The sequence below is a fragment of the Neoarius graeffei genome, chromosome 14, assembly GCF_027579695.1.
Source record: "Neoarius graeffei isolate fNeoGra1 chromosome 14, fNeoGra1.pri, whole genome shotgun sequence".
In the NCBI taxonomy this organism is placed as follows: domain Eukaryota; kingdom Metazoa; phylum Chordata; class Actinopteri; order Siluriformes; family Ariidae; genus Neoarius; species Neoarius graeffei.
Window position 1 is genome coordinate 44,662,609 of NC_083582.1, and position 72,089 is coordinate 44,734,697.

At 44.3% G+C, this 72,089-nt stretch overlaps 1 protein-coding gene across 2 annotated transcripts; it reads right to left on the bottom strand.

Annotated features, from left to right (window-relative positions):
* Nucleotides 1–12,193: 12,193 nt before the first annotated feature.
* On the bottom strand, nucleotides 12,194–52,595 carry LOC132898275 (pantothenate kinase 3-like). 2 transcript variants are annotated; one of them, XM_060939768.1, is made up of 7 exons: nucleotides 52,069–52,595; nucleotides 46,146–46,498; nucleotides 42,915–43,168; nucleotides 24,746–24,922; nucleotides 24,510–24,633; nucleotides 15,477–15,602; nucleotides 12,194–15,299 (listed from the first exon to the last, which is right to left on the bottom strand). In XM_060939768.1, the coding sequence occupies exons 1-7, from the start codon at nucleotides 52,337–52,339 to the stop codon at nucleotides 15,240–15,242; spliced, it is 1,365 nt and encodes a 454-aa protein (XP_060795751.1). In that variant the 5' UTR covers nucleotides 52,340–52,595; the 3' UTR covers nucleotides 12,194–15,239. The 2 variants fall into 2 exon arrangements, 1 of the variants encoding a protein (XP_060795751.1); XR_009656475.1 differs by lacking the exon at nucleotides 12,194–15,299 and adding an exon at nucleotides 18,192–18,359 and having other exon boundaries at nucleotides 15,515–15,602.
* Between the last annotated feature and the right edge of the window lie 19,494 nt (nucleotides 52,596–72,089).

Genomic DNA, 72,089 nt, shown 5'->3' on the forward strand with positions numbered 1-72,089 from the left:
ACAGACAGTGCCCAAACTGAGTCAGTGACAAAGATGTTGATCAAACCCAAACAAACCAATGGCTAAGAACAGCTGGCCTAAAATCTGAAACTGAAGGGTTTATTATTGCAGCTCAAGACCAGTGCATCAAGACAAATTATTACTGGAGCAGGATCTTGAAAGACAGTACTGACCCAATGTGTAGGATATGCAATAAACAACGAGAGATAATAGACCATCTAGTCTCTGGATGCTCAGAATTAGCCAAAACAGAATATGCACAAAGGCATAATAAAGCCACAGCATATCTCCATTGGGCTATCTGTAAGCATTATAACATCAGAGTCAAAGACAAATATTATGAACATGAGCCATTAACTGTAACGGAAAATGATGAAGCTACTACTGTATACTCTGGGACATGTCAATCCAAACACAAAGAAATTTACCTATTTATTTATTTATTTAATCTATTTTTATGGCATGACCAAATATTTTTGCTTTTATGTGTTCTTTTTTTTATGTATGTTCTTGTTCTTATGTGTTTTAATACACCTTCAGTTGTGGCACATCAATTTCGTTGTATGGGTGACTGTGCAATGACAATAAAGGCCATCTCAGCTCAGCTCAGCTCAGCTCAGCTCAGCTCAGCTCATATAGTAGTGAAGGACAAGAAGGAAAGAGTTTGTCTGCTCATTGATATGTCTGTCCCCACCGAAAGAAACACTTCTCTAACAATACAGAAAAACTCTCCAAATACAAAGATATAGAAACTGAGAGAGGGGTGGCACGGTGGTGTAGTGGTTAGCACTGTCGCCTCACAGCAAGAAGGTGCTGGGTTCGAGCCCCATGGCCGGTGAGGGCCTTTCTGTGCGGAGTTTGCATGTTCTCCCCGTGTCCGCGTGGGTTTCCTCCGGGTGCTCCGGTTTCCCCCACAGTCCAAAGACATGCAGATTAGGTTAACTGGTGACTCTAAGGCTACATCCACATGACAACGGCAACGAGATGTTATTTAAAAATATATCGCGTCCAAATGGGCAACGATCAGTAAAATATCAGGTCCATATGGCAACGCAATGCTTGCTGAAAACGATGCAATACACATGCCACACCTCTAGGGGCGCTGTAAGACGGTCCCTTCGGAGACACCAGAACAATAGAAGAAGTAAGGACGCATGCGCATAAACTATTATGCGCGAGACTTCATATTAGCCACAAAGTCAGGAAAATCTGTTCGTAAAATTACATTATAATGACCAAATACAATGAAAAGTATTTTTCCAGTCTCACCTGTGAAAGGTAATCCCATGTGATCTCGTTTGGACGGCAAACCTGTTGGTACAGTTAAACGCAGCTAATCTTTATTCTCCGCTTTGACCTTTCCAATATGGCGGCGAGGATGACGTATGATTCTACGCGGAAGGCGGTGTCTTTAATGGTCCGGAATAAATTGAATACTATACGTTGATGGATTAATTTGTTGTTTCTCACCTGTGAAAGGTAATCCCATGTGATCTCGTTTGGACGGTAAACCTGTTGGTACAGTTAAAGGCAGCACATGAATCTTTATTCTCCGCTTTGACCTATCCAATATGGCGGCGAGGATGACGTATGATTCTACGCGGAAGGCGGCGCCTTTCATGGTCTGGAATAAATTGAATACTACACGTTGATGGATTAATTTGCTCCTCTACGCCCTTTTTGAGGAATGTACTGTAGGACTAAAACCAACATCTGAAGAGGTGAGATCTCTCCTTTTTTCCCCTATTTTTGCTGGCGGGATTGACTCTGCCCTAAGGGCAGAGTCTCTCTCTCACTTTGCACCATTACACAATAAATATCCACAGTGAAAATATTTTGTAAGCGCGTTTCATGAACCAAGTCATAGGATTTGTTGACAACTCGCATCGCATCGCAATGAGAAGATCATTGGCACTACTGGTGTTAAGAATCAGACCATTTCAGAAATTAATATTTTGCTGTAGAGCTGCAGTGTTTGTACAATTGCATGTTTTTGCTTCACTATTACTGTCACTATTCTGCTTCTTGCATTACTACTGTGAACTAACACTGAACATAATAATAATAATTATAATAATAATAATAATATCCAAGCTCGTGTTTCACTCTCACTCGTGCTCTGTAAGGCTTTTTCCTGGTGATATCCTGGTGATATTCGTTACACTTCTACCCGGCGTGAAGCACTGACAGTCATGTGGTTGTGATGTCATCGTAAACAAATCCGTTCTACTCATCCAGACGACTTCACAACGGCAACGTTGCCAGATCTTTCCACTCTGGAACCCGTTCTCAAAAAGATTGCGTTTTGGGCACCCAAAACGCCGGTGCCATGTGGACGCCAGGCCTAAACGATAAGCAATTGTATCGGAGTCACCTGAATCCGTTGCCGTGTGGACAGGGCCTGAATTGACCATAGGTGTGAGTGTGAATGGTTGTCTGTGTCTATGTGTCAGCCCTGTGATGACCTGGCGACTTGTCCAGGGTGTACCCCGCCTTTTGCCCGTAGTCAGCTGGGACAGGCTCCAGCTTGCCTGCAACCCTGTAGAACAGGATAAAGCAGCTAGAGATAATGAGATGAGATGAGAAACTGAGAGAATGTGAGGTATGAAGACTGTGGGTGGTAAAAGAGAGCAACTGGACTTGCTTGAAGATTCTTGAAGACATTTCACCTCTCATCTGAAAGGCTTCTTCAGTTCTGTCTAGGGAGTATCAGGTATTTATCCTCTCGTGGATGAAAAGCTCATCTAAGGTGTCGTTGAGTCATCCTGTTGGTGTGGGTCACTGGGAGCTGGATGTGAACAGCCTTGAGAGTTGTTAGGGTGATCAATGGATTGCCTGTTAAGGTGATCAATGGAATGCTGATTCTCTCTGTCCTCCTGTGAGTCACTGAAAACAGCTGGGTTTTGGTGTGCATTCAGTTGTCTGGGAAGTGTGCCAAGGACTGCATTGTAGGTGGCTGATAAATGATGTCATATGGCCCTTTTCCACTACCCTTTTTCAGCTCACTTCAGCTCGCTTCAGCTCACTTCAGCCCGACACGGCTCGCATTTCGACTACCAAAAACCAGCACGACTCAGCTCGCTTCAGCCCTGCTTAGCCCCTAAAACTCGCACCGTTTTGGAGTGGGGCTGAAGCGAGCCAAACCAAGCTGAGTGAGGCTGGGGGCGTGAGCAGACACTCCCCTGTGCACTGATTGGTGAGGAGGAGTGTCCTCACATGCCCACACACGCCCCGCGAGCGCGCTGGGATCTGTAAACACCGCAAACCCGGAAGGAGAAGAATTACGAATTACGAGAATTTCTGAAGCCTTATGCGCCTCGCCTCATCTATACGCTCTTGCCAGTATCTGTCCGCGTTGTTGGTGACAACAAGCCACAGCACCAAGACCAGCAACACTAACGACTCCATGTCCTCCATGTTTATTGTTTACTATTCAGGTCGTGAGACTACCGCTTAAAAGCTCACTGATGTCACTGTTTGTGCCGCCTAACGACATCACGTGACGTCCACCCACTTTCGCTAACTCCACCCAATGTGTCCACCCACTTCCAGCCAGCATGGTTCAGCGCGGTTGTAGTCGAAATGCAACTCCAACAGCCCCGCTCAGCCCGACTCAGCACGGCACGGCTCAGCCCAACTCAGCCGCGTTTGTAGTGGAAAAGCGGCATTAGACCCCCACCTCTATTCAGTGATGGCCGTTCCAGGTTGACAAAAATGGCTTCTTTAACTCCTCGCTCATACCAACAATCCTCTCTGGCTAAAATGTGTATGTTGTAATCCTGAAATGAGTGTCTGTAACAGTCCATGTAGGTGGGTGGAGCACAGAAGGACGGCAGGACAGAACTGTTTAACAAAACTCTCTTTTATTTGCACTTTTCAGATGCAAACCCACACTCAGACACACGCATACACATCAGCCGTCTGGTTGTGGAGAGAGTCCCTCTGCTCTCACTCTCTCTCCTTAAGAAGGGCGCAGTCACTGGGAAGACACACAAACATCAATTAACAACAGGTGTAGTGATTCTGCCACTTAACTTCCCTGACTCCGCCCTCCTGTCACAGACCGATGCTAGACCACGCCCCCACTGCCACATACCCCCACCGCCCGACTCAGGCCTGGCAGCCGTCCGGCCCGCAGCCGACTCCCCCCCCCCCCCCCCCCTTGACGGGAGAGGAAGTCCGCCACGACCATCTGCACCCCCGGCCTGTGGATCACCTTGAAGTTAAAGGGTTGGAGTGCCAGATACCAACGGGTGATCCACGCATTGGCATCCTTCATGCGGTGGAGCCACTGGAGGGGTGCGTGGTCCGAACAGAGGGTGAAAGGGCGTCCCAGCAGGTAGTACCGGAGGGTGAGGACCGCCCACTTGATCGCCAGGCACTCCTTCTCGATGGTACTGTAGCGCCCCTCACGCACCGACAGCTTGCGGCTAATGTACAAGACGGGGCGATCCTCCCCCTCCACCTGCTGGGACAAAACGGCCCCCAGCCCTCTGTCCGACGCATCCGTCTGCAACATAAAGGGGAGAGAAAAGTCAGGGGAGTGTAAAAGTGGCCCCCCACATAGTGCAGCCTTAACCTTAGAAAAAGCCCGCTGGCATTGCTCCGTCCACTGGACCGGATCTGGTGCCCCCTTTTTAGTCAGATCAGTCAGCGGGCTGGTGACGTCCGAATAATTAGGTATAAACCTACGATAATAGCCAGCCAGCCCCAGGAACTGTCTCACCCCCTTTTTGGTCTTGGGCCTCGGGCAGGCCGCAATCGCTGCAGTCTTGTTAATTTGGGGACGCACCTGCCCGTTGCCCAAGTGGAAGCCCAGATACCGTACTTCCACCCGCCCAATCGGCCAACCCAACCCAAACTTCTTCGGGTTGGCCGTGAGACCCGCCCGCCTCCGCGACCTAAGGACAGCCCTCAGGTGTTGTAGGTGCCGCGGCCAGTCATTACTATAAATAATGATATCGTCTAAGTACGCGGCCGCATACGTGGCGTGGGGGCGGAGGACCCTGTCCATCAGCTGCTGAAACGTAGCAGGCGCCCCAAACAGCCCAAAAGGAAGTGTGACGAATTGGTGTAAGCCGAACGGTGTGGAAAAGGCCGTTTTTTCACAGGATAATGGAGTCAAGGGGATCTGCCAATAACCCTTTGTTAAATCCAGTGTTGAGTAAAAACGAGCCGTGCCTAGCCAATCGAGCAACTCATCAATACGAGGCATTGGGTACGCGTCGAATTTAGACACCGCGTTGACTTTTCTATAGTCCACACAGAACCGGACCGACCCGTCGGCCTTGGGTACCAAGACCACCGGGCTGCTCCAGTCACTGTGGGACTCCTCAACAATGCCCATTTCGAGCATGGCCTCAAGTTCTTCCCGAACCACCTTTTTCTTGTGTTCGGGTAACCTGTAAGGGCGGCTACGCACTACCACCCCCGGGGGCATCTCAATGTGGTGCTCTATGAGGTTAATGCAGCCGGGCAGGGGTGAGAACACGTCCGAAAACTCGGTCTGCAACTGGGCAACCTCCGCGAGTTGGGTCGGGGAGAGGTGGTCTCCACAGGGGACCGGAGAGGGAGTGATGCTAATGTTCCTTTTTGAACCTCCAACCCCAGCTCCGCCTTCTCTGGAACCACCGACACCAACGCCACGGGGACCTCCTCATTCCAGAGTTTGAGTAGGTTGAGATGGTAAATCTGTAGCGCCCCACCCCTGTCCGTTCGCGTCACCTCATAGTCGACGTCCCCGACTCACCGTGTGACCTCAAATGGTTCTTGCCACTTGGCAACTAATTTAGAGCTCGATGTGGGCAACAGTATGAGTACTTTCTCTCCCGGTGCAAACTCTCTAAGGCGCGTACCCTTGTCGTACAGGTGGGTTTGCCGTTCTTGGGCCTGCCGCAAATTCTCCTGGGTTAGTTGTGTGAGTGTGTGGAGTTTTATCAATAACGTATTGAATTTCATTTTTGCTTGGTGAAGGTCCCTCCTCCCAATTTTCTCGCAGCACGTCTAAAATGCCGCGCAGCTTACGCCCATATAATAATTCAAACGGGGAGAACCCCGTGGAAGCTTGGGGGACCTCTCGCACTGCAAAGAGCAAGGGTTCGAGCCATTTATCCCAGTTACGCGCGTCCTCACTTAAAAATTTCTTAATTATGTTTTTAAGGGTGCGATTAAACCGTTCCACTAAGCCGTCCGTTTGTGGGTGATAAACGCTGGTGCGGATCGGCTTAATACCTAATAACCCATACAGTTCATTCAGTGTTCGTGACATAAACGAGGTGCCTTGATTAGTCAGAATCTCTTTCGGGATTCCAACTCGGGAGATGACGCGGAAGAGCGCCTCCGCAATACTGCATGCTGAGATATTGCGAAGAGGCACTGCTTCCGGGTATCGCGTTGCATAGTCCACCAGAACTAATATAAAGCGGTACCCTCGTGTTGACCGATCTAATGGCCCGACGAGATCCATCCCAATTCTTTCGAACGGGGTCTCGATTAATGGTAGAGGGCGCAAAGGCACTTTTGGAATGGCCGCTGGATTTACTAACTGGCATTCGCGGCATGCCGTACACCACCTACGGACATCGCCGCGAATCCCCGGCCAATAGAATCGGGCCATTATTCGGGCTAGTGTTTTATCCTGCCCTAAGTGTCCAGCCATAGGATTAAAGTGAGCTGCCTGGAATACCAATTCCTGGCGGCTCTTCGGAATTAAAAGCTGCGTGACTAACTCTTTCGTTTGAGTGTCCTGCGTCACTGGGTATAATCTATCCTTCATAATCGCGAAGTAGGGGAAGGACGGGGTGGCGTTCGGCTGGAGCATTTGACCATCGATTACTCTCACTTGGTCAAAAGCATGCCGCAGAGTCTCGTCTCGCGATTGCTCTAATGGGAAATCCGCGAGGGATTCCCCAATAGAGAGAGGAGGAGCCGGCGGCTCCTCACTCTGGCGCGGAGATGACGTAGACGGCTCTGTGACAGCTGCTCCCGCCAAAGCGACACCGGGACCTCCCCCTGTCAAATGGCAGGACCCACTCTTGACTAAGTGTGTCATTAAACCCCTAAATCCAGGCCAATCAGTCCCCAAAATTAAAGAGTGGGTAAGGCGAGGATTAACTGCCGCCTTCACTATAAATTTTTCCCCTCTGAAATGTATGTGGACCGACACCAACGGGTAGCTGTGAATATCCCCGTGCACACACAACACCTTCACCCCTTGTGCTCCCCCCAATGCCTCGTCTTGCACCAGGTTTTGGTGGATTGAGGTCTGATTACAGCCAGAATCCACCAATGCCTGATATGTATCCCCTTGGATACTCACCGGTATGCGATACGCTCCGGCCCGATCAAGGGCGGCTCCTGGCGCGGTGGGGATCCGAACCACCGCGCCCACCTCCATTATCGAGCACTGCTGTTGGAGGTGGCCCGGTTCCCCGCAGCACCAGCAAACCGGCCCGGGCTTCCTCTCTGCACTAGTGCTCTGGGGCTCACTCACCTGAGGGGGGGAGAGACAGACACAGAAGGGAGACACGGAAGGGCACCGTGGGTGCGGCGGGCCGGCTGAGGTGGCGCCGGCCCCCGTCTCCGCGGTGGGGGAATGGGGCGAGGAGAAGACACAGGAGGAGGGGAGAGAGAGAGAGAGAGGAGAGAAGAGAAGAGGTCGTCTGCTGTCCTGCCGTTGGGACAGCCGCCAGATGATCCTCCGCCAGCTCGATTGCCTGATCCAGCGACGCCGGGCGGTGGCACTGGACCCACTCTGCGGTTCCCGCTGGTAGACGCGCGACGAACTGTTCCAGTACCACCTGGTCGATGAGTCCCTTGGCGTCGCAGCTGTCGGCCCTCAACCACTGCCAGCAGGTGTCCCGGAGTTGCTGGCCAAACGCGAACGGCCGGCCGACTTCCTCCAAGCGCAGAGCGTGGAAACGCTGATGTTGTTGCTCCGGGGTGCGTCCCACCCGCTGGAGGACGGCCCGGCGAAGGTCCGCGTAAGCCAGCTGGCGGTCGGCGGGGAGCTGTAGCGCGGCCAGCTGCGCCTCTCCCGTTAGCAGGGGGAGGAGGCGCGCCGCGCGCTGTTCCACCAGCCACCCCGAGGTCTCTGCTACCTGCTCAAAGAGCGTGAAGAATGCCTCGGGGTCGTCCTGCGGGCCCATCTTCGTGAGGGTGAGGGTGGAAGGGCCCACGGCAGTGGAGTTGGTGGACCCCGCTGATGCGAGGAGGTGCCGGAACGCCCGACGATCTTCCTGTTGCGCCAGCACCAGGGCCTCGAACCGTTGTTCTTGCTCCTTTCGGAGGGCGAGCAGCGCCTGGTGCTGGCTCTGTTGGGCCGTGGCGAGGGCGTGGATCAGGTCGGCGAAGGTGGAGGACTCCATGGGGCTGTTGTCTTCTGTGCTCGGGTCCCGGGTTTCAGCACCACTGTAACAGTCCATGTAGGTGGGTGGAGCACAGAAGGACGGCAGGACAGAACTGTTTAACAAAACTCTCTTTATTTGCACTTTTCAGATGCAAACCCACACTCAGACACACGCACACACATCAGCCGTCTGGTTGTGGAGAGAGTCCCTCTGCTCTCACTCTCTCTCCTTAAGAAGGGCACGGTCACTGGGAAGACACACAAACACATCAATTAACAACAGGTGTAGTGATTCTGCCACTTAACTTCCCTGACTCCGCCCTCCTGTCACAGACTGATGCTAGACCACGCCCCCGCTGCCACAGTGTCCTTTGTTGTTAAGATGAAGGTAGACAGCAGAGTCCTGGCCTGAGGAACAGGCCTGAGGAACAGGCCAGGACTCTGCTGAAACAAAACAACCACTTCACAGGCACATGGCTCAACACAGGAGAGCCAGTTCCTCAGGCCAGGACTCTGCTGTCTACCTTCATTTTAACAACAAAGGATGAAGCTACTTCACCAAAAGGTGAATTTTGTTCTAACCCTTTTTGCTAGTGAAGCGTGTGAAGTGAAGCTCTACACTGTGTGCACAATTATTAGGCAAGTGAGTACTCTGACCCTACCATTATTTCTATGCATGTTTTCCAACCGCAAGCTAGATACACTTGAATGCTAATTGGATTTAAGCATTCTCAGGTTGTATTTATTTGTGTAATGAGGGAGGGTGTGACCTAAAGTAATTAATACCCTATATTAAGGTGTGCATAATTATTAGGCAGCTTCTTTATCTCAGGTAAAATGGGCCAAAAAAGAGATTTAACAGACACTGAAAAGACAAAAATTGTAAAATGCCTATCAGAGGGATGCAGCACTCTTGAAATAGCTAAGCTATAGAAATGTGAGCACAGAACAATCAAATGTTTTGTTGCAAATAGTCAACAGGGTCGCAAAAATGTGTGGAGAAGAAAAGACACAAATTAACCGCAAAAGACTTGAGAAGGATTAAACATGAAGCTACCAGGAACCCATTATCCTCCAGTGCCACAATATTCTAGAACTGCAACCAACCTGGAGTGTCCAGAAGGACAAGGTGTTCGGTGCTCAGAGACATGGCCAAGGTAAGGAACGCTGAAACACGACCACCACTAAACAAGACTCACAAGTTGAAATGTCAAGATTGGGCCAAGAAATATCTGAAGACAGATTTTCCAAAGGTTTTATGGACGGATGAAATGACAGTGACTCTGGATAGACCAGATGGATGGGCCCATAGCTGGATAACTAATGGACACAGGGCACTTTGACTCAGACACCAGCAAGGTGGTGGAGGGGTAATGGCATGGGCTGCTATTATTAAGGATGAGCTAGTTTGACCATTTCAGGTTGAAGATGGACTTAACATCAACTTCCAAACCTACTGCCAGTTTCTAAAAGATACATTCTTCAAGCAGTGGTATGGGAAGAAGTCTGCATCATTCAAGAAGGCCATGATTGTTATGCATAACAATGCACCATCACATGCACCCAAGTACTCCACTGCTTGGCGAGCCCACAAAGGCCTTAAAGATGACAAAGTAATGACATGGCCCCCTTCCTCACCTGACTTAAACCCTATTGAGTACTTGTGGCCCCTTCTTAAGCATGAGATTTACAGCGAGGGAAGACAATACACCACTCTGAATAGCATTTGGGAGGCCGTGGTTGCTCCTGCACAAAAAGTTGATCGTCAACAAATCAAAAAACTAACAGACTGGATGGAAGGCTCATGGCAGTTATTGAAAAGAAGGGTGGCTATATTGGTCACTGAATATTTTTGAAATGCTAGAAGTGTTTATTTGTTAATTCTGAGTTGTTTATTTGTTACACTGAAAATTAAAATAAACAAGTGAGATGGGAAACTTTAAGCTTTTCATTTAGTTGCATAATAATTCTGCACACTTATATATTCCCCTGAGAAGGCCTAAACTCCCCTTTCCTTTGTTAATCATTCTGGTTTTAGGTTTATTAACAATTTGGATTGACTGAGAGCACTGTATTTGTTCAACGATAAAATTAATCATCAGGAATATAACTTGCCTAATAATTGTGCACACAGTGTATACTTAAGAATATGATAAATATAGCTATATGTGCTCGGGAGTACTTCGGAAAACTGTTGTCACTTGACACATTCCCCCGCTGCATCCAGAAATGCAACCTGAATCTGTATTACGCAAAAAGGAAGCCATTCGTCAGTTCTATGCAGAAACACTGGCGATTTTTCTGAGCCTGAACTCATCTCAGATGGACCAAAAGACAGTGGAAACGTGCTGTGGTCAGATGAGTTCACATTTCAGCTTGTTTTTGGAAAAATTGGAGGTCAAGTTCTCCATGCCAAAGGTGAACACAGCCATCCAGTTTGTTATCAGAGAAATGTGCAAAAGCCAGCATCTGTGATGGTATGGGGGGCATCAGTGCCCACGGCATGGGTGAGTTGCACATGTGTGAAGGTACCATTGATATATTGGGGGCATATACTGGGATATTAGCAAGACATATTTATCAAGGTGACATCTCTTCCTGGGAAGTCTATGCTTATTTGAGCAGGACAATGCCAGGCCTCATTCTGCACAGGCTACAACAGCGTGGCTTCGTAGACACAGAGTGCATGTGCTTGACTGGCCTGCTGCCAGTCCAGATCTGTCTCCTATTGAGAATGTATGGCGCATCATGAAGAGGAGAATCAGACACCGGCGACCACAGACTTTTGAGCAGCTAAAGTCTTGTATCAAGCAAAAATTGACAAAAAAAATCCAATTGCAAAACTGCAACAATTAGTATCTTCAGATCCCATACAATTAAAAAGTGTTATTAAAAGGAAAGGTGATGGAACACAATGGTAATAATGCCTCTGTCCCAACTTTTTTCGAGTGTTTTGCAGGCATCAAACTTCATTCATATTTACAAAATACAATTAAGTTGGTCAGTAAAATTACTGAAAATCTTTTCTTTGTACTTTTGAGAGTTATATAAAGGTTCACATGAATTAACAAATCTCAGATTTTTGTTGTTATTGCATTTTGGAAAATATCTCAATTTTTCTGAAAATGGGGTTTGTAGTCAAACAGCCTCACCCCAGTGTTTGGGTCAAAAAACAACTGTCAGAATAATGTCATCATGTTCTAGTTTTCTGAGATATTATCTGCAACATCATAAATATTCCCTTGTAGTTATCCATAACCGACAAGCCTTGACTGTCTGGTTTGTGCTCCCCGTCTCTCACATGCATTGCATATCACGGAACTGGTGTGGACTAGCCTAATCTCCTGTTGTGAGATGCATTTGTAAACATATTGCTTGAGATGAGTCCTACACATACTCATGCTTTTATCAGTAAACTTCAGATTGAGCAAAATACGCGTGTCTGATTTGTCTCTTTTTCAGGACGATTGTAACCAATGACCAACAGGAAAAGGGCAGACTAAACAGAGATTGAACCTAACAACCGTAACTTTGAATCTCTGCATTCACAGTTGGCAGCAAAGGAAGAATTTCATTGTACAGGGAAACTTATTTTATCAGTACACATGACAATAAATGCTTTGACTTGACAATCCAGCATTTTTTAAGAGTGTGTATACAACCTTGGACAGTTTCTGTCTAATGCATAATTCACTGTGTATACCTATAGCAAGGCGACAAACATAGCACAGGCCCTATAAAACTATGAAGATGTTAATAAGCAGTAGTTATTCGTTGTTGTTTTTTTTTAAATTGTGTAACTTTATGTACACACCACTGCCATTAAATGAGAACACGCAGAAGAACTTTTCACCCATTTACCACATTTAATAAGTATTCACAAGATCTTTTGACAACAGAGAAGATATGAAGAATGAATGGAAAAAAAACATCAAAAGAGATTTGTGAGAACATGAACTTTTAGAGCAGGTTGGAATAAGCTGTTCATTCCACATGGGGGAAAAAAAAAGTCCTGGCCCCCTCTAGTACATGTAAACAGAGTGTACACACTGCCAGATCAGAGTGACAACACTGAAGAGGACGATTACACACATACTGCCTTTTATCAGATAAGGTGTGCGTCGTACAGCTGAGACCAAGCACATTGTGGTACACGATCAGACATGATGTACTCATTACTGCTGAAAGGAAACAAACAGTGGTCTATTAAAGATAAGACCAGATTCTGTAAGGACTTTATTATTAAATCATGTCAATACTTTAAAGGTTTGAGATGATAATGCATTAAGTATGACTAAACAAGCTGGTGTGAATAATCCTTCGGATTAAATAACGAAAACAGAAAAATAACATGCTTGAGGAGTCCTACTATTCATGCATTAAGCAGACAAACAAAGCACATATTCAACATTAATGGGAAAGACTGTAGTGCCTCAACTTGTCGCACACTGCTTTGTATACGTTTCATTCTCCCTGGTGTAGTTTTACAGCTTAGAACAGTGTGTACTAAACATATGGATTCAATTAACTGAATAAAAAAAAAAAAAAAAAAAAAAACATGAACAGACCAATTCAACACATTACAATAATATTTTAGAATGACGTCTAGATGAAGAAAGAAAATACACAAATAAAAATCTGGTCTCCATTAGTAAAAGGCACCCCGTAACACTTGATTGAAACGGAAAAGTGTCGTGCTGGACTGCCATCGTGCATACACAAATACTCGGAGGTCAAAATGGCGACCAACAGCATAAGGCAATTCTGAGGACTAAGAAGAGGTAATGGGAGGACGAAGTAGAAAAATGTGTAAAAGAAACAGGAAATCACATATGGGTCCAACGTCACATATGGGTTAAAATCTCTACACAATAAAAGGGAATGCTTGATTCCCATTGGCATTGCAATGTATACAGAAGCTTAAAAGTCCATGTGCCTTCAATTACAACTGAGCATGAGGCATTTTAAATAGACACACATGGGTATATGGCTGCTGACAGCTGGTGACTGAATACTAGACATTTGAGATGACATGAAAATATTAGTAGTATTTGACTTTATTTACCACGATCAGCTTAACACTCTGTATATATGCCTTAAATACTACAAAGTTGGTCAGCAGAATTGCATTGCTGATATGCTGCATCCACTAAAATTTTGTCACGTTCTTTGCAAATGCATGTACACAAGGTGGAGGAAGGTAAGGACAAACCACCCCAATACGAGTACTGTGTTTGTGACCGTGACAATTTCCCAGACTACCAAGATTTTCAATATCTAACTTCCCCGACCTCTTCCAACCCAACAGTCTCAGCTCCATCAAAAGGATATCAAATCATCTGCTTGATACTGGCACTTTCTTGTAGGAACAAGTTTCACAGCTCGCATTCAAACAGAGCACTGCTCTTACTGCTGCATGGAGCTTTGGAGAAGGCTACAGGTTCATGTTAAAGGTACATTACAGGGATTCTTTAAAAAGAAACATACAGTGTGTCAATGAGAAAAGTACAGAGAGGTCAATGAAGGCATTTGTTGGAAAGGCGGGAAAAAAGGCAGGAGACATGTTTAGAGGCTCAATTTGGAGTTTCAAGTGAAACTATTATACCATCATATAATGCCAGAAATATGACTATAGCTAAAATTATACAATCTGCAAAAATATGGTTTAAATAGAGACAAAAAAACCCAAAACAAAACCAACATCTATTACAGTGTAAGTACACCTCAAATGTAAAAAGAATCATGGTCATATGAGTGGAGTAGTCATTCTGTGAACAATCCATCACTCAGACTATGGGATAAAACTAAAGCATACTGTTACCGTTGAATGAATCAGCATCAACCACTCATCTAACAAATCAAAAAAAATCTGATTAGTAAACACTAAAAATCTTGGTCCCAAAATGTATAGCTTCTATATCTTCAGGTGGATTTGATTTGGCTAATACTGCTAAGCGATCCTATGGATTTTCTGAACCGATTTAAACTGTACAACTTTTTAAATATAAATGTCAAAGTCCAATAAGTAATATGCTCAAATCTGTCCTCATGATCAGGTCTAGGTGTCCTTTGTACACTAATGCTGGACCACAGTGTTTTAGTTTACGGAGCACATTCACGCTAATGCTCACATCTTAATCTGGGAATTATCAGCTTTGCTGTACATTGCATATTACTGACTGTTAATCGTGGTTGGTCACACTTTTTTTTTTTGCAACATGTGAACTGGATGTAATTCAGTGTGGTCAGTATGAAGGGAAAAGGGAGTCAACTCTCCAGATCATAAGTCACTTCTTACTACAGCCATCAGCCCTATGACAATGAAGTGATAGCCACATTTTCCTTAATATTCTGTTATATTATCTACCATTAAGTGTTAATGGCAAAATCTTACTTATTGGACCTTTAAAACCAGAAAAGTTAGCCAAAATCTCACTGATGCATTTTAGACAAGGTTAAGAAGACTATAATATAATAGAACCATGACTTAAGACAAGGAGGAGAAAACAAAGTACATCGCTTTGAATCTATTTCTTCTATTAAGTCATGTTCTACTCCATAATTAAAACATACAACACAACAAGGATTTTGCAGAAGTTCTCAGCATCAGTCTAAACATCAGCAGATTTTGGCTTATTGGGTACTGTCTATTGACATAACCACTGTCATTTTATTTTACAGCAGACTGTACCGTTCTTTAGTGGCAAATATACACAATACTCTCCAAACCCAATATAGGTATCTAGATTAGGCTTGTGTTAAGCTTTCAAACAGGGAATTATACAGGCATCAACTTAGATAGCTGACTTGGCTTTTCCTGGTTATAGGAGGAGGCTTTCCTTGTCATCTTACAGCAGCTTCTGGTTAGAAAATTCACGAGTTCTTAAATGCCTCAGAGGTCATCAGTCATCTTCAGTAGCTCTAGGAAGGCACCAACAGCCCCAAAATAACCCTACACACACAGGAGAATAATCTGTTAGCAAGTTTACAACAACCTTTTCAAGTGTGCTCAACACTTCTCTGTTATGTACAGAACAGGTCAGTTAAAGTCACTACTCAGCAACAACTCAAAGCAAGCACACTATATCTTTCTAAATATTATACACATTAGTTTAAGTCAGAGACTTACTTCATGTTCCAAAAACAGGGCTTTCAACTGTCCTTTTGACCAAAAGTCCATGGCATAAGCGAGCAGCTTTGTTGAAACTGTGTTGATTCGCAGGAAATTCCCAACAAATACAACTCTTTCAATTTTCTAAAACAAACAAACAAACAAACCTGTTAAATTACTGCAACTCTGGGCTATGAAAACTACATATTGTAGTCTATGTCTATTCATTTTAAGAATAAATTTATCCTTGACCCCAAAACTTTCATCATATTTCCAGACCCTTGTCTGGCTTATTTAGCCAAATCAGGGATCACCCCTTATTTGAAGAGGAAGAGCTATCCAGCCATCCATAACCGCTTATCCTGTGCAGGGTCACAGGCAAGCTGACTCCCAGCTGACTATAGGCGAGAGGCAGGGTACACCCTGGACAAGTCGCCAAATCATTGCAGGGCTGACACATCAAGACAACCATTCACACTCGCATTCACACCTACGGTCAATTTAGAGCCACCAATTAGCCTAACCTGCATGTCTTTGGACTGTGGGGGAAACCGGAGCACCCACAGGAAACCCACGCAGACACGGGGAGAACATGCAAACGCCACACAGAAAGGCCCCTATCAGCCATTGGGCTTGAACCCAGAACCTTCTTGTTGTGAGGCGACAGTGCTAGCCACTACACCATCGTGCCACCAAGGAAGATCTAGTTTAGTCTAAATAAGCTGTCTATATACAGTTATCAGAATGTGCTTTACTCTTATCAAACCACGCTGATTATCTATGTATGTCTCCATTATTCTCATGTGATCGCGTAAGGACACAGTAGTTCAATTTATTTCCAATAGCTTGTATTCACCTAGCATGAAAGTCTAGTATAAAACGTGGTTTCTATTAGGCCCAGTGTTTGTATTTAACATAAAGTTTATTAGCCTACAAAAAGCAGTATATAGACCTGTCCACGCCCTTTTGTCTTAAATTGACAATATAAAATTGTTAATTTTATAACAACTTTATTGACTATAAACACGACCTATTGCTAACCAAGGGCTGAAGTGTAAACAGTGCCACGTCAATTTTCAGCCTGAATACGCCCCCTGCTGGGACCTCCTGGGAATTCCTGTACATTTCCAAATACTGCCTGTGATAGAGTACACAATTACAGAAGAGAAAATAAATACAGTGCCACTCAAAAGTTTGGATACACCAACTAGGCGTTTCTGTATTTTGACCATATTCTACATTGTAGAACAATACTGAAGGCATCAAAGTTATGAAATAACATATGGAAGATATATAGAATTACATGGTAAAAAAAAAAAAAAAAAAGTGTGTCTAAAAAACAAAACGCTTCATACTTTAGATTCTTCAAAGTAGCTACCGTTTACCTTGATGATGCTTTGTACACGATTGGCACCATCTTAACTAGCTTCATGAGGTAGTCACCTGGAATGCTTTTCAATTAACAGGTGTCTCGTCAAAAGTTAATTAGTGCAATTTCTTGCCTCCTTAAATGCATTTGAGATCAAACAGTAAATAGTAAAAAGATACAATAAATAGCCCTATTCCACAACTGTAGTAATCTATATTATGTCAAGAAACTGCTCAACTAAGTAAAGTGAAATGAGTCCATCATTACTTTAAGACATGAAGTGTCTTTGTGGCAGTGGGGGTGTGACCAAGTGTCAGTTTGCGAATGGAGTGCGGGGTCAGGAAAGGCGAGTGACCAATTAATGTGTGTGTGAGTGTGTTTGTTGCAGTGATGGTGGAACATAGAAAAGGAGGGACAGAGCAGAGAGAAGAGAACTCCCAGACCAGAACACAACTCTGTGTGTGTGTGTGTGTGTGTGTGTGTGTCTAAAACAAACATTAAAGCTGAAAAGTGTGTGTGAACGTCATCTCTCGCCTGCCGTGCTTCTATATTCCACCCACATCAGGGACTTATTACAGTCTTGATTAATAAACCAAACTTTTATATCCAAACTTTTGACTGGTACTTTATTTAAAAAAAGTTAATCTGAACATGCAATTTAAAAGTTTTGACTGCAAGCGGCTGTGATGCAGTGTAGCATTTATTAAAAAAATAAATAAAAATAAGTGAACGCAACTTGTGTTAAAGGACTCTATTCAGCCTCCATTGTCCCAATAGTGGGGTTTATAATACCTCCATTGCAAATCCCTTCTGTTAAACCCACCAACTAAGCTCCTATCACATTTCTTTATTTCAGAGCTACACTACTTTATTTTCTAATGACTAAACATGCACAAACAACCAGTAAGGCGAGTAGCATGGTGGGAATGTGTTGTTCTGTGCGCTTTGATAGCCCTGTACAATGCTGCTTGATCTCCATTCCACAAGGCAACACTGTAAAGAAGCTGAAAGCAAACAGTATCAGCTTCCCACAGGCTTAACATGCTTACTTTTGGGTGTATATGGATGAGAGTTTTATGCGTCTCATTTCAATATAGAGACTGTAGCATTGAGCAGGAGCTAAAAGTAAAATAATAAAAACAACTCCGTACTTTGAGTTACAACAGGCTGAGTGCAACGTGATAATTTTTTTATTTAAATTTTTATTAAATTTTCATGAGAATATGACAATCACACAACAAACAAACATCCAGACAAGTATTCAAATAGATATTGACAATTATAATATAAGAATGGCAGCTGCTTAATGTCAGAGAAATGCTGGGCATTAATACATGGCCTCTATTACTGCTACGTGTCCTTACATGTTTGAGTTGCTCTCTCCAGACATATATCTACTGAAGCTTTCCCACTGTTCATGAACAATGTCATTTTTCCAGTTCAGTCTTCCCAGCATCTTTTCACATGCCACAGCTTCCATCGTTAGAACCCTCCACATATTCAGTGCAGGAGTTTGGGGCTCCCTCCAACGCCTTAGAAATCACTCAAGCACAGATTATTAGGTCAGTTTTCAATATTCTAAAACACAGATTTGCTTAAGTATGGCACTGCAGCCTTGTCCCCAAGGAGACGCAGTCCTGGTGATCTAGGCAGTTCACATTCCAACCATCTACTCATGTACTCCAGAACATTCCTCCACAGTGGGGAGACTCTGAGACATTCCCATAATGCATGTATGTGTGTGCCACACTCTTTCCTACATTTCCAGCGAAGATCTTCATCCAGGCCCATTATATGGAGCCTAGTTGGAGTGTAATAGTATCTATGTATTATTTTTATACTGAATAAATTTGCTTCTCTGATATATTCCTCAGTGTTGGAAAGGATCCCCTCCCATGTCTTTTCCTCCAGTGCACAAGACAGTTCTTTTCCCCAGATCATCCGCAGATTAACACAACCATTATTACTTGTCCATGGACATCTCATACCACTTAGATGCCTTGTGAAATATTGTTGGCAACTCTGTAATACTCTACTACATTTTTATCTTGATGAAAAAAAGAACTCTGCCGTTTACACAGTGTCTAATCTGTAAGTATTTCCAAAAGTGGCCTCGACCTTCTAATTAAAATTCTCAAATTCTGCCATAAGAAACGAATTTACCCTCTTCGAATAGATCATTTACCTTTTTTAAGCCATTAAGCCCAATATATTGTCTGTCTGCCTATTTTTTATTTTAGGATTGTGCCATATAGATGCACATTTTTGAATATTATGGGAGATCTTACGTATTTTATGTATTTCTTGCCAGACTGTTTTAGAGTGTATTAGAATAGGGTTCTTTCCATTATTGTTTTTCTCCTTTTCTAATATCTGTGAAAGAGATTCGATAGGTTTAAAAGGAGATGCAAGTTCCTGTTCAGTCAGGATCTAATCCTGATCCTTGTTTGCTCCAACCCAGTGTCTAGCGAACTTTGCCATCTCAAAAGAAAAGCTATAATATCTTATGTTTGGCAACGCTAACCTTCCGATCTTTTTAGGCTGACAAAGTTTGTCCATATGTATTCTAGATTTTCTCCCATCCCAAAGAAAGTGTTTTTATCATTTTGTTATATCTTAGCAATAATTGTTGTGGGATGGATATAGGTATCATTCCTGTTAAATAATTTGTGGAGCAATTACCATCTTAATTATGTTTACCTTCCCCCCATAAAGTCAAGTGTAATCTGCTCCAGTTATCTTTTATTTTGTTTAATAATGTTTCTATATTAGTATCAATTATTTCTTCTATCTCTGGGTTCAATTCTATCCCTAAATATTCAATGCCTTTTGGAAACCATTTAAATTTATGGACAGAAATTTGGGGAACAATTTTGAGACACCGGCATAGCTTCTGATTTATGCCAATTAACACAGTAACCAGATACTTTGGAATACGATTCAATAGCTTCTAACAACACTGGTATAGAGTTGGTTGGATCCCGATTCAACATCAAAATTAGTTTTGAGTCTAAATAGTGAATATTCTGCCTTTTTATTATATATTTCATGTAATTCAAATTTTAGTTGACAAATTTTCCTAAATTTACTCATCAAATTGGTCTGCCAATTGTTTCTCCAACATAGCCATTTCCTTTTCCAGTAGTTGTAAATTTTTCTTTGCTTTTTTTTTCCTTCCATGAACCATAAGCTATGAATTTTCCTCTTACAAATACTTTAAGTGCATCCCAAACAGTAGCTAATCTATCTGCTGTTCCAATATTTAGGTTTAAAAATGATTTCATGTCCTCGCCCAGTCTTGGAGTGAACTGCTCATCTTGTAGTATACTTGTATTCAATCTCCATCTTCCCGCTTTACATTTGTCCACATGTAAATCTATGTAATTCCACCAGTGTATGATCCGTTATTGCTTATAACTCCTATGTTGCAATCTGTGACCCAGCCAACTATCAAGCCAGAAATCAAAAATAAGTCTGTGAATAGGTTCTGTGGGGAGTAGGAATAGAATGTGTATTCCCTTTCCTTGGGATTTGTAAGTCTCCAAATATCTATTAAGACAAATTCTGTTCTGTCTCTGGGGATTGGACCGGTCCTAACTTTGCTGTGATCTATGTAATCATCCAGTGTTTGATTTAAATCTCCCCCTAGAATAAATTTGATGATCCACATTCCCCAACATTTTGTTGACTTCATGGAAAAAGGTTGGGTCCTCTCTGTTTGGGGCATATATATTACAAAGTGCGACTTTAACTTCATTAATAAGTGCCTCTATGCATATAACGTGTCCACGAGCATCTTTAAGTTGTTTTAACAGTACAAAATTAAGATTCTTGCTGACAAGAATAATCACTTCACAGCTCTTACTGGATATTGAGTTATGAAAGATCTTTCCAACCCAGTCACGTTTCATTTTTAGGGCTTCCTCTTCATTTTTAAAAACGCGTTTCTTGAATGAATGCAACATCTGTGTTTTTAGATTTGCGATAAGTAAGGACTTTTTTCCGTTTAACTGGTGTACTACAGCCATTAATAGTCCATGTTACTACATTAATGAACCCATTACCCATTATCGTTGAGAAATGTATACTTGTATGCCTTCACTGTATCTAATTTAGTACAACCTGCCAATGCCCTATTCCTGCCAACATGAAAATGAAAACAAAAAAATGAACCAGTGACTCAGAACAAAACACTTTTCAACAAATAAGGACAGCAGTAACTCAAAAAACACCGTTACCAGACCCAACATAGCAGCGTAGTAAGCCTCTCTGGCTTAGTCTGACTGCAGTCCGTGTGAGTCCTATAGAAGGCTACCTTTACTCTTCCCCGGCCGTCCAGTTGTGGCAGCACCTCAACAACTCCATCCCCGCCGTACCTTCCGAAATAAAGCTCCCCTCTCCTTTACATGCCATTCAATCCTTCTTCAATTATCTGTAGTTTGGATATTCTTCCAAACAAAATCTTCAGCCCTCTTTGGATCAGTGAAACTTCATCTTTTCCCCCCTCCACGTGAATCTTAGGTTGGCTGGGTGTGCTAGCATGTGTTTCACCTAGCATGCCCACAAAGTTTTCATTATTGGCGAAAACAGTCTACGTTGGTCGGCACGCTCTTTGGTCATGTCCTTGTAGAAAGAGTGCAGTCTTCCCACCATATTCCCCTCTTTTTTTCGCTGCTGCCAGCACTTTCTGCTGGGCTGTGTAACACAGAAACTTCACCAGTATCACACAGGGCGGTTGGCTGTCATCAGGTCGCGGCCCCCAGCTTTTATGACACCTCTCAATCTCGTACTTGTCCCCCTGTAGCCCTAGAGCCTCAGACAGTATTTTCTTTACGTAGTCATTCACATGGATTAAAGCAAAAAAAAAAAAAAAAATCATCTGACTGAAAAAAAAAAGCTCCATGTCGTTGGCCCCTACCACATCAGCGATGCGTCAAATCTTAAACACCGTGTTGTCCATTATCCCCTCGGCCCCTACTTATAGTACATTTACATAATTTTAACAATGACTAAAGCTAAGGCAAGACTTTACCATTGTCATTACTGGCTATTCATGATGAAACATCAAGTTTTCAGCGCAAAGTGCAAATTTATTTCAACAATACTTTAGTAATGCACAACAGTGGTTAAGAGAAAAGTGCAAGTGCAGTCGAACTTGAACCATGCTTTCAGAAGAGTGGAACAGAAAGAACTTGCAAGAAAAGTAAAGTGAAAGTTCACTTTTTCTGCTTCTTCGCAGTGAAGCCAAAGGCATCTAGTTTTTTGCCATTGCTTCCATAGACTTTTTTTTTTAATGGCAAACTACACAAAAGCACACACCTGCCATTTTCATCTTTTTGCACCATGAACTAAATGACTTGCCATCATCACCCATTTCATTTAGCCAAGCCCATCTCCACTTATTCTTTACCGTTTTGTCGACGTCTGACACATCTGTGCCTTCATTTAAAAGAAGCGCGTTTATGCTGGCAAAACCGAAAGTAATTTGACGCGCTCTAGTGATGGAAATCGAAGGGCCTATATCCGGTGGCCTTATATGCAGTACTCGAGTTGGGGGGGGGGGGGGGGGGGATGTAGGGGGAGGCATCCCCCTTCTGAAATAAAAATCTCAAATCATTCCCCTTATAAAACGGCCATCCCCCCATCACATCCCTTGTGCCATTTTACCGATTAATGTGGAGATTAGCCTACTATTATTTTAACAAATATTACTACCATTTCAACATTAGAGGCTTTGCGCAGTGATAGCCTACATGTAGCCGGATAAAAAAGACGCATATTTATTTATTCGGTTGCACCGCTCATTCACACCTATACGGAGGTTTCAGTCACTGAAAACAGCTACTTTCACAAACTTGGGGCAGAGTGGAGATTTCTGAAAACTCCATCTTCAGACACTCGTGTAAATCGGGAAAACGAAGCAACAGTGGGCAAGAGGGCGCGCGCGAATGTAATGAGTCATAGGTGTGAATCTTTCACCGAATGCCAATTGTCCCAGTTCTTCATGAAATCGCACGCGCACGCACAAATTCATTAGGTTAACTTTCAAATAACTGTTCTTGTGCACTTGACACCAGAGCCACTTTCCTGAATTTTGAGCTTTGGAGTATTGGCTTCTTTATCTATTTAATCAATGAATTTGTCACATACATTAAATTACTAATGTAAAACATTCGTAGCCTATTTAAGCAATAGCTGTTTTCTCCATTGTTTTCTGACCTTTTGTGCTTAGTGAATGAGACACTTCATTACACTCCACTGACCGACTTCCAATTCCGGACTTTTTTGAAATTGTAAAATATAGGCCTACGAGATGTTTTTTTGGGACTTAATTCGCGTTGCTCCTTCACTATTAATTTTTGAGACTGACGAGGCAGTAAACACTGTGGAATTATTTTCTCCTTACTATGAAGTTTGGCATCTTAAACAAGTGTCGGGAAATCTTGCAGCCCGACTCTGCAGCCTCCAATGTTTAAGCGAACTGCTGAAACCATAATGTTTAAAGATTAAATCGTAGGCTAATCAAACCAAAGAAAAACACAGCCTTTCCAGAACGTTGTCTGCCGAAGCCTACAAAACGCTTAATAGCAAAGGTCTTGCTGCGGCTTCAACTTTTCACCTGATCACCTTTCAATAGGCAAATATCATTATTACTACTACAACAAAAGGCCTAGTATTAGTAGTAGACAAGTAACCTAGTTGCCTAGTAGTAGGACAGCCAAATAGTTTCATCAGTGGCCTACGCCGAGCCTCCCCGGGACTAGACAGTAGCGGAGGCTATATTTATTTATGCCTATATTTAGCACAACAACTTATTCCTTTACATATACTCAAACATAGCACAAGAAAGGGTTCAACAACAGGCAATCACAGCAGCTTGGTGAAGTTCTAAATCACATCGGTGTCAGACCTATGGGCCTACCCCCCCTTTATTTCCCTCAGATCTGCATCACTCTCATTATTGACCTTTAGCGCTCCCAGTTGACGGAAATCTGTCGTAGCGACAGAAAACTTTAATCCATGCATTCATTGTACTCCCTGCTTCCTTTCCTTCTTTCAGTACAACCAGTCGGACGTTATTACGTCTGTTTCAATTTTCCTAGTCTTCAATGCGGCTCCACAGTTGTTCCACTTGTTGCGGCAGTTTCTTGTTTTCATTAGCCACGTAAGCGGTGCTATTCTCTACCTCAGCAATGCAACTTTCCACCTCTTCCATCCGTGTCTGTATGGTATTTACTGTGGTCTTCAGCTCTGTTATGTCTGGCTTAATTATCGACACATTGGCTTCACTCTGAATGGAGTGGTGAACGATCTCTGAAATTTCTGCAAAGAGGTCCTCAATACTGTTCATCTGGCTTGCTTCTGGGCTAGCACGGTTAGCTTCCATAGTGGCTGTAGTCTTCAGATGAGTTTGTACACTTCGTTTTGTCTGGTTCATAGTTGAGTTCAAACCTATACTACTTTATTTGTTCTTATGGCTGAGCAACAATATCAACTATTTGTGACAAACAAGTTTACAGAGAACTGATAAAACTTAATTGTAAGTAATTGTCGGCGGGGGTCAGGAGCATGTCTAAAGTGCTGCCATTTCCCAGGTCTTCCCCACGTGATTCCTCAACGTCATAATATAATATGATTCACAGTGATGTCAAGTTACGAAAACATACAAAAACTGGTCATACCTCATTCACAGCACACATTCGGGCAATGGAACCGATGTTGTTTGTTATGGTGACGAGAGTAGCTCTGGCTAAGTCTTCTTTGCTGATGCTATCACGTCTCTCCTTGCTCATCATGTGACCAAAACTACAAGACAAAAGAAAAGCTCTACCATAAAGATGATCCATGGCTCCTAGAAAGACAAAGCATTATATTGCTGCAATAACATCATGAGTGAGGAAAAAAGATCATTTGGTACCTGGATGCTACAGCAGACCCCTGAAGACCAAAGCGCTCATAATCACCACCATAAATGTCCTTTACTAGTTTGTCGACGTTTGTACTATCCCCTTTTGCCGCCATTTCTAAAGCCTCCTCAAATGTCTCGCAGCCGGTCAGCAGACAGCACAAGCCGAGAAACGTTCCCCCTCCCAAACTGAGAAAGACACAGGATATGTATTATTGTCACAATGCAGAAAGGACATTACATTATTTCAAAGTGACTTTACATGCACTTGTACCAAAGCACTGCAAATCTCTTTGATCAGAAAATTTTTACATCTTCTATAACAACTAGCTAACAGTAATGCTGGCTGCATGGAAAATCACAAGTTTATATGAATGCTCTAATTCTAATACGTTATCATTTTTACAGTCATAGCTAATTCAGAGCAACTTCACTGATAGACAAATAATTAAAAAAATTTAAATGTGTAATTTAAAAACTGATACACACACACACACACACACAAGTATTCATCCCCCTTGATGTTTGTCCTGTTTTGTCACATTCCAAGCTGGAATCTTTTTTTGGAGGGTTAACATCATTTGATTTACACAACATGCCTACAACTTTAAAGGTGAAAACTGTTGTTTTATTGGGACACAAACGATAATTAAGATGAAAAAAACAGAAATCTGGAGTGTGCATAAGTATTCAACCTCCCAAAATCAATACTTTGTAGAACCACCTTTTCCTGCAATTACAGCTGCAAGTCTCTTGGGGTATGTCTCTATTAGCTTAGCACATCTAGCCACTGGGGCGGCACGGTGGTGTAGTGGTTAGCGCTGTCGCCTCACAGCAAGAAGGTCCTGGGTTCGAGCCCCGGGGCCGGCGAGGGCCTTTCTGTGCGGAGTTTGCATGTTCTCCCCGTGTCCGCGTAGGTTTCCTCCGGGTGCTCCGGTTTCCCCCACAGTCCAAAGACATGCAGGTTAGGTTAACTGGTGACTCTAAATTGACCGTAGGTGTGAATGTGAGTGTGAATGGTTGTCTGTGTCTATGTGTCAGCCCTGTGATGACCTGGCGACTTGTCCAGGGTGTACCCCGCCTTTCGCCCGTAGTCAGCTGGGATAGGCTCCAGCTTGCCTGCGACCCTGTAGAAGGATAAAGCGGCTAGAGATGATGAGATGAGATCTAGCCACTGGGATTTTTACCCATTCCACAAGGCAAAACTGCTCCAACTCCTTCAAGTTAGATGGGTTGTGTTGGTGTACAGCAATCTTCAAGTTATGCCACAGATTCTCAATTGGATTGAGGTCTGGGCTTTGACTAGGTAATTTCAAGACGTTTAAACCACTCCAGTGTAGCTTTAGCAGTATGTTTAGGGTCATTGTCCTGCTGGAACATGAACCTTCGTCCCAGTCTCAAACCTCTGGCTGACTCAAACAGGCTTTCCTCCAGAACTGCCCTGCATTTAGTGTCATCCATCTTTCCTTCAGTCCTGACCAGCTTTCCTGTCCCTGCAGATGAAAAATATCCCCACAGCATGATGCTGCCACCACCATGCTTCACTGGAAGAATGGTGTTCTCAGGGTGTTGGGTTTGTGCCACACATGGTGTTTCCTATGATGGCCAAAAAGATCAATTTTTGCCTCATTTGCCCAGAGAATCTTCTTCCATGTGTTTGGGAGTCTGCCACATGCTGTTGGGCAAATTCCAAACATGTTTTCTTAAGCAATGACTTTTTTTTTTCTGCCCACTCTTCCATAAAGCCACACTCTGTGGATTGTGTAGCTTAAAGTGGTCCTTTTGGACAGATACTCCCATCTCCACTGTGGATCTTTGCAGCTCCTTTATTGTTATCTTTGGTGTCTTTGTCTGATTAATGCCCCCCTTGCCTGGTCTGTGAGTTTTGGTGGGCAGCCTTCTCTCGTCAGGTTTGTAGTGGTGCCATATTCTTTCCATTTTGCTGTAATGGATTTAATGGTGCTCCCTGAGATATTCAAAGTTTGGGATTTTTTTTTTAATAACTCAACCCTGATCTATACTTCTTCACAACTGTGTCTCTGACCTGTTCAGAGGTTCCTTGGTTTTCATGTTGCTCGCTTCATAGTGTTGCAGAGTCAGGGTCCTTCCAGAACAGGTTGATTTATACAGACATCATGTGACAGATCATGTGACACTTTGCACACAGGTGGATCTTAATCAACCAATTATGTGGCTTATGAAGTGAATTGGTTGGACCAGCTCTTATTTAGGGGTTTCATATGAAAGGGGGTGAATACCTATGCACACTCCAGATTTCTGTTTATTCATCTTAAGTACTGCTTGTGTCACAATATTTATATATTAAAAAAAAAAAAAGTGGTAGATATGTTGTGTAAATCAAATGGTGCTAACCCCCCAAAAATCCATTTTAATTCCAGCTTGTAATGCGACAAAACAAGACAAACACAAGGGGGATGAATACTTTTGCAAGGACACTGTATGTGTGTGTGTTTCTATATTCAGGGATGAGAGTGGGTGGTGGTCAAAAAAGCAGAAAACGAAGCCAACTTGGGGGGGGGGGGGGGGGGGGTCCTGGGAGGGATAACCCCCCAGGAAAATTTTGAAAAATAAGGCCTTACAAACCACTTTTCCTGCAATCTGAGCTGTAGTAGATAAAAAAATATGTTGTCTTTTTTATATATTTACATGAAAATGTTTCAAATCAATAGGAGTATTGTTTGAATTCAAAATAAAATCACATTCTACATTCAAGGGTATGGTTATAATTCATGATCAACAAAAATGACAAACTAAATTCACATTAAACTTAAGTTCTATTAATTATCAAAATGTTCATATATTAAATAAAATTTCTTAGGGTGACTGACCTTTTCTCCCTATGTCCTCATTAGTTGCATACGATTTCTTCAAAAAGTATTTTGAAATATTTAAGTTTTCAAAACTGTCAGCATTAATTCAGGTTTACTGACTATCATATACATGTTCAATGTATTAAATCAAACGAATGCTAAGTTTATGGGATAAACTTTAAAAAAAGCCGATACGAAAGAGAAACGTATTTTTGAAGAGCAGCAACGATGAACATGTGCAAGTTGCAAGTTTCGATAAAATAGAACGGATGTGGGTACTTTTGTAAGAACTGTTATGATTGGCTATCATGCTCTCGCCATCGATGTTCTGGCCAATTACATTGTAGATAACACGTATTCTACCACGAGACTTAGTGAGACTAAAGATGGCAAAAATGTAAACATGCAACATCGTCGTAGGAATGAATTACGCTTGAGTATCACGAAGGAACATACCCCAACCCCCCTCAATAAATGAAAAAAATATATATCTCAACGGATTTGGCATAATATAAAAAGGTCGATTTTTACTCAGAAAAAGCGGAAATCCGCCGAAAAGCGGAAAACTCTCATCCCTGTATATTATATATAAAAACTGTTATGCTTTTTGTAAGAACAAATTTATTTAATATGGAGTGAAAAACAGACCCTTCAGTGCTTCATGGGCTGACCAAGTTGAACTTAAATTTACTGACAATTTAACTATTCAGATAGCTATATTTTCAGATTTTATTACTGATTCAAGGCATTGTTAACATTATTTATTGCATTTGCTAGTGCTGCCTTAATTGGGAAGTGTGGCTTCTATGCGCCACCACAGGCAGGGTTTCCGCTATGTACAATTGGATGCGGCGGGCCGCCGCACCTTGATTTTTGCCGCCTCACCTTCAGGAATTCCGTAGCACCCCTAGGCAGTCCTATTTAAAAAAATAGGCTAAACCAATATTTTTTGACGTTGAGCGGACTCGAGCCTGGCATGAACCGCTCCGACGCTATAATGACACCAATCTATCACCAGCCAATCAGGAGACTTAATCAAACGCATCCCCCGCCCACCAATCTATCACCAGTCAATCAGGAGACTTGGATCAAACGCATCCCCCGCCCACTTGTGTCCGCGTCTGAGACGTTGAATTTTCACAGAAGGAGGGAAGAAGTTGACTGAGGTAAGACGGTGTGATAAATTAACGAACGAATAAGAGAGGAATTTCAACATATAGGGCTTAAGTTTGTTACCGTTAAATAAGCATTGCTTGTACAGTAGCGTTATGTCGTTACAACGTTGACCCACTTTTAACGTGCTGAGTACCGACTCGACTGTAGCCGCTAACATGCTAATTAGCTTGCTGTCAAAAGTGCAAAGACCTTAAATTGCTCTGTGTAAATTAGAAAATGGCGCAACTTCCTCTGTAGCCGTCAACTCAACTTGTCTTGAGTTTCGAGCCAATCACAACAGGGCAGCACTGTGGCCTGAGGTAAAACATGATAGTGTAAGTTTGTTTAAATTACAAAAATGAGTGCACCCAATGACTGTCTCATATACTCTTCATATACTCATACTGTTTAAGTAATGCAATAAAACTAATCTTTAAAAGTGGTATTTACTCAAACTGTTTGCATAGAATGAACTTTCGGGTTAACAGTGTAATAGTGTTGCAGCGTTCTACAAATTTGCAATTTAATATTTCAGATCTTGAGACATGAAAAGTGCTATTTTAAAAAATAAAAGGTCAGAAATGTTTTCTTTGTCGTCTATTTACAACCCCGATTCCAAAAAAGTTGGGACAAAGTACAAATTGTAAATAAAAACGGAATGCAATAATTTACAAATCTCAAAAACTGATATTGTATTCACAATAGAACATAGACAACATATCAAATGTCGAAAGTGAGACATTTTGAAATTTCATGCCAAATATTGGCTCATTTGAAATTTCATGATAGCAACACATCTCAAAAAAGTTGGGACAGGGGCAATAAGAGGCTGGAAAAGTTAAAGGTACAAAAAAGGAACAGCTGGAGGACCAAATTGCAACTCATTAGGTCAATTGGCAATAGGTCATTAACATGACTGGGTATAAAAAGAGCATCTTGGAGTGGCAGCGGCTCTCAGAAGTAAAGATGGGAAGAGGATCACCAATCCCCCCAATTCTGCGCCGACAAATAGTGGAGCAATATCAGAAAGGAGTTCGACAGTGTAAAATTGCAAAGAGTTTGAACATATCATCATCTACAGTGCATAATATCATCAAAAGATTCAGAGAATCTGGAAGAATCTCTGTGTGTAAGGGTCAAGGCCGGAAAACCATTGTAAGCGACCCTACGTGTGGGTGGAGCACAGAGGACGGCAGGACAGAGATCAGGTTTTATAAATTGGCTTTATTGCCACACTTTTCAGTCTAACAATAATGTTCACAGACACACACAACCGGCGTCTGGTTCAGGGTTGAGCTCCATCTGCTCTCGCTCTCCCTCCTGATATAGGGCGCCGTCACTGGGAAGACACACAAACAGGTTAATTGCTCTCAGGTGACGTGATTCTGCCACTTACCTTCCCTGACTCCGCCCTCCTGTCACAGACCGGCGCTTGACCACGCCCCCGCTGCCACATACCCCCACCGCCTGACTCAGGCCGGGCGGCCGTCCGGCCTGCAGCCGACTCCCCCCCCCCCTTGACGGGAGAGGAAGTCCGCCACGACCATCTGCGCCCCCGGCCTGTGGACCACCTTGAAATTAAAGGGTTGGAGCGCCAGATACCAACGGGTGATCCGCGCGTTGGCATCTTTCATGCGGTGGAGCCACTGGAGGGGCGCGTGGTCCGAACAGAGGGTGAAAGGGCGCCCCAGCAGGTAGTACCAGAGGGCGAGAACCGCCCACTTGATGGCCAGACACTCTTTCTCTATGGTGCTGTAGCGCCCCTCACACACCGACAGCTTCCTGCTGATATACAGGACAGGGCGGTCCTCTCCCTCCACCTCCTGGGACAAAACCGCCCCCAGCCCTCTGTCCGACGCATCGGTCTGCAACATAAAAGGGAGAGAAAAGTCAGGGGAGTGTAGAAGTGGCCCCCCACACAGTGCAGCCTTTACCTCTGAGAAAGCCCGCTGGCACTGCTCCGTCCACTGGACCGGATCTGGTGCCCCCTTTTTAGTGAGATCAGTCAGCGGGCTGGTGACATCCGAATAATTAGGTATAAACCTGCGATAATAGCCAGCCAGCCCCAGGAACTGTCTCACCCCCTTTTTGGTCTTGGGCCTCGGGCAGGCCGCAATTGCTGCCGTCTTATTAATTTGGGGACACACCTGCCCGTTGCCCAAGTGGAAGCCCAGATACCGTACTTCCACCCGCCCAATCGCACACTTCTTTGGGTTGGCTGTGAGCCCCGCTCGCCTCAGCGACCTAAGGACGGCCCTCAGATGTTCGAGGTGCCGCTGCCAGTCATTGCTATAGATGATTATGTCATCTAAATATGCTGCCGCATATGTGGCGTGAGGGCGGAGGACTCTGTCCATCAGCCGCTGAAACGTTGCGGGGGCCCCAAACAGCCCAAACGGAAGGGTGATGAATTGGTGTAAACCAAACGGTGTGGAAAAGGCCGTTTTTTCTCGGGATAGTGGAGTCAAGGGGATCTGCCAATATCCCTTCGTCAAATCCAGTGTCGAATAAAAGCGAGCAGTGCCGAGTCGATCGAGCAACTCATCAATACGAGGCATTGGGTACGCATCGAATTTAGACACCGCGTTGACTTTTCTATAGTCCACACAGAACCGGACCGACCCGTCGGCCTTGAGTACCAAGACCACCGGGCTGCTCCAGTCACTGTAGGACTCCTCGACGATGCCCATTTCGAGCATGGTCTGAAGTTCTTCCCGAACCACCTTTTTTTTGTGTTCGGGTAGCCTGTAAGGGCGGCTACGCACTACCACCCCCGGGGGCGTCTCTATGTGGTGCTCTATGAGGTTAGTGCGACCGGGCAGGGGCAAGAACACATCCGAAAAAACTCGGTCTGCAACTGGGCGACCTCCGTGAGTTGGGTCGGGGAGAGGTGGTCTCCACAGGGGACCGGAGAGGTACGTGATGCCAATGTCCCTTTTTGAACCTCCGGCCCCAGCTCCGCCTTCTCTGGAACTACCGACACCAACGCCACGGGGACCTCCTCGTTCCAGAGTTTAAGCAGGTTGAGGTGGTAAATCTGTAGCGCCCCACCCCTGTCCGTTCACCTCACCTCATAGTCGACGTCCCCGACTCGCCGTGTGACCTCAAAGGGTCCTTGCCACTTGGCGATCAATTTGGAGCTCGACGTGGGCAACAGTATGAGTACCTTATCTCCCGGAGTGAACTCTCTAAGGCGCGTACCCTTGTTGTACAGGCGGGCTTGCCGTTCCTGGGCCTGCCGCAAATTCTCCTGAGTTAGGTGGGTGAGCGTGTGGAGTTTTGCGCGCAGGTCCATAACGTACTGAATTTCGTTCTTACTTTGTGAAGGTCCCTCCTCCCAATTTTCCCGCAGCACGTCCAGGATGCCGCGCGGCTTACGCCCATATAATAATTCAAACGGGGGGAACCCCGTGGAGGCTTGGGGGACCTCTCGCACTGAGAACAGCAAGGGTTCGAGCCACTTATCCCAGTTACGTGCGTCCTCACTTACGAATTTTTTAATAATATTTTTGAGGGTGCGGTTGAATCGTTCCACTAAACCGTCCGTTTGTGGGTGATACACGCTGGTGCGGATCGGCTTAATCCCCAATAACCCATACAGTTCGCGCAGTGTTCGTGACATAAACGTAGTGCCTTGATCAGTCAGAATCTCTTTCGGGATTCCAACTCGGGAGATGACGCGGAAGAGTGCCTCTGCAATACTGCGTGCTGAGATATTGCGCAGAGGCACTGCTTCCGGGTATCGCGTTGCATAGTCCACCAGAACTAATATAAAGCGGTACCCTCGTGCTGACCGATCTAATGGCCCGACGAGATCCATCCCAATTCTTTCAAACGGGGTCTCGATTAACGGTAGAGGGCGCAAAGGCGCTTTTGGAATGGCCGCTGGGTTTACTAACTGGCATTCGCGGCATGCCGTACACCACCTACGGACATCGCCGCGAATCCCCGGCCAATAGAACCGGGCCATTATTCGGGCTAGTGTTTTATCCTGCCCCAAGTGTCCGGCCATGGGATTAAAGTGAGCCGCCTGGAATACCAATTCCCGGCGGCTCTTCGGAATTAAAAGCTGTGTGACGCGCTCTTTAGTTTGAGTGTCCTGCGTCACTCGGTATAATCTATCCTTCATAATCGCGAAGTAGGGGAAGGACGGGGTGGCGTTCGGCTGGAGCGTTTGACCATCGATTACTCTCACTTGGTCAAACGCATGCCGCAGAGTCTCGTCTCGCGACTGCTCTAATGGGAAATCCGCGAGGGATTCCCCAATAGAGAGAGGAGGAGCCGGCGGCTCCTCACTCTGACGCGGAGATGACGTAGACGGCTCTGTGACAGCTGCTCCCGCCAAAGCGACACCGGGACCTCCCCCTGTCAAATGGCAGGACCCACTCTCGACTAGGCGTGTCATTAAACCCCGAAATCCCGGCCAATCAGTCCCCAAAATTAGAGAGTGGGTAAGGCGAGGATTAACCGCCGCCTTTACTATAAATTTTTCCCCTCTGAAAATAATGTGGACCGACACCAAAGGGTAGCTGTGAACATCCCCGTGCACACATAACACCTTCACCCCTTGTGCTCCCCCCAATGCCTCGTTTTGAACCAGGCTTTGGCGAATTGAGGTCTGATTACAACCAGAATCCACCAACGCCTGATATGTAGCCCCTTGGATACTCACCGGTATGCGATACGCTCCGGCCCGATCGAGGGCGGCCTCTGGCGCGTCGGGGATCCGAACCACCGCGCCCACTTCCATTGCCGTGCACTGCTGTTGAAGGTGGCCCGGCTCCCCGCAGCGCCAGCAAACCGGCCCGGGCTTTCCCTCTGCACCGGTGATCTGGGGTTCACTCACCTGAGGTGGGGGAGAGACAGACACAGAAGGGAGAAACGGGAGGGCACCGCGGGTGCGGCGGGCCGGCTGGGGGGGTGCCGGCCCCCGCCTCCGCGGAGGGGGAATGGGGCGAGGACAGGACACAGGAGGAGGGGGAGAGAGAGAGAGAGAGAGAAGAGGAGAGAAGAGAAGATGCCATCTGCTGTCCTGCCGCCGGGACAGCCGCCAGATGATCCTCCGCCAGCTCGATTGCCTGATCCAGCGACGCCGGGCGGTGGCACTGGACCCACTCTGCGGTTCCGGCTGGTAAGCGGGCGATGAACTGTTCCAGTACCACCTGGTCGACGATTCCCTCGGCGTCGCGATCGTTGGCCCTCAGCCACCGCCAGCAGGCGTCCCGGAGCTGCTGGCCGAACGCGAACGGCCGGCCGACTTCCTCCAGTCGCAGCGCGCGGAAGCGCTGGCGCTGTTGCTCCGGTGTGCGCCCCACGCGCTGGAGGACGGCCCGGCAGAGGTCCGCGTAGGCCAGCCGGCGGTCGGCGGGGAGCTGTAGCGCGGCCAGCTGTGCCTCTCCCGTGAGCAGGGGGAGGAGGTGCGCCGCGTGCTGCTCCATCGGCCACCCCGAGGCTTCGGCGACCTGTTCAAACAACGTGATGAACGCCTCGGGGTCGTCCTGCGGGCCCATCTTGGTGACAATGAGGGGAGACGGGCCCGCGGCCGGAGCGCTGGTGGACCCCGCCGACGCGAGGAGATGCCGGAACGCCTCGCGATCTTCCTGCTGGGCCAGCACCAGGGCTTCGAAGCGCTGCTCCTGCTCCTTTCGGAGCGTGACGAGTGCCTGGTGCTGGCTTTGCTGAGCCGTGGCGAGGGCGTGGACCAGATCGGCGAACGGGGAGGATTCCATGGGGCTGCTGGTTTGGTGCTCCACTTTCCCGGGTTTCGGCACCACTGTAAGCGACCCTACGTGTGGGTGGAGCACAGAGGACGGCAGGACAGAGATCAGGTTTTATAAATTGGCTTTATTGCCACACTTTTCAGTCTAACAATAATGTTCACAGACACACACAACCGGCGTCTGGTTCAGGGTTGAGCTCCATCTGCTCTCGCTCTCCCTCCTGATATAGGGCGCCGTCACTGGGAAGACACACAAACAGGTTAATTGCTCTCAGGTGACGTGATTCTGCCACTTACCTTCCCTGACTCCGCCCTCCTGTCACAGACCGGCGCTTGACCACGCCCCCGCTGCCACAACCATACTGGGTGCCCGTGATCTTCGGGCCCTTAGACGGCACTGCATCACATACAGGCATGCTTCTGTATTGGAAATCACAAAATGGGCTCAGGAATATTTCCAGAGAACATTATCTGTGAACACAGTTCACCGTGCCGTCCGCCGTTGCCAGCTAAAACTCTATAGTTCAAAGAAGAAGCCGTATCTAAACATGATCCAGAAGCGCAGACGTCTTCTCTGGGCCAAGGCTCATTTAAAATGGACTGTGGCAAAGTGGAAAACTGTTCTGTGGTCAGACGAATCAAAATGTGAAGTTCTTTATGGAAATCAGGGACGCCATGTCATTCGGACTAAAGAGGAGAAGGACGACCCAAGTTGTTATCAGCGCTCAGTTCAGAAGCCTGCATCTCTGATGGTATGGGGTTGCATTAGTGCGTGTGGCATGGGCAACTTACACATCTGGAAAGACACCATCAATGCTGAAAGGTATATCCAGGTTCTAGAGCAACATATGTTCCTGTCCAGATGACGTCTCTTTCAGGGAAGACCTTGCATTTTCCAACATGACAATGCCAAACCACATACTGCATCAATTACAGCATCATGGCTGCGTAGAAGAAGGGTCCGGGTACTGAACTGGCCAGCCTGCAGTCCAGATCCTTCACCCATAGAAAACATTTGGCGCATCATAAAACGGAAGATACGACAAAAAAGACCTAAGACAGTTGAGCAACTAGAATCCTACATTAGACAAGAATGGGTTAACATTCCTATCCCTAAACTTGAGCAACTTGTCTCCTCAGTCCCCAGACGTTTACAGACTGTTGTAAAGAGAAAAGGGGATGTCTCACAGTGGTAAACATGGCCTTGTCCCAACTTTTTTGAGATGTGTTGTTGTCATGAAATTTAAAAATCACCTAATTTTTCTCTTTAAATAATACATTTTCTCAGTTTAAACATTTGATACATCATCTATGTTCTATTCTGAATAAAATATGGAATTTTGAAACTTCCACATCATTGCATTCCATTTTTATTTACAATTTGTACTTTGTCCCAACTTTTTTGGAATCGGGGTTGTAGTTCATTTTATTTCCTCAATAATTTTCCTTGATTGAGAAATCGGTCTGGGCTCTTATGGGTTAATCAGTAGCCTGCATGCTAGTATATGTTCCATTTACAGTCAAACATTTTGATGTACTCCAGGCTCAGTTTTGATTAATCAAAAATCTGCATAGTAGTACAGTCTGAAGATGCTCTTGCACATTTGGTGTCAATTGAACAAAAATTATGGGAGGATATAGGTTTAATAAGTTTTACAATTTTTGAAGTGAGTGATGGATTGATAAGTTTAGATGTGTTCAATATTTTCTTATCTTCAGACATAATATTGTAGATGTTTCTTTACCTGCTTGATAGTTTTGACTGAGACTCCAATCTTCCTCAGAAGAGTCATTAGTCCTTAAATTAAATTCATTATAGACATGAACTTAAAATCATTGTTTTATTTTATGGCCTCGGTGCCCTGGCTTTTGGCCTTCGTGCCCTCGGCATCAGCAGAGCGTTCGTTTTCCACACTTCGTCGACTGAAATCATACCTCCGATCCACAATGACACAAAAAAGACTGAATGACTTGATGAACTGCCATATTCACCGTGACATTCTGGAACAAACTGACATGACAGCCATCGCAAAGGAGTTCGTGCAGGCCAATGACAGACGCAGGCAGGCCTTTGGGAAGTTTTAAGCGTAAGTCATTGGTTACTTCTATTAGCACCGCCGAGTGCACTGCTTCCTCTGTTTTCAATGTTTCTATACTGCACTGGTACTGATACAAGCAAGTTGTTTAAGTTGAGTTAGCCTACTACCGAGGTGCTTTTGTTGTGTACTGTTGGCTGTTTTAGTATTTTATTCTGCACAGTTATGTGCTGCCATGTTGTGGGCTAAAGTCATGACCGATGGATTAATCTATGTATAGCCTTCTGTGCTGTTGGCTGTTTTTATCCTCGTACTGGGGTGGGACATCTGAGCGCAGGTCTTGCCACCGCACCTTCAAACATTTTCTAGGGGAAACACTGATAGGGAACAACTGTTTATAACTGCTCAAGTGATAACAGGAACTAATGCATTTTACAAACGTTCCAGAATATGTAACACTAAACTCTTAAAGGATATGATGCATCATTCACTAATACATTTATTGACAAACAGATCTGGATAAAAGACAAATAAACCATTTTGGGATGTGTTCGGTGTGGGAATCCACCATGCCATCATCGATTTTCCAATAACAGTCCAATCATGTTTTATTCCTCACAGGACATGAAGTTCTCCATTACCTAGTTTAATCATATCTAATCCAGACGGGTACACCCAACCCTGTAGCACCTACCAGACAGGATTAATGGTGAGACATGTGCACATTAGGTGCACATACTTCCCTCAAGCCTTGAGGTGTACCAGGTTTTGAGCAATCAGCAACATTTCTAGAATTTTCACACTACAATCACATTCAGAGTAGACATACATACAGTACCAGTTAAAAGTTTGGACCACCTACTCATTCAGAGGTTTTTCTGTATTTTGACTATTTTGTAGATTTTTACATAGACATCAAAACTATGAAATAACATATGAAACATTTACGGAATTAAGTGTTAAAAAACAAAAATATGCTTCATTATCTTAACCAGCTTCATGAGGTAGTCACCTGGAATGCTTTTCAGTTAACAGGTGTGCCTTGTCAAAGGTTAATGAGTGCAATTTCTTGCCTTCTTAATGCATTTGAGATAAAACAGTAAATACTCCTAATCCACAACTGTACTAATCCCAGTTATATCAAGAACCGATCAGCTAAGTAGAGAAACGACGTCCATCATTACTTTAAAGAAAGACATGAAGTGTCTTAAATAATAAAAATAAAGAAAAAAAATCTAATTAGAATGTGTGTCCAAACTTTTCATTGGTATTGTACCCATGACTGCAAAAATAAAGAACGGCATTAGAGTTTTGGCTGTGAGTCTCTGTGATACAGTGTCAAATTTACAACTTGGAAGGGGGAGAGGAGAAAAAAAAAAGGGGGGGGGGGGGGGGGACACCCACTACAGTGAATGCAACCTTAGTTAAATGACTCTCAAGCCTCTATTATTCCATCAGTGAGGTTTATAATACCTCCACTGCAGATCCCTTCTGTTAAACCCACCCACTAAGTTCATATCACTTAGGGCCTCTGCATGCTCTTGCGACAAGGCTTTCACAGATAGCTTTTCGCAGACAGTTGTAATTTATCGTTGAGCGGGGAGTAATAGGCGTGTGCGATGTTATTCACCGCCACAACGCAAGGGGGCGCGAAGTCGCGAAATCGCTAGGAGTAGTTGGTGGGTGTGGTTAGTGGAGTGTTTATCCTCCGGTTACTTATAATGACTAGAACTGGAGTCGTATAGATGTACGTACTTCCTCACTTCCTCGATCAACCGCTCTTCGTGCTGCTCCATCTTCGCTCGTGTTTTTAAAAACGGCGGTCGTGAAAACAAACCAAACCAGGAAAGTAGGGAAGCGGAAGTTCGTGTACAGTGGATGTAGAGTGGACCAATCAGAGCCCTCTTGTCTGCGACGCTGTCTGCGAGGCTTCTGCGGTGGTCACAATTTTTGGGAGGTGCGCGCAGAGCATCTGCGAAGGGGGGGGGCTACGCAGACGCCATCTGCGAGGACTGCATGGTCAGCATAAATTGGCCTTTAAACTCAAGCAACTCCCCCCCCCCAAAAAAAACCCCACCGCCATTCGCCGATCATGGCAAGTGCCCTGATGTGCCCCACTGCACGCTTAAATTAAAAATAAAGCTTTCTAACAACACTATCCATTTTGAATTGCTAAAAATAGGCTTGCCTGGACACAACCATTCGCACTGAAACCGGATATCCACCTGTGACGTTAACGGATCACTAGTATATCGTTTACCTTAGTACTGTAACACAGAGCCATAAAATAAAGGCTTCTCATAGCCACTGTGCTCTCTCTCTCCCTCTCTGTGTGTGTGTGTTCACTGCTTCAGATGGAAAAGAAAGAACCTCACTGTGCTGTAAATGTGACAAATGCTTCCAGTACTAAAATCTAATCAGAAATTTTCTGTCCCCATGTGATTTTTACTAGCAACAAAATCCACCAAATCAACAGACTTCACTTTTATGAAGTTTAAATCTCACTCGGCGCAATAACACAGATGACACAGACACTAGTAAAAACAATCCTGTTGTCATAGCAACATGATTCTTGCAATTTAAAAAAAAAGGATGCGTTACTCAGTGAATAAAAATACGATTGGGCTTATTTTGACAATCATCTTTAGTGTCATTTACAACAATTTAGAAACAATATACAGTGGTGCTTGAAAGTTTGTGAACCCTTTAGAATTTTCTATATTTCTGCATAAATATGACCTAAAACATCATCAGATTTTCACACAACTCCTAAAAGTAGATAAAGAGAACACAGTTAAACAAATGAGACAAAAATATTATACTTTCTCATTTATTTATTGAGGAAAATGATCCAATATTACATATCTGTGAGTGGCAAAAAAAAGTATGTGAACCTCTAGGATTAGCAGTTAATTTGAAGGTGAAATTAGAGTCAGGTGTTTTCAATCAATGGGATGACAATCAGGTGTGAGTGGGCACCCTGTTTTATTTAAAGAACAGGGATCTATCAAAGTCTGATCTTCACAACACATGTTTGTGGAAGTGTATCATGGCACAAACAAAGGAGATTTCTGAGAATCTCAGAAAAAGCGTTGTTGATGCTCATCAGGCTGGAAAAGGTTACAAAACCATTTCTAAAGAGTTTGGACTCCACCAATCCACAGTCAGACAGATTGTGTACAAATGGAGGAAATTCAAGACCATTGTTACCCTCCCCAGGAGTGGCTGACCAACAAAGATCACTCCAAGAGCAAGGCGTGAAATAGTCAGCGAGGTCACAAAGGACCCCAGGGTAACTTCTAAGCAACTGAAGGCCTCTCTCACAGTGGCTAATGTTAATGAGTCCACCATCAGGAGAACACTGAACAACAATGGTGTGCATGGCAGGGATGCAAGGAGAAAGCCACTGCTCTCCAAAAAGAACATTGCTGCTCATCTGCAGTTTGCTAAAGATCACATGGACAAGCCAGAAGGCTATTGGAAAAATGTCTTGTGGACGGATGAGACCAAAATAGAACTTTTTGGTTTAAATGAGAAGTGTTATGTTTAGAGAAAGGAAAACACTGCATTCCAGCATAAGAACCTTATCCCAGCTGTGAAACATGGTGGTGGTAGTATCATGGTTTGGGCCTGTTTTGCTGCATCTGGGCCAGGACGGCTTGCCATCATTGATTGAACAATGAATTCTGAATTATACCAGTGAATTCTAAAGGAAAATGTCAGGACATCTGTCCATGAACTGAATCTCAAGAGAAGGTGGGTCATGCAGCAAGACAATGACCTTAAGCACACAAGTCATTCTACCAAAGAATGGTTAAAGAAGAATAAAGTGAATGTTTTGGAATGGCCGAGTCAAAGTCCTGACCTTAATCCAATCAAAATGCTGTGGAAGGACCTGAAGCGAGCAGTTCATGTGAGGAAACCCACCAACATCCCAGAGTTGAAGCTGTTCTGTACGGAGGAATGGGCTAAAATTCCTCCAAGCCGGTGTGCAGGACTGATCAACAGTTACCGGAAATGTTTAGTTGCAGTTATTGCTGCACAAGGGGGTCACACCAGATACTGAAAGCAAAGGTTCACAAACTTTTGCCACTCACAGATATGGAATATTGGATCATTTTCCTCAATAAATAAATGACCAAGTATAATATTTGTCTCATTTGTTTAACTGGGTTCTCTTTATCTACTTTTAGGACTTGTGTGAAAATCTGATGATGTTTTAGGTCATATTTATGCAGAAATATAGAAAATTCTAAAGGGTTCACAAACTTTCAAGCACCACTGTATACACACACACACTAGGTCTTAGTTTCAGGAAATCATGTGGCAAGTAAGTGATGTCACAATCTGACGCTAGAGTTTGGTATTTGAACCTCAGAGAGTCGGGTGGCAGCGCCCAGTGACATTTTATTTTAAAAGAAAACAAAACAAACAACCTGTACAGACTATACAGGTACAACTCCAATTCCAAGAAGTTGAGACGCTGTGTAAAATAAAAATAGAATGTGAAGATTTGCAAATCATGGAAACCCTATATTTCATTGAAAATAGTACAGACAACATATCAAATGTTGAAACTGAGAAATTTTATTGTTTTTTGAAAAATCTATGCTCATTTTTAATTAGATGTCTGCAACATGTTTCAGAAAAATTGGGACAGAGGCAACAAAAGACTGAAAAAGTTGTGTAATGCTTTAAAAAAAATTAATTTGTTTAATTGGCAACAGGTCAGTAACATGATTGGGTACAAAAAGAGCATCCCAGAGAGGCGGAGTCTCTCAGAGGTAAAGATGGGGAAGAGTTCACCGCTCTGTGAAAGACTGCATGGGCAAACAGTGCAACAATTTAAGAATAACATTCCTCAATAAAAAATTGCAAAGAATTTGGGGATCAATATGGTACATCACATCATTAAAAGATTCAGACAGACAATCTGGAGAAATCTCTGTATGCAAGAGACAAGGCTGAAAACTGACATTGGATGCCTATGACCTTCAGGCCCTCAGGCAACATTGCATTAAAAGCAGACACATGTCTGTAGTGGAAATCACTGTATGGGCTCAGGAACACTTCAGAAAACCATCGTCTGTGAAAACAGTTCATTACTGCATCCACAAACGCAAGTTAAAACCAGATATAAACAATATCCACAAACACTGCTGCTTTCTCTGGGCCCGAGCTCTTTTACGACAGACTGAGGTGAAGTGGAAAATTGTCCCAAGGTCTGACGAATCAAAAGCAGAAATTCTTTTTAGAAATCATGTATACCACATCCTCCAGGCTAAAGAGGAGAGGAACCATCCACCTTGTTATCAGTGCACAGTTCAAAACCCAGCATTTGTGATGGCATGGGTAACTTGTACATCTGGGAAGGCATCATGAATGTTGAATGAAATATACACACATTTCAGAGCAATATGCTGCAATCCAGACAAAATCTTTTTCAGGGAAGGCCTTCCTTCTTTCAGCAAGACAATGACAAACTGCTTTCTGCACATATTAAAACTGCATGGCTAAGTCGTAAGAGAGTCCAGGTGCTAAACTGGCTTGCCTGCAGTCCAGACCTGTCTCCCGTTTACAATCTTTGGTGCATTATGAAGCGCAAAATATGACAAAGGAGACCCCGAATTGTTGAGCGACTGAAATTGTATATCAGGCAAGAATGGGACAACATTTCACTTCCAAAACTACAGCAATTGGTCTCCTCAGTTCCCAAACATTTACATAGTGTTGTTAAAAATAGAGGTGATGCAACGCAGTGGTAAACATGCCCCTGTCCCAACTTTTTTGAAACATGTTGCTGACATCAAATTCAAAATGAACTTTTTTTTTTCAAAAAACTTCAGTTTCAACATTTGATATGTTGTCTTTGTACTATTTTTTAATGAAATGCAGGGTTTCCATGATTTGCAAATTATCACATTCTGTTTTTATTTACAGTTTACACAGCATCCCAACTTTTTTTTGGAATTGGGGTTGTACAAATATGAACAGGTCTTGTACGGATGTTACCTGCCGGTATAAAAGGAGTTTATTTTTGGGGTGGTTTGGTTTTTAAGTCAATGAGACTTGTAGTTGTTTTTCTTGAAAGGCCATCGACTTCAAATAGATTGCAGATTTTGTCGATTATGCTGTATGTGGGATTTTATTTTGTATATGCTGTATTTTTTATGAGCTTGTATGGCTGCTATCTTGGCCAGGTCTCTCTTGTAAAAGAGATTTTTTTTTTAAATTCAGTGGGACTTCCTTGTAAAATAAAAGGGTAAATTTCTTTATTTCACAACTACACTATTTCCATTTTCTGATGACTAGATATGCACAAAAACAGTAACACACACACACACACACACACACCAGTATATATAACTTTAAGAGACATTCTTAATCTTAGTCCCCAGTTCACCAGAATAATTTTGTTTGCATGTACCATGGTCATTTACCTGGTGCCTGTGACCCGTTTGTAATTGTCTTTGGAGTAAACTGCCAGGATGCTGACCCCTGAGCCAATGTTTACCAGCAACATGGGAAAGGGATTGTCAAGGCAACATGGCCTCTTGACACAGTTTTCAGGATCAGAGGGGTTTTGGAAAAAGTAGCATTCCGGGTGGCCGTTGAAACCGACCGAGTCGACGTAGAGCAGGCCCTGGATCAGACAGTCCAGTTCATCCAGCTTTTGCAGCTCCAGATTCGCCACCTAAAAATAAACACACAGCCAAAGTGAGAGACAGCTTTAGCATGGATGATAACTGGAAGTCTTGTCCAACATGTACCACAATTATATAGTTAATTAACTATAGTATGTAGCGATGCAGTATCTTTTTCTTTTTTCCTCTACCGTTTATACAACCACGATTCCAAAAAAGTTGGGACAAAGTACAAATTGTAAATAAAAACGGAACGCAATGATGTGGAAGTTTCAAAATTCCATACTTTATTCAGAATAGAACACAGATGACATATCAAATGTTTAAACTGAGAAAATATATCATTTAAAGAGAAAAATTAGGTGATTTTAAATTTCATGACAACACATCTCAAAAAAGTTGGGACAAGGCCATGTTTACCACTGTGAGACATCCCCTTTTCTCTTTACAACAGTCTGTAAACGTCTGGGGACTGAGGAGACAAGTTGCTCAAGTTTAGGGATAGGAATGTTAACCCATTCTTGTCTAATGTAGGATTCTAGTTGTTCAACTGTCTTAGGTCTTTTTTGTCGTATCTTCCGTTTTATGATGCGCCAAATGTTTTCTATGGGTGAAAGATCTGGACTGCAGGCTGGCCAGTTCAGTTCCCGGACCCTTCTTCTACGCAGCCATGATGCTGTAATTGATGCAGTATGTGGTTTGGCATTGTCATGTTGGAAAATGCAAGGTCTTCCCTGAAAGAGACGTCGTCTGGATGGGAGCATACGTTACTCTAGAACCTGGATATAACTTTAAGCATTGATGATGTCTTTCCAGATGTGTAAGGTGTCCATGCCACACGCACTAATGCAACCCCATACCATCAGAGATGCAGGCTTCTGAACTGAGCGCTGATAACAACTTAGGTCATCCTTCTCCTCTTTAGTCCGAATGACACGGTGTCCCTGATTTCCATAAAGTTGTTCAAATTTTGATTCGTCTGACCACAGAACAGTTTTCCACTTTGCCACAGTCCATTTTAAATGAGCCTTGGCCCAGAGAAGACATCTGCGCTTCTGGATCATGTTTAGATACGGCTTCTTCTTTGAACTATAGCGTTTTAGCTGGCAACGGCGGATGGCACGGTGAACTGTGTTCACAGATAATGTTCTCTGGAAGCATTCCTGAGAACATTTTGTGATTTCCAATACAGAAGCATGCCTGTATGTGATGCAGTGCCGTCTAAGGGCCCAAACATCATGGGCACCCAGTATGGTTTTCTGGCCTTGACCCTTACACACAGAGATTCTTCCAGATTCTCTGAATCTTTTAATGATATTATGCACTGTAGATGATATGTTCAAACTCTTTGCAATTTTACACTGTCGAACTCCTTTCTGATATTGCTCCACTATTTGTCGGTGCAGAATTAGGGGGATTGGTGATCCTCTTCCCATCTTTACTTCTGAGAGCCGCTGCCACTCCAAGATGCTCTTTTTATACCCAGTCATGTTAATGACCTATTGCCAATTGACCTAATGAGTTGCAATTTGGTCCTCCAGCTGTTCCTTTTTTGTACCTTTAACTTTTCCAGCCTCTTATTGCTCCTGTCCCAACTTTTCTGAGATGTGTTGCTGTCATGAAATTTCAAATGAGCCAATATTTGGCATGGAATTTCAAAATGTCTCACTTTCAACACTTGATATGTTGTCTATGTTCTATTGTGAATACAATATCAGTTTTTGAGATTTGTAAATTATTGCATTCCGTTTTTATTTACAATTTGTACTTTGTCCCAACTTTTTTGGAATCGGGGTTGTATTGTCACATGCATTCGAATGTCATGTCCAACCCATGTTTTAATTTGCCAATCACACTGCGACAATGCCATGCCATAGGTTTGACTCAGCATGGGGATGTAACAGGCCTGCCCCCCCCTTTTTTCTTGGAAATGACGTGATTCCGTTTAAAAGAAGATGGCGCATGCTGTAATGTGTCTGTCTGCTACTCCTCACAAGTTCCCGTTGCTGTGTGCTTACACGTTTTCTTTCTAGCAAAAATATTCGTAGTCGCACCGCATGTTAAAACAAAAGGACTCTTCCATGATCATCAACAGGAGAAAGGAACCAACAAACCACTTCTTGTTGAAATGAGGAGGAAAGAAGAAGAGTTGTGAGTAGCAAAACAAAACTGACTGACTTGACTAAACCTTTGGATATTTTGTTTAAAAGGTTTCCTTTTTTGTTTACTTGTGATAAAATTATGGGAAGAGGTTGCAAACTGGTGAACTGCATTGCTGGGTTTGAATAGAGCTGAACTGCAGTGTGGGTATTCTGTGATTGAAATAATACATGGGAACTGAACTGTGATTGTGGGTGTTGGACTGATCTGGTTGAGAACAATATATCTGTGAAACGTACAAACGATTGATTTTGTGAATTGTTATTCGGGCTCTTTTCATTGTGATGTGGTGTGTGCTGGTAATAATTTAATTCTTGCCTATAATTCAGTACTAAGCCTTCTTAAGGGTCTCCTAGATTAAAATCAAGTATACTACACTAGTTAACCATTGAAACTAAGGATTCATGTGATACTTGAAGTTGATACATGTGTTCTTGTGCATTTCTCTCTTCCTTTCTTTTTTTTTTTTTCTTTTGACTTAACCTGCATACTCCCTGATTAAACAAAATTTGCCAGTGTTTTACTGCCTGGCACCCCAGCTTACCATTAGATAAGAGAGAAGTGTTACAAGTATAGGTCTCATTTTGTGGGGCATTCCAAGAAGTAATATGAGCAGTATCAATGCTCTGAGTGATGCTACCTGCCCCATGTCCCAGAGGAAACATGCAAACCTGTGAGAACCAGTTTGGGCTGATTTAGTAAGAGTATAAACAACAGTGGGGGATTATTTTAAAGTCAGTTTTTTGCTATTTTAAACTGTATTCATTTTTGTGACCAAGATATAAATGTACAGGAAGATATCACATGCAGGAAAATCAATCCTATATGACCCTTCAATTATTATTATTTTTTTTTTAAAACACCAACCGTCCTGAAATCCTCCTCAAACTTGTAGGCTCCCCCTCCAGTAGCACACAGCGTGGTGTGCAGACTGGAGAAGTTCTTGTCACGGCCCATCTGGATGAAGCTGTGCATGTCATGTGTGGGAAAACGGATGAAGTGCAGGTTGCCCTTGCGGCCACACATGATCAGATTTTTCAGCTCCAGGTGCACATCACGGATGCCCATGTTGCCGTAGGCGACATTGGAGGTTAGGTAGCGGCGGATGCTCTTTAGGCTCTCCACTTCCTCCTGCTCCTCTTCGGCTGTGATGTCCTTCGGTTCGAAGTAGACCAGCTTCACCAGAGTGCCACCAATATCCATGCCAAACCACGGGAATGCTAAAATACACCATTTGGATCATTAGACACAGCATGTCACATCATATCATGTGTATCATACATGTATGCAAGAGATATATACCTGCCCTTTTGTCGATATTTCATTAAAAAAAAGAACATAAAATTAAGACATAAGAGCAAATGGAGTAATTCACCTTTACAGTGAAATCATGATTAGATTAGAATCTTCATAGATTTTAACAGATTAAGTTTTAATGGTGATACTAGCTCAGACTGTGGATATGAACAACAATTCTTTTGGATAAAAATAATGCTTAAAGGAATACGCCACCCCCAAGTGAAATTGAGTCAGTACCTAGAGTTGGATGAGTGAGCCAAAGCGTTTTGTAGCCGACCCAGCCATTGTCCTGATCTGGAAATGTCCCGGTTAGCTTTAGCTTAGCGTAGTCGCTGTAATCCGGCGTGTCCAGATAGCATTGTCGTTGCAAAAGTGAATCAAATAACTCAAGATTTTTTATAATTATTTCTCATGACCTGTACATTCACATCGAGTACACATATCAATGCAAATTAACACGAAGGGATTTACTAGACAATTTATATATGGAACTATTTTCGGCCACAGTACAGGCAAAGCACCGCTGCAGGCGCAAAGACACCACGCAGCACCACAACCTCCGTCAATACACCAGTGTTACCAGGGAAACCAGGGTTTTCAGGTGCTGCGTGGTGTCTTTGCGCCTGCAGCGGTGCTTTGCCTGTGCTGTGGCCGAAAATAGTTCCATATATAAATTGGTCTAGTAAATCCCTTCGTGTTAATTTGCATTGATATGTGTACTCGAGGCGGCACGGTGGTGTAGTGGTTAGCGCTGTCGCCTCACAGCAAGAAGGTCCTGGGTTCGAGCCCCGGGGCCGGCGAGGGCCTTTCTGTGCGGAGTTTGCATGTTCTCCCCGTGTCCGCATGGGTTTCCTCCGGGTGCTCCGGTTTCCCCGACAGTCCAAAGACATGCAGGTTAGGTTAACTGGTGACTCTAAATTGACCGTAGGTGTGAATGTGAGTGTGAATGGTTGTCTGTGTCTATGTGTCAGCCCTGTGATGACCTGGCGACTTGTCCAGGGTGTACCCCGCCTTTCGCCCGTAGTCAGCTGGGATAGGCTCCAGCTTGCCTGCGACCCTGTAGAACAGGGGTCACCAAACTTTTTTCTCTGGGGGCCACATTGTCGTTCCTGACTGTGATGGGGGCCGGGGTCGGGTCAGCTATATCACATAGAATTGTATAACCCAGACAAATATGACCACCAGCAGGCCTCATTGTGTAGTAGAGATTACTAGCCTGGCACGGCCATATCCCACACACTACTATATCCCACACACTACTATATCCCACACACTACTATATCCCACACACTACTATATCCCACACACTACTATATCCCACACACTACTATATCCCACACACTACTATATCCCACACACTACTATATCCCACACACTACTATATCCACACTTGATTCCTGGCACATATTTGTTTATCTTTACTAGTGGTTTGCAAAAGTAGTAATCAAGTCTTCACACTTTGTTTTAATTTGAAATACCACTGATATTCCATTTATTTATTTTCTAATAAAAATAATATCAAAGCTGTCAAGGTAAGAAACATCTGCCTAGTTGAGGTGATTGACGCTGGCAAAGGTGAGTGGAAAATTATAAATTGTAGGTAGGCCTGTTGATATTATTAATAATATTAATAATAATTGTATGCAGCACTTAATAAAGGTCAAATAAATAGGCCTATAAAATAAATACATTTTAAAAAACAGTGAAATTATAATAATATGAGCAATAGATCAATAGATCACAGCAGTTGTGCTGTGTCCTGCACGTCATTGCTCTCATCCATGGCCAAAGCAAAAAACTCGAATTCTGACGCTCTCTCATTCAGCTGGTCATACACGTTGTCCCCCAAATCTTCGGTTCGCCTGGTCATAGTAGGTGCGGAGAGACTCACCGCATTGAGCGCATCCTTCTTGTCGGGACACGCCTCCTCGGCCACAGCAAGCATGCATACTTTAACAAAGTCCCCATCAGTAAACGGCTTTCCATGGGTAGCTAGTAGGTGAGCTACCTTATAGCTAGCTCAGACAGCAGCCTGGTTGATCTGGGTTTGGTGAAGGAATACATTCCGTTGTGCAGCCAGTCTGCATTTCATCCTCCGAATCCTGTCTTCTCTTGTTTGCCCTCGCAAACTAGCATACTGTTTGTGGCATAGTTCGAATTACGTGGGAGCCAATGGGAGCTGAGCTCCCATTCCCTCAGGCTCCCATGAAAGAAGCAAACTTAATTTTCTGTGGAAGTCTCTCAAATACGTCATATATCACCATAATAAGCTTGAATAGCCTATATCACCATATAAATATAAATAAAACTCATTTCATTTCCGATCACCATGCAGCCATAACTTTGTATTGAACGTGTTATTAAACCGCAACATGTACGGCTGTACTTCACCACCACACCACTATGCGCGCAAACTGAAATTTGCAGCCTGCGAAATTGAATGTGAAGTTAAGTCCGAAGAAGACTTGTCCTCTATCTCACAACGATCTTCCTTTGTTTAACAATATATATAATTTTATATATATATATATATATACACAATATATATATAATTTGTTTAATATTATATATATATATATATATATATATATATATATATATATATATATGCGCAACACCGTGTGTGTGTGTGTGCGTGCGTGCATGCGCGCGCCTGTGTGTGAAAGCTGTGCACTGCAGTGCGCAAAAGTGCGCTGGTCCAGGAGAGCGAGTATGCATTGCTTTTTTTTTTTTTAAAATAGAGACCCCCATAGGGTCAAATTTATAATTCGAACCCTGCTTTGTGGCGGGTTTCATAGTGACGACGCAGATTATATTCTTTGAAAACCGGCACACTTTCTTTACATACAAGACAAACTGCACGGTCCTTACACTGAACGAAAAAATAATCGGTGGTCCACTGTTCTTTAAAAACTCTGCACTCTGTCAGCTTTTCGCTGACCGCTAACCATTTTGCTGTCCTGAACACTGACAGTTCTTTGCGCGTGCGCTGCCTGTCACTGCTTGATCGCGAGCATATGACGAAAATTCGTAAAATATGAATAGTTCATTTTATAACTAAATATCAATTTTAATTGATAAAATCAACAAAATACAAGATGCAGACATGTTATTATTTGCCAAAAAGCAATTTAAAAAAATAGGCCATGACCACTTTTGGGGATTGCCTCATAGGGCCGGATCTGGCCCGCGGGCCGTAGTTTGGTGACCCCTGCTGTAGAAGGATAAAGCGGCTTGAGATAATGTGATGTGTGTGATGTGATGTGTACTCGATGTGAATGTACAGGTCATGAGAAATAATTATAAAAAATCTTGAGTTATTTGATTCACTTTTGCAACGACAATGCTATCTGGACACGCCGGATTACAGCGACTACGCTAAGCTAAAGCTAACCGGGACATTTCCAGATCAGGACAATGGCTGGGTCGGCTACAAAACGCTTTGGCTCACTCATCCAACTCTAGGTACTGACTCAATTTCACTTGGGGGTGGCGTATTCCTTTAAGCAAAGCATGTCCTCATTAGGTAGACTTAATCAAATCAGAAAGGCATGATAATAAAATGTTTAGAAACAGTGTTTGAGATGACAGTTTTCCTGGGGCATCAATACTCTGTCAAACAACATGGTAGAACACACATGGCAGAAATGAATGAACTGTTAAGAAATGAGTTAGCCGTTATAATTCTATCCACATTCACTGGATATGAGCAATCGCACGCTCTGATTGGCTACTTTACTACTAGATTATCGGCTCATATACTATGAATAGAGAAAAACAAAATGGCAAAGTGTGTTGCTGAACCAACCGAGGACGAAATAAATGAATACATATTTTTATTTTTCAAGAATTATTATTATAGCATTTTTCACAAACTGCTACTGTCATTTTGCTGGTTTGTTTACATTTTAAGCGGAAACGATTTTGTTGGACGTTCTGTATAAAAGTTTTTTATTTTTCGAATTTGCAAAAAAATACAAATAAACATGCTCCGATTCTCAAAATCCAGTGAATGTGGATAGAATAAAAAAAAAAGTTATTCCACTCAATCTTGTCGTACATGGCTTATAGCAAACTCACAGCTACAAGTCTCATCGGCGATCAGCTCATGTAAGACTCGATTTCGTGGAATAATTGTTAAGTATAGTGGTGCCTAACAACATCATTGTGTTGGAATTTTGAAAAGAGGAAAAATACAGCAAGACTAGAGACAGACCCTTTCATTTTCCAGGTCCAAAAGGAATAAATCTCTATCAAGAGGGCTCACCATTTTTATTTTGTTGCGGACTTGAATATCACTGGAACAACATAAAGATGCATTGCAATAGGGATCACCCTGGAATTGGAATTGCTACTATTCATTCTTTAAATTGCATCTGCTATCTTTGGGACAGATCAGCGAAGCCTTATTGAGTTGATGAAGGAACATTAACTGTAGTCCAACAAAATAATCACCATGACTGGCAGAAGCACATGTAGGTGAAAGGTATGTTTACCCTCCATGAGGGCAGGTTCAAGGACAACAAAAGTACTCCACAGGCATAAGGAGAGCAGTGAATATATAAAGGGCATCACTCAAACACACACAAACCCACGTGTCAGAGAGAGAGAGAGATGTTTACCAGATTAGATTAGATTGAACTTTATTGATCCCTTTGAGAGGGTTCCCTCAGGGAAATTAAAATTCCAGCAGCATCATTACAAGATAAACAGAGAAGAGAAAATAGAGAAAACTTCTAGATAAATTTAATTAAGTATTTACATATACAAAAATATAATATATACTGTATACACACACACCAATGAAGTTCTACAGAAAACAGAGCTGATATGACTTGCTGTAATAAATATTCCACATGTCTTGTGCGATCAGATGAAGTCTGAATCTTTATTTCAGGAGTGTATTGACCAATTCCCCCGCCCCTTTTACGATCTTCGCTTCTGATTGGCTGAGACGCCATGTCAATCAGAACGGCAGTGTTTTTTGTCACATCTCCTGAATCTGTAGCAGCCAATCAAATCCAGACTCCCGACTATATACATGATTTCACAACACAATGCACTCAGGGCCATTTTCTGTGCACAATGCACCTTGTTAATCATATACCCAACACAACACATCATAACCCGTTTCCATGGCAACCCACTCCATGGTCATTTAGTCAGATAACAGAATAAACTGCACGTTTGTGTTCTTTTCGGCGGTTTGTTATGATGAACTGTCGAGTGAGTCCATCACACACAGCCTGTATAAGCTCCTCTGAATTGTTCAATGGGAATTCAAGGACGCAGAAGACATGGCTGAAGAGAGCGAAAACAGGTTTAAAGGTCTCCTGTAATCGCTTTCTAAACCTGGGAAATGTTTTCATGAGGCTCGACGGAGTCGCCACTTTCCCCACAGCACCTGAGAAACCCTTTCCCCACAGCACCTGAGAAACCCTTTCCCCGGACATTTAGGCCGATATACAAGTGAAAAGGTGATGTGACTTACGGGGCCGGTGTTTTCTCCCGGAGTCCATCCGCCGGCGGAGTCTGCAGCGTTTAGCAGGAGAGCTGTGGGCGACGTCCTGATGGTGAAGAAGATGGTGGAAATTTTCAATACCATTATGGCCACCGCTACAGTTCGGGCCATTACCGTCATCACCGCCGACACTAACACCACCTCCGCCCGGACTGGACTGCACCAGGTGGAAGCCGTTCAGCAGACCGTTCGTGTAGTGTGTCGGTGCTCCGTTGTGTTCAGGTGTTTTGGTATTCTCCATACTTTACACACCGTAATGGGAGCAAGACAAGAAGCGACCCTTGAACGCCGGAAGACTGTGTGAACCGTGTGCCTTCGACCACAACAAAGACCTTGAGCTGTGTGAAGACAGGAACACGTCACTGACGAAATGGAAAACGCTGGACTTCCGTTCGAGACCGGGAATTCGAATTCGCTATCGACCTTTTTTTTCTTTCGCTTCTCGCGCTTCGCTCGAACATTGCAGCTTCCGAGTCAAACAGCCGGTCGGTGACGTCACGGGCCGAGTGAAACGTCATGACATGAAGGAGGGGGCGGGGCTCACCTCTGCCCTCATTTCACTCTGCCCCTGGACTTCGACTCGAACAGAGCCCCTCCAGGATGCGCATTTTATTTTTCATACGTCTACTTGGCACTTTAACTATTTAAAACATTATTTCCATAATCTCATATGTTCATTAAGTTCTTCTCACCGGGATTTGACACAACCTTCCATCCACTATACCGCTAAAATATATAGAGGGAATAAAGTCGTTCTTTAATAGGTATACTCCTATATATTCCTAAGTCTCATCTCATTATCTCTAGCCGCTTTATCCTGTTCTACAGGGTCGCAGGCAAGCTGGAGTCTATCCCAGCTGACTATAATCTTGTCAACTAAACCAAATCTTGGTGTTTTCATTGACAGCGAGCTAAACTTTGACAGTCACATGAAAGCAATCACTAAATCGGCATTTTATCACCTAAAAAACATTTCCAAACTAAAAGGACTTATGTCAAAAAAATGATCTGGAAAAACTTATACATGCCTTCATCTCTAGTAGGGTTGATTACTGCAATGGCCTTTTCACAGGCCTGCCAAAAAAGACCATCAAACGACTTCAGTTGATTCAAAATGCAGTAAATTCAAATTTATTTTGCTCTATCACCTAATGATTATGCCCCCCTTGAATGTCTCGACCAGTGTATCGACCAAATCAACAACTGGATGTCACAAAATTTTCTTCAGCTGAACACAGATAAAACAGAAGTAATTCTATTTGGGAAAAAAGATGAAAGACTCAGGATTACCACTATTCTTGACACAAAGGGGGTTAAAACAAAAGATATGGTTAAAAATCTTGGTGTTTTCATTGACAGCGAGCTAAACTTTGACAGTCACATGAAAGCAATCACTAAATCGGCATTTTATCACCTAAAAAACATTTCCAAACTAAGAGGACTTATGTCAAAAAAATGATCTGGAAAAACTCATACATGCCTTCATCTCTAGTAGGGTTGACTACTGCAATGGCCTTTTCACAGGCCTGCCAAAAAAGACCATCAAACGACTTCAGCTGGTTCAAAATGCAGCGGCTAGGGTTCTCACACGAACAAAAAGGACAGAGCACATTACTCCAATTCTAAGGTCCCTTCACTGGCTTCCAGTAAGCTACAGAATTGACTTTAAAGCATTGCTGCTGGTGTACAAATCTCTAAATGGTACAGGGCCCAATTACCTCTCTGATATGTTGCAGCGGCCTAACCCAATCAGATCTACCAGATCGCAGCAGCAAAATTTACTGGTAAAACCTGTTGTTAAAACAAAGTGCGGTGAAGCAGCTTTTAGCTACTATGCAGTACAGCTATGGAACCAACTGCCAGAGGACATTAAAAATGCTCCTGCTGTTGGCAGCTTTAAATCTAGATTAAAGACCAAGCTGTTTTCAGATGCTTTCTGCTAACTGATAAATATCATCATCTTTACATGTTTTAAACTTTACTTAACTTTTACAGTCTTTGCATGTTTTAAACTTTACTTAACTTTTATTCTATTTTATTCTGCTGTTTTTTACTGAACTTTTACTTCATTTTATTATTTTATTTCTACTATTGTTTAATTCTTATTTTTTCTCTCTTCTTCCCCCTTTATTTTATGTAATTTTATTTTCTATTGTTTACTGTTTTGCCTTTACCTCTGTAAAGCACATTAAACTGCCACTGTGTATGAAATGCACTATATAAAAAACTTGCCTTGCCTTACAGGCGAAAGGCAGGGTACACCCTGGACAAGTCACCAGGTCATCACAGGGCTGGCACATAGACAACCATTCACAGTCAATTTAGAGTCACCAGTTAACCTAACCTGCATGTCTTTGGACTGTGGAGGAAACCGGGGCACCCGGAGGAAACCCACGCAGACATGGTGAGAACATGCAAACTCCGCACAGACAGGCCATCGCCGGCCACAGGGCTTGAACTCAGACCTTCTTGCTGTGAGGCGACAGCGCTAACCACTACACCACCGTGCCACCCTATTCCTAAGTCAAGTTAAAAAAAAAACCCATGTGTGTGTATATATATAGAAAGAAAGCACAACTTTATTCATCACACACTTGTGAAATTCCTCTCTGCATTTAACCCATCTGAAGCAGTGAACACACATATGCACATATACATACCCAGAGCAGTGGGCAGCCATGCTAACATCGCTCGGGGAGCAGTTGGGAGTTAAATGCCTCGCTCAAGGACACCTCAGCCCAAGGCCGTCCCATATTAACCTAACCGCATGTCATTGAACTATGGAGGAAACCAGAGCACCTGGAGGAAATCCACGCAAACTCCATCAGAACCAGAACAACAGGATAAGCGACTTGCCTGCAACCTTGTAGAAAAGAATGAGTGGCTACAGATGATGGATATATAAATATCCATCCATGTAGCCGCTTATCCTGTTCTACAGGGTTGCAGGCAAGCTGGAGCCTATCCCAGCTGACTATGAGTGAGAGGCGGGGTACACCCTGGGCAAGTCGCCAGGTTATCACAGGGCTGACACAGAGACAAACAACCATTCACACTCACATTCACACCTACAGTCAGTTTAGAGCCACCAATTTGTCTAACCTGCATGTCTTTGGACTGTGGGGGAAACCAGAGCAAACCCACGCAGACATGGGGAGAACATGCAAACTCCACACAGAAAGGCCCCCGTCGGAAACTGGGCTTGAACCCAGAACCTTCTTGCTGTGAGGCGACAGTGATAACCACTACACCACCATGCGATATATATATATATATATATATATATATATATATATATATATATATATGATAGGCTCCAGCTTGCCTGCGACCCTGTAAGATTTGATTCAATTACACTAAAATAATAATTCAACAATATAAAATATGAGATATATAAACTGTGAGCGGTGGTGTAGTGGTTAGCGCTGTTGCCTCACAGCAAGAAGGTCCTGGGTTCGAGCCCAGCGGCCGGTGAGGGCCTTTCTGTGTGGAGTTTGCATGTTCTCTCTGTGTTTATGTGGGTTTCCTCCAGGTGCTCCGGTTTCCCTCCCAGGACATGCAGGTTAGGCTAATTGGTGGCTCTAAACTGACTGTAGGTGTGAATGGTTGTTTGTCTCTATGTGTCAGCCCTGTGATGACCTGCTGACTTGTCCAGGGTGTACCCTGCCTTTCGCCTGTAGTCAGCTGGGATAGATTCCAGCTTGCCCGTGACCCTGTACAGGATAAGTGGCTACAGATAATGGATGGATGGATAAAATGTGAGATGCTTTAAATTTATCAAGAGTCTCAGGAATTGTGTATATAGGTAAATTATTCCCAGTCTTTATTGTTCTCAGGTAGAAGGAGTATTTAAATATATTGTCCGATGTATTAATTTGGTGAAAAGGCTGACACTTATGTAATCTTGATGCTCTTGTGTTATGAGACACTTCAGGTGGAAGACAAATGCCAAGATGCCCTTGACAGAGCTTGTAGAACATAAACACTTCATTGACAGATCTAGCTTCTTCTTTATTAATTGTCTACAGTATTAGTCAAATTCGGGGCGGCACGGTGGTGTAGTGGTTAGCGCTGTCGCCTCACAGCAAGAAGGTCCTGGGTTCGAGCCCTGGGGCCGGCGAGGGCCTTTCTGTGTGGAGTTTGCATGTTCTCCCCGTGTCCACGTGGGTTTCCTCCGGGTGCTCCGGTTTCCCCCACAGTCCAAAGACATGCAGGTTAGGTTAACTGGTGACTCTAAATTGACCGTAGGTGTGAGTGTGAATGGTTGTCTGTGTCTATGTGTCAGCCCTGTGATGACCTGGCGACTTGTCCAGGGTGTACCCCGCCTTTCGCCCGTAGTTCAGCTGGGATAGGCTCCAGCTTGCCTGCGACCCTGTAGGAGGATAAAGCGGCTAGAGATAATGAGATGAGATTAGTCAAATTCATTTTACAAGGAATAATCAGATTTGCAGGCAGCACACACCATCATTATATTCCAGGTATTTAGCAGGTGCTCTTGTCCAGAGTGACATACAACAGGCTTGCTCAAGGGCACTTCAGTCATTCCTGCTGGGCCAGGGAATCAACCCAGCAATCCTTTGGTCCCAAAGCTGCTTCTCTAACCATCAGGCCATGGCTTCCTCTCACAGTCACCTCCTAGCAGGTGGGTTCTGGGTTCAAACCCATCAGTCAGCCAGGGCTTTTCTGTGTGGAGTTTGCATGTTCACCCTGTGCCTATGTGGGGATGCTCCGGTTTCCTTACACACTCCAAAGACATGTGGATTAGGTCATTTGGCTTCTCTAAATTGTCCATAGGTGTGAATGTGAGTATGAATGGCTGTTTGTCTCTCTGTGTTAGCCCCATAATAGATTGGTGAACTGTGTACTGCCCAATGTCAGCTGGAATTGGCTCCAGCTCATCTGCAATGGTTAAGTGGCACAGAAAATAAATGAGCAAGTGCTGCCAGGCAAAACAAACCTTGCCCGGTAGCACTTACGATGAATATGAAGGAAGATATCACAAAAAAATTAGGTACCCTATGGGTACATGTGGCTACTGTTTATAAATAAAATTGTTTTCTGATACCATGTCCATACAGTAAACATAGCATATATATTTACTCTATGAGGCAGTAGCCACAAAAATGAAGCGTAATCCAAAAATGAACAATTTAAAAATCACAGAAGTAAAATATACCAAGTGTCTGTACTTTATATTATTCTACTCTTACCTCTTACAGCTTTTGAAACTGGAACCTCCGAACCGAGGCTGACATACACACGCTGTCGCCATGACCGAAACTCTGATTTCCCGGAAATGGCCCGGCGCTAGAGCTCAGTGGAACACACTTTCCCTCTGTAATAAGCATAAACATGTCTGAAAGCAATTTCTTTAGTCTAGTCCATTCATTTCGAATGGTGAACCAAATTATATACACTCACGGCCATTTTAATCGGAACACGTGCACAAACGCACGGTGCACATCACCAGCAGTGCGCGATTGTTACACTCTTACATATAAGTGTATGAGGCAGTAGCCACAAAAACCTTGACCTTGACCAGATGACCCCCAAAATGTTGGAGGTTCTATTTGAGACCAATGCCCATCTATCCTGAAAGTTTCCTGAAGATTGGTCCAGCCGTTTTCCCGTAATATCATTTATAAGAAAAACAAAGAAACCTGACCAAAAACCATACCTCGCCCCTTGGTGGACTCCGTCCTGGGTGTATGGAGTGTTGAAGCGTAACTTTCGGTTATCCGCTAGGCTTAGAAGGCAGTGTTGTAAGTCCTGCTAAGTCTAAACGCCTATCGCACTCAAGCCATACACCACCTCCGTCACTAGGACAGGTACACCCTGGGGAGCTCAGTTTTGCAACTGAGTGAGCTAACGGAGTCACTGGCGCTAGGTTGTGAAGTAGCCTCTTTCGACTTAGTTAAAAGCGTACTATTTTTTGAAAATAGAGCTTTGAATAAAAAGGTAGAAAGTTCTTTTGTCTTTTTGCTAAGACATATAATATATGGTATAGTGTATATACAATTTATTAGAACGTCTTACTACCATTTATCTAGAATCATTTACTAATAACCTCAATTAAGATCACTGTTCCACCTCGGTCCTACAGTATCGGAGTCGAAATGAAATCCAACAATTACCATCATGTCCTCATTGGTTCAATAAATGTGAGAACGGCACGATGTGAGAGCAAACTCGCTGAACATGTCATCCATATTAAAACCTTAAAACATGACATATGCTGCATGCAGGAAGTCCGCCTTTCAGGCCAGGGAGAAATCATTTTCAAAGATCACATTTTGAAAGATTGGCAAGTCATCTATAGTGGGCTTAAGAAAAAGGCACAGGCAGGCGTAGCGATAGTGATAGCCCCTCATGTGAAACTCATAGACGTAGAACACCACGTGGAAGGAAGAATGCTATTGGCTAGAGTCTCCCTATATGGGACTAAACTCACCATAATATCATGCTACTCTCCAGCAGAAGAGTACAGCTCATCCACTAAAGTATTCTACAATACCTTGTCTAAAGTAGTTAATAATGCTAAGACATCACACCCCTCTTTTAAACTCCTTGTATGTGGGGATTTCAATGCAACTATAGGTACTGATTGTCAGCCTGAAAACTGGAAATGCGTTGGTCCAAATAATGATGAAGTACCAACAAGCTTCAATGGAACTAAACTGATGGAAGTCGCAGAGACCAACAATTTATATATTTTGAACACCATATTTGCAACAAAATCAGCTGAACATCGATGGTCCTTCAAATCAAATCTTGGATACTTGAGAAGGCTTGACTACATTATCGGTGAATGGTACATCAAAAGAGCTGCAAAGAATTGTCGCGTTTATCCGGCCTCCAGCGATGTTTTTGAATCAGACCACCGAGTTGTGGTCTTGGACACCCTGTTCCCAACCAAGAAGAAAAGAAAACAAATATTCACCAAGAAGCCAGGCAAGTCCTGTGACTTTACTAATGTCAGAGCACTCAGAGATTCAGAAGAAGTGAGAAATATCTACTCTGAAAACCTTGATGAAATTCTAAAGCAACATCTACCAGCTGAAGATATTGATGCCTTGGAGGAAAGTGTTGTGAACTCCATCCGTACTGCATCAGAAGCAACGATCCCAAAATTTAAAAATAAGGCAGAAAATAAGCCCTGGGCAAATGAAGCTTTTCTTGAACTTTTTGAAAAAAGAAGAAAGTCATCTAATACCACTGAAAGAAAAGAGCTTTCCACTCAAGTAAGGAAACTCCAAATGAAACTGAAAAATGCCTATTTTAGGGATAAAGCAGGCAGTGTTAACTATGCAAGTGAACAGAGGAACACTGAAGAAGAATTCAGACTAGCTAAAAATTATAAAGCACTTCAACAGTCAAAACAGCAGCTGATCCAACCCCAAAAGCTTGAAGAACACTTTACCCATCACTTGGGTAAGAGAGATTTCAAAATGCAACCAGAACTATCTCATCCCAAGGAATACCAGCATATTTTGCCTCCAGAAGACCTAAATTCAATTGATGAAAAGGCACCAGAAGCTGCTGAGGTAAAGAAATGCCTTTCAATGTTTAAAAATGGCACATGCCAAGGGACTGATGGAATCACTGGTGAACACCTAAAATACTCTAATTCCCAGAAGCTTTTAGTATATTTGGTTATATTGCTGGGCATGATTTGGAATCATGCAAGAGTTCCCTGTACATGGTTGTTATCTTCCATAACATGCCTTTATAAGAAGGGATCGAGACTCCTGGCAGAGAATTACCGTGGCCTATCCATCATTGCCACTCTGTCTAAGCTTGTTTCTATGGTCATTGTGAAAAGAATAAGAACAGTCTATGAAGCCATCATAATGCCAACACAGTTTGGATTTAGAAAAAATAGATCTACATGTGATGCCATTTTCATTGTCAGACACATACTAGAACAAGGGGCGGCACGGTGGTGTAGTGGTTAGCGCTGTCGCCTCACAGCAAGAAGGTCCGGGTTTGAGCCCCGTGGCCGGCGAGGGCCTTTCTGTGCGGAGTTTGCATGTTCTCCTCGTGTCCGCGTGGGTTTCCTCCAGGTGCTCCGGTTTCCCCCACAGTCCAAAGACATGCAGGTTAGGTTAACTGGTGACTCTAAATTGACCGTAGGTGTGAATGTGAGTGTGAATGGTTGTCTGTGTCTATGTGTCAGCCCTGTGATGACCTGGCGACTTGTCCAGGGTGTACCCCGCCTTTCGCCCGTAGTCAGCTGGGATAGGCTCCAGCTTGCCTGCGACCCTGTAGAAGGATAAAGTGGCTAGAGATAATGAGATGAGATGAGATACTAGAACAAGAACAAAAACCACTTTTCGCATGCTTTATAGATCTCAAAGCTGCCTATGATTGGGTTCCTCGTGAAGCTTTGTACTTGAAATTCGCCTAAGGTGTTGCAAACTTATATCAATCCTAAAAGCCTTATATACAGGTACTAAAGCCTGCATTAAGAACACAGGGAACTTCTTCGATACATTTGTCGGATGTAGACAAGGGGCACTTGAAAGCCCTAGCCTGTTTAACATCTATATGGACTTTGTGATGCATTGCACCAAGCATGAGATCTCTAAAAAGTTTCCGGAGTCTGGAGCAAAAATAGATTATGTTATACCAAACGAGGCGTCTCCATGTGATCTACGTACTGGAAAGGCATACGGCATGATCAGAGTTACAGAACTTCTATATGCTGATGATGTTGTTGTTTTCTCCGAAAGCATAAGTGAGCTTCAAGAAATACTTGAGATCTACGATAATACTTTCAAGTGATACGGCCTATGTATGTCATACAAAAAAACTGAGACCATGGCTTTTAATGTCGGTGAGAGTTTGAAAGACCAGAAGAGCCTTATTATGGCAGATGGGATTCCACTGAAAAACGTAAGGCAATTTCGCTATCTTGGACACATGATAACAAACACCAACAATTCTTCAGCCTTTGAAAAATGGAATGAACTGAAACAATTTCTGACGGACCGCGAGATATATCTTTCTACACGTATAAAGATATTAAACGCGTGCGTACGGAGCAGATTACTATATAGTGTCTAAGCATGGCAACTCTCATCAGCAGAGGCCAAGAGACTGGACGTTATTTGGAACAGTTTTCTTAGGAAAATGGTTGCTGGCGGGTTTGCCAAGAAGAACACAGATCCTACTATAGGAGAAGTGGACTGGGCCTTTAAAATCTCTAACTCCCGTCTCCATGAGATGACCCAGAGCCAACGAATTGAAGAATTTTGCCATATTCAACATCTCCACTATATTGGTCATCTATGTAGAATGGACAATACTTCCCTCCTTAAACAGGTCCTATTCGATAAAAGGCGAAATTGGGGTAAAATGGAGAAAATATGGAACATTGAAAAAGGACAATTGATAAAAACATGCATGGACAAAAAGGACATCATGCAACTTATTTAAGTTGCAAGCCCCATGACCGTTCACGTGTCAAGTGGGAAAATCTGATGATGATGATGATGATGATGATGAGGTAATAATCATATAATCATATTTTAATATAATTTTGTGGGGATGGTGCAGTGGTGCAAACCTCAGTGTTGTATGCTATATTTATATGCTTTATTTAATTAAAATACATGTTTATTCTTCCGAAGCTCAAGCACTGAGTTGATTATTTAATGTGAATTATGTCGTGGGGGTGATGGTATTAAGTGTATTGTACTGTTGTGATTATTTATGTGTTTGTTACCATTTAATGGGGGCTGAGCAAAGTGAGAATGACACTGGACTCGATACTAATGTTATTTGTGGCAGTTGGACTGACGAATGGGACAATGTGGGGGGAGGTTGAGAAACTGTGCTTAATGTTACAGGTGCCACTGTGATTGGAGTTTCCATCGAGACGCTGCACAGCATAATAAGCCGCAGCTGTGAGCACTTATGGCCACTTTCGGTGCGGGGCTACGGATTGGCTGAAGCCATAATCAGCGCATGGATAAAATGGCTCATTAAACTGCAACGCAGGGTCCTTTTTTACTTTGGCCCGGACCGCCGCGACACAGAGGGTGGTACCGGATTCCCGCTCGCCAGAATTGCCAACGCCGAAATCTTCTGCTCTGCCGCAACCAGGAAGGGATCGCTCCATGCTGGCTTGCCGAGGAGGAGAGGCTACGTGTAGACGACGAAAGGAACGATTATCCTGCGCACTCTAATCAAATTAAAGGAACGGTGAATTCCAGCTGTTTACTGAGCGAGTGTGTTTAACCCTTGTGCTGCGAAGTACTCAGACGATTGTTTATTCCTGACAGATACTGTGGTGGCAGCGGCGACTGGATTGGGAGTTCTGGGTCTCGGGAGCAGCGTCATCGCGCTGAGCGGCCGTACGTGCGACGGGTGGTACAATGCGGCCGTCAACTTAGAGTAGAGTGGGGTAATACGCCCCCGGCCTGTTTTACCCAAAATAACCACCAGATGGCGCAAAGTTATATTTCTATTGTTGCTATGGACTGGCTTGACAACGGGAATATACAAATATCCACTGTGGATCACATATCAGCAACGCAGCAGAGAGAAATAAAATTTCATGGTAAGTGATATAATTTTCAGATATCAGTAAAACTGTATTTAGATAGCTGCTATTTCGTCAGATATCACAGCTGTGTATGTGGTATGAGTAGACAAGTCAGTACGTTAAAAAAAATACATTAGGTATAAAAAGTTGAATCTCATTTTGAAAGTAAGACCCTTTTTTGTAAAAGTGTAGTCTGTGGGGTAAAACGCCCCGTTAATGGCGGGGTAAATGGCCCCCAGGGGGCATTGTTTCCTTTTATCATAATTACTGTATTTCATACATTTCTGAATAGCAGGTACATAGTTTTTAATAACATCTCGCTTACCTGGTTGAGTAAAACAAGTAATTTGAACTTAATATTAAAAATAATTGAAATAAAAAAAATTGAAATTAAAATGCGAAATATAATAAAATAATGCATCTATTCATTAATTCAGGGATATTTTCTTGTTTCTTTCACATTATAGGCTTAAGTAAACACTTTTGCTATCCAAACAGCTTTTTTTGAGTGAGGGGGCCTATTGCCCCACCTCAGGGGGCCTTTTACCCCACTGGGGGGGGTAAAAGGCCCCCTTGGCACAATGTTTGTTTTTGTTAAAAAAAAATTTAAGTATTAACTTTAGGCAAACTTTAGGTGGCATTATTGTTCATGTCACTGTTGTCAAAAACTATGATTAAAACTAAACACATGGTTCATTTCAACTTGGAGAAAAACTGAATTTTCCTTAAGGGGGGGCTTTTTCCCCCACTCTACTCTAAGAGTCAGCCTTGCCATTGAACTGAACGCCGGTTCTCGGCTTGCATTACCAACAACTCTGGGCGGAAAGACTGAGTATTGTTATCTGGGACCGGGTGGGTCTTTGTGGGGGATTATCGAGGTGCCTTTCCCTTGGTGTGATTCTTTTTTTTTTCGGTCAGAAGGGGTTCCGACCGAACGGACATTTTTTTCTTTTACATTTTTCCCCTTCCATTTTTTTTTTAATTTGACTTTTAGGGTCCTGTGTCCATTTGCTGGGGCCTGGGTGTGGGGGTAGTGCAAACAGTCTGTTGGCAGGCCTGAGTGGGTTACTGAATACGTGTGGAGTGCTACTGGTTTGACCTTTTTTTTTTTTTCCTTCTGCTTGGCCTTTTATATGTGGGGGGATTTTCTGTGTATTTGCCTGCATTTCCTAACTAAGATTGTTGTGTATTGATGTGTGCATCTACTTGTCTTGGTTGCTGTGTATTTGGTGTGCATTGCTCCACTGCCTGAAGTGCTGTGTATTTGCCAGTGTATTTCCCCACTGTATTGGATTGCTGTGCATCTGTTGACTAATTGGGATTGCTGTGCATTTGTCACTGTTTTTTTTTAAGGTTTTTGCTGTGCCAAATAACTGCTGTAGCCTACTACCTCTTTTCTCAGCCCGTATGATGGCAAGACTGAATTTTACAAATAACATTGTAATTTTTATCTGAATAATTGTTTGTGTAGTGGTGTGTCTTGGGATTTCTAGCCTGGTGTGTGCCTGGGTTAGGTGACACTACTTTTGGGGTAGCCAGCAGGATCCCAAGACCTCCCACAACATAGAACAAGCCACCGGGTCAAATAACAGTACGGGCACAGCGGCTATGCAAACATCTAGACCAGAGCCAAGTACAGTGAATGCAGTAATGATGCCATGGTTCATGGGGGGGACCCTGGATCCCTAAGTTTAGTGGGAAAGGAGGGTCAACTGCATTTGAGGAATGGCATGGACAGATGGAAGTATTCCTGAGAGCACAAGGCCTGAGCAGACAACAATGGGTGGACTTTATCCTGAGCACCTTAGAAGGTGAGGCGAAGCAAGAAATTCAACTAGTGGCACCCACTGATAGAGACACTGATGTTAAGGTATTTGATGTTTTAAAGGGCTTGTATGGGTGTACTGTGTCTGTTGCTCAATTAAGAGCCCAGTTTTTCCAGTGCCGGCAGGGCGCCGAAGAGGGAGTGGGGGCCTTCACTCTTCGCCTCCGTGAACTACATCAGTGGCGAGCAGTAGATCCAGGCCCAGCAGAAGGGGACGACGAGATGTTGCGGGCCCAGTTTGCTATGGGGCTTCGACCTAGCCCAGCTCAACAGGAGCTACAGCGCCAGCTGCGAAGGAGGCCGGACATGACATTTGCTGACACCTGTAAGGAAGCCAAAGCCCTGGAGAAAGATGGGCCCAGGGGACGTTCAGGTCTGCCGAGCCCACGTCTCGGAGCCAGTACCTCTGGCTGCAGCACAGAACTCAAGCTGGCAGCAGTGGAAAGACTCCTTGAAGGCGGAACTTCAGAAGGAGCTCAAAGACCAAGTGGCTGCTCTAGGCAAAACCCTATCCGACGACCTACGAAACCTTGGCCGGAGGGCCGACCCACCTATAAGGGAACGTCATAATCCAGCTGCCACTGCACTTCCATCTAGACCACACTCCAGCAGAGGTGCTCAGGGGGAGTCTCAGCCCTACCAGTGGGATGCTCAGGGGAGACCAATCTGCCGGGACTGCGGGGAGTCTGGCCATATCCAGCAGTTCTGCCCCCGACGCCAACGCCCAGAGTCTTCAGATTTTTAGCACCCTCGGTCGCTGTGGGGCGAGCCACTGAGGAGGCCACAATGACCACCACAGTGAAGAAGCCCTCCATGGTAGGAGGATGCCCTGAAGTCGAGGTTAGTGTTAGAGGTAAAAGAATTCCCTGTATCTTAGATACGGGATCTCAAGTTACTTTATTTAGTCAGTTTTTTCCGGAAGCATTTCTGTACAGATGAACTGTGTGATGCAGGGGAGGTTCCATGGCTGACTTTGAAGGCCGCAAATGGGCTAAGCATCCCGTATGTGGGGTATACTGTGCTAGATTTTGAAGTGGGGGGAGTACAGATTTTAGACAAAGGGGTGGTGATTGTGAAAGATTCATGTCTGGGGCAGACTGTGGGATATTGGGAATGAACATTATTGCTGATTGTTGGGCACAGGTCTTCCAGGGGACCCATTCAGGGGAGGTAGCGTTTAGATCTACCACCAGCCTGAGGGCAGGGGCTGCCTGGACCGAAGCTTTTGCAGCCTGCAGATGGGTGTTGACAACCGCACTGGGGCTTTTACTCCAAGGTGTTGCAAAGCTGGAGCCCCAGCCACCGGTGATGCTTCCCCCTGAAATGGAGGTGATGTGGACACACAAGTTTCTCAAGGTAAAGACCTGGCTGACTGTTTAGTGATGGTGGAGGATTTAGACAATGGGGACAATGAGTGGCGGGTGGCCCGAACTCTCAGTTGGCTGCGCCAGGGAAGACTGGATATTCGTCTGTGCAACCCTAACCCTTTTCCTGTTCAGCTACCCCAGGGCCGTCCGTTGGCAACTGTGGTTCAGGTGGCAGCTGATGAACTGCGTGGGCAGAGCGAGCTGGTGCTGACTAGCCCTGAGCCGGCGGTAGTGGAAGTGGTGGTGCAACCCATCCAGGTTGAGGAAGCGGAACACCATCCAGCGTTGGCACTACAAGGGGAAGGCCTCACTGGAGACCAACAAGACAGGTTGACTGCTATGCTGCGAAGGTGGGCCCCTGTGTTTTCTGCAAATGAGGATGACTTTGGGCATACCAAGGCAGTTCTACATCAAATTCCCACTGGGAGTGCACCACCAGTACGGGAGCACCATCGGCCCGTCCCACTGAGCTTGTACCCCGAGCTGCGTGCACTGTTACAGGGCATGTTGGAGAAGGGTGTTGTGAAGGAGAGTGCAAGTCCGTGGGCTGCTCCTGTTGTGCTGGTACGGAAGAAGGATGGCTCCTGGCGCTTCTGCGTGGACTACCGTAAATTGAACGCTGTAACACACAAGGATGCCTATCCTCTCCCCCGTATAGAGGAGTCACTCACCACTTTGAAGAAGGCGACATGGTACTCCACCCTGGACCTGGTATGTGGGTATTGGCAGGTCGAGGTGGACCCTCAGGATCAAGAAAAGACAGCATTTGCCACCCCACTAGGGTTGTACCAGTTTGAGAGAATGCCCTTCGACCTATGCAATGCCCCTGCCACATTCCAGTGCCTCATGCACCATTGCTTAGGTAACCAAGTAAATGATTTCTTGTTGGTTTACCTTGATGATGTAATTGTGTTCTCTCCCTGTTTCGACAGCCACTTGTCTCACCTGGAACAGGTTTTTGAATGCCTTAAGTCCCATGGCCTCAAGCTTCGGCCACAGAAGTGTCGCCTGTTTCGGCAAGAGGTGCACTACCTCGGGCATATAGTCAGCAGGCATGGGGTGGCTATGGATCTGGAGAAGACCGCAGCAGTACAGGACTGGCCGGCCCCCAAGACCGTGAAGCAAGTGCAGTCATTTCTGGGCTTTGCCGGCTACTACAGGCGGTTCATCCCTGGGTTCGCAAAGATAGCCGCCCCTCTACATCGCCTCCTTGAGGGCACAGCTGGAGTTAAGTCCGCCCCCGTTCAGTGGGGGGACTCCTGCCAGGCGGCCTTTGACCAACTGAAGGGAGCATTGCTGGAGGCCCCAATCCTTGCATACACAGACTTCAGTGTGCCGTTCCGGGTCTACGTTTATGCGAGTCTGGAGGGGCTGGGAGCAGTCCTATCTCAAGTCCAGGATGGTCTAGAACGTGTGATTGCCTGTGCAAGCCGTAGCCTGCATCCAGCCGAGCGAAATGATCGCAACTACAGCTCGTTTAAGCTGGAACTGCTGGGGCTTAAATGGGCAATCACCGAGAAGTTTAAGGACTACCTTTGGGGGGCAGAGATAGAGGTGTTTACGGACAATAATCCCCTGGTCCACCTGGCGACAGCAAACCTAGGCGCCACTGAACAGAGGTGGGTGGCACAGCTTGCCAATTACCCCTACATGATTAAGTACCACCCTGGGTTGAGAAACAGGAATGCAGGTGGCCTGTCCCACCGGCCCGGGGAGGCAGAGGTGTGCACTGTCCAGGCCACCTCTAGACCAGTATCGCGAGAGGATGCCACTGAACCATCTGAGCCCAGTCCTGAGGTTGTTGGGCCAGAGTTGCTCCTGACAGATCGATGGAGAAGAGCACAACAAGCAGATCCTTCCCTCCATCAGCTGTATGCATGGAAGGAACAACGGGCCAGCCCTACAAAGGAAGTGCGTTCTACCCTGTCTCCAGGGGCGGTTTTAGGAAATCTGAGGCTCTGGGCAAAGGACAATTTGGAGGCCCCCCTCAACCCCAACCCATACATCTGTAATAATGAGATGATGAATCATACGTACTGACGAACAATATTTATTGTGAACACATGGAAATGATTGAAAAAAAACCAATAAAGATCACTGAATATCTGAATATAAGCTGTGTGTGTCAGTAGAGGAGAGTGTGTGTCTGCCTGTCTGTCTATGTGCACTGCTGTCGGTGTGCCCATCTATCAGTCTCATGGGTGGTGGTGGCTACAGTGGATGAGACCTGCACAGAAAGACAGGGAGAGAGAAAAAATGTGGATTAATATACAGTGTAAGATTTAAATAAATGAAATGATTAGTTATTAATTATTATAATTTTACTTACTGTGCGCTTAAAACTTGATTTTTCTTGCTTTAGCATTGGCAAATGCAGTGATGACATCTTCCATGTCCAGTTTCCTTCTCACGGCTTGCTCAATGGATATTACTGCCAGATCTGACAGTCTCTCCTGACACATGGTGGACCTGAGATATGTCTTGATTAATTTCAAGGCAGAAAAACTCCTTTCCCCAGAAGCCACTGTGACAGGAAGTGTGAGGAGTACTCGAAGTGCAATACTTAGATTTGGGTAACAATCCAGCAGGTTTTCTCTGAATATATAATTAAGCATGTCTGTTGGAGAGGAAATACAATCAGGGAAGCCTTTAACTGCAGCCGTTATCTCGCGTTCTAAATCAGCACCATCCTTTTTCCTCTTCCTTTTCCCACTGCCACTTAGAAATCATTTCATTCTGATTTTACTTTAACAAAAAATTTTACGAGGGCTCTGCAGCTAGAGCTAGATGGTGCTGGTGCATGTATTCAGCCCGCTCGCATCGTTGCCTAGGTTACTTCAGACACTACGGCTCTGAGAAAGAGCGAAGCCAGATAGCTGTGCATGACATCACGTCACATACTGGTGGTTTTGCTTGTGAATCTAGCTGTAGGATTACACGTGAATCATGCTTTATTGCTTTTATTATTTTCATAGCAATGTGGTTCATGTCGAGTGGAAAATATGTATAATCACAATTAATTATTACAGAGTAAATGATGATGTATAGCATGCAGGAAAACAGGAATACCGTAACGCGAAGACGAGGCCCCTGATTGGAAGAGGCTCAGGGCAATTGCCCGACTTTGCCCAATGGAAAGACCGCCTATGCCTGTCTCGTCCAATGCAAAAGCTGCTGGCTGAGTGGGAGGAGATTGAGATCCAGCATGGCATCCTGGTGCACCGGGTGAAGGAGCCAGACTCCGGCATGGAAGCCTGCCAAATCCTCGTGCCCACTGCAGAAGCCAAGGAGGTGTGGCGGCAGTATCAGGCCTCCAGACATGCCAGCAGTGAACGGACCCTGGGGCTCCTACGATGGAGGTTCTTTTGGGTCGGGATGGCCACCGACTGCAGCATTTGGGCACAGGATTGTGTCGGGTGTGCTCTGAGCAAAGCCAGACCAGAGGTGAGGGCTCTCTTGCAGTCCATCCAGACTACCTACCCCTTCGAAGTAGTCGGGCTGGACTATTTGTCCCTAGGGAGGCCGGCAGACACCTACCCCTACATCTTGGTGATTACAGACCTGTTCTCTCGATACGCTGTTGCTGTGCCCACTCGTGACCAGACCACCCAGACGACTGTTAAGGCCCTATGGGGCTCCTTCATACAGACATTTGGCTGCCCTGAATGAATTCTTTCTGAAAGAGGGGGAGCGTTTGAGTCAGAGCTGATGCAGCAGCTGTGTGCCCTGTACAGGTGTGTCAAGAGCCAGACCACCCCATACCATCCCCAGGGCAACGGGGCTGTTGAACGCTTTAATCAGACACTCCTCTCCTTGTTGAGCTCCCTGCCGGCTGAAGAGCAAGCTCAGTGGCCTTCTAAGTTGCCTGCACTAGTGCAAGTATATAATAACACCATTCACAGTGCTACAGGACTAACCCCTTACTTTGTAGTGTTTGGCAGGCATGCTCGGCTTCCAGTAGATCTGTGCATGGATGGTCGGCCCCCGCAAGAACGTACCACCCCGGAAGGGTGGGTTCAGTGCCACCATCAGACGCTGACTATGGCCTATCGGCAAGTCCAAGCCCACACTCAACAGAGACAGGCCTGGGACCAGACCCGCTACAACGCCAGGGCTAGGGCCACAGCACTGCTTCCAGGGGAGCGGGTGCTCATTCGGAACTTTCGGCGTCGTGCCCAGGGCAAACTGGAGCCAAGGTGGGTCCCCTCCCCATTTGTGGTTCTTTCCCAGGTGTGGCCTGGACAACCAGTTTATCAGATACAGCCAGAGGGTAAGGAGGGGCCCATACGGACCATGCATCGAAACAACCTGAGACCCTGCCCTGCTGGACTGCAAGCTCCAATGGACCCCCCAGCTAGAGTAGAACCAGAGACGCCCAATACAGGGATTACGATGCCAGTTCGATGGCCAGTAGTAGCGGTGCCTGTGCCTGCGCCTATGCCCATGCCCCCCTCAAGGACTGAATCTGAGGAATCTACAGCTACTGAGATGGCTCCTGAGCCCCTTCCAGTATCCCAGGGGAATGAGGTTAGTGAAGGGTCTTTGCCTCTGGTTAGATGGTCGCAACGGTCCAATTTTGGGTTGCCCCCACATAGGTATGGGGATTGAGGGGTCGAGGGCGACCACCGATTTAGTGGGGGGGAATTATGTTGTGGGGGTGATGGTATTAAGTGTATTGTACTGTTGTGATTATTTGTGTTTGTTACCATTTAATGGGGGCTGAGCAAAGTGAGTGACACTGGACTCGATACTAATGTTATTTGTGGCAGTTGGACTGATGAATGGGACAATGTGGGGGGAGGTTGAGAAACTGTGCTTAATGTTACAGGTGCCACTGTGATTGGAGTTTCCGTCGAGACGCTGCACAGCATAATAAGCCGCAGCTGTGAGCACTTATGGCCACTTTCTGTGCGGGGCTACGGATTGGCTGAAGCCATAATCAGTGCGTGGATAAAATGGCTCATTAAACTGCAACGCAGGATCCTTTTTTTCTTTGGCCTGGACCGCCGTGACAGAGGGTGGTACCAGATTCCCACTCGCCAGAATTCCCAACGCCGAAATCTTCTGCTCTGCCGCAACCAGGAAGGGATCGCTCCATGCTGGCTTGCCGAGGATGAGAGGCTATGTGTAGATGACGAAAGGAACGATTATCCTGCGCACTCTAATCAAATTAAAGGAACGGTGAATTCCAGCTGTTTACTGAGCGAGTGTGTTTAACCCTTGTGCTGCGAAGTACTCAGACGATTGTTTATTCCTGACAGATACTGTGGTGGCAGCAACGACTGGATTGAGAGTTCTGGGTCTCGGGAGCAGCGTCATCGCGCTGAGCGGCCGTATGTGCGACGGGTGGTACAACGCGGCCGTCAACTTAAGAGTCAGCCTTGCCATTGAACTGAACGCCGGTTCTCGGCTTGCATTACCAACAACTCTGGGCAGAAAGACTGAGTATTGTTATCTGGGACCAGGTGGGTCTTTGTGGGGGATTATCGAGGTGCCTTTCCCTTGGTGTGATTTTTTTTTTCTTTTTTTTTCGGTCGGAAGGGGTTCCGACCGAACGGACATTCTTTTCTTTTACATTTTTTCCCCTTCCATTTGGTTTTTTTTCTTTTTTAAATTTGACTTTTAGGCTCCTGTGTCCACTCGCTGGGGCCTGGGTGTGGGGGTAGTGCAAACAGTCTGTTGGCAGGCCTGAGTGGGTTACTGAATACGTGTGGAGTGCTACTGGTTTGACCTTTTTTTTTTTTTTTTTTTCTTCTGCTTGGCCTTTTATATGTGGGGGGATTTTCTGTGTATTTGCCTGCATTTCCTAACTAAGATTGTTGTGTATTGATGTGTGCATCTACTTGTCTTGGTTGCTGTGTATTTGGTGTGCATTGCTCCATTGCTTGAAGTGCTGTGTATTTCCCCACTGTATTGGATTGCTGTGCATCTGTTGACTAATTGGGATTGCTGTGCATTTGTCACTGTTTTTTTTTTAAGGTTTTTGCTGTGCCAAATAACTGCTGTAGCCTACTACCTCTTTTCTCAGCCCGTATGGTGGCAAGACTGAATTTTACAAATAAAATATTGTAATTTTTATCTGAATAATTGTTTCTGTGTAGTGGTGTGTCTTGGGATTTCTAGCCTGGTGTGTGCCTGCGTTAGATGACACATTAACCACCTATAGTGCATCACCCATAAATTTAAGTGCGACACCCACAAAGCTCCTTAAAGTTAAACAAAACCCAAAAATAAATGCCACTTGCCAATC

Bases quoted from the DNA above. Each gene is read 5' to 3' on its own strand.
- LOC132898275 (XM_060939768.1), bottom strand. From the start codon at position 52,339: ATGGAGAATACCAAAACACCTGAACACAACGGAGCACCGACACACTAC. The intron at 15,603-24,509 runs GTATGACCAGTT...TGTTTGTTTTAG, and splicing joins GAATGTGTGCTGTGAATGAG to AAAATTGAAAGAGTTGTATT. The intron at 15,300-15,476 runs GTAAGTCTCTGA...CTGTGTGTGTAG, and splicing joins CCCTGTTTTTGGAACATGAA to GGTTATTTTGGGGCTGTTGG.